At 38.5% G+C, this 72,089-nt stretch overlaps 1 protein-coding gene across 1 annotated transcript; it reads right to left on the reverse strand.

Annotated features, from left to right (window-relative positions):
* Positions 1–20,490: 20,490 nt before the first annotated feature.
* LOC134535304 (general odorant-binding protein 72) lies at positions 20,491–53,953 on the reverse strand. Its single transcript, XM_063374372.1, has 7 exons — positions 53,889–53,953; positions 45,986–46,064; positions 43,500–43,552; positions 41,003–41,038; positions 40,245–40,362; positions 39,742–39,806; positions 20,491–20,594 (listed from the first exon to the last, which is right to left on the reverse strand). The coding sequence occupies exons 1-7, from the start codon at positions 53,949–53,951 to the stop codon at positions 20,577–20,579; spliced, it is 432 nt and encodes a 143-aa protein (XP_063230442.1). The 5' UTR covers positions 53,952–53,953; the 3' UTR covers positions 20,491–20,576.
* Between the last annotated feature and the right edge of the window lie 18,136 nt (positions 53,954–72,089).

Consider the following 72,089-nt stretch of genomic DNA (forward strand, 5'->3'; position numbering starts at 1 on the left):
GACTCCGGTTCCAACTGGTTCGCAGGTCACAGGATCAGGAACACCGGTTTCCAGCTGGTCATCTTCTGCGACGTCGACAACTCCGGCAAGACATTGTCGATGGCGTCTGTCACCATGTCTGTACCTTGGCTTTGTCTCAGTGCTAGTTGGGAAAGATTCACTGCCTGAACTTCGACGGCGAGACGCACGTCGTTTGGACGTCTGTGTAGAAGCATCACAGGTCGCAACAGGTTGCAACACGCCCATGTTTGGTGTTGCACGTGCAGACGAGGCGACTACCTCAGCGATGCTAGCAGGAAGGATTGTGTGTGGTCTCATGTGATAGACGGCACAGTTTCCAGGTTCGCAACAATCTAATAGCTGCTGAGTCGGTTCGTAGGACACAGGAAAGTGTGCAAACCGCCAATGCTGAGCACCTCAATCAAAGGTTTCTGTATATGTACGTAGATACCCGGCATCCCAGTAGCTGTACTCGACACTGCTGAAGCTAGGTCTTACGCTCACGTACACGTTAGCAGGGTGAAACGTAAACATCTACTTGCAGGTCGAACGACAACTGAAGGCACTTATGGATGTACGCCTTTATATATGCAGGCTCCTACTAACACTGTGTGTGCCATTTCTGCATTAACTGCGAGTTTTTACAGGCACAGACACGTTCAAACTTGTCATGTGGCTGCACGTCGTATATTGTACTAAGTTTGCGCAGGGAAGGACAGCCGTAGTCGGTCTGTAGGGCTACAATTTCAACTGACGCATCATACAACTTGCTCAGCCATTTCTTCTGTTCAGGTCCAGCAACGTAAATTATTTCGTTTTGAAATAATAAATCTTCAATAGTGTTTTTCACTTGGTGATACGGAATTCTACCTTCGTCCCAATCTAGGCCATAGTAGTATTTAAATAGCCATTCATTCGACCATTTACTTTTTTCGTCTAGTAGTTTCCAAGGATACGGAGGTCGGAATGTGCGATTTCGAGTCTTGTCTCCGGAGGTGACGCTAATTTCCTTCAGCACGAATCCATTTTGACTCTGGAAACCTTGCAGGTTGCAGTACATCTTGTTGCTAGCAATACTCGGTCGTAACTAAATTATTATCTAAAACGAAACAGTATTTATGTCAGAATTTTCACAAGTTTGTCTAGACAATTGTACGATGCAAGCCAATCGTGAAGTATCAGACAAAAAGCATAGGTGTTTGGTGGAATATTTCCGCTATTCGTTATCTCGATCCTACAGTATATGATGTTTGTATTTATTCGATCATCCCGTTTGGAAATGCCAAACACCATTAACGTAGCCTTGTTCTTGAAACTGTCGGGACTCAGTATCGGCGACTGTCTCCGCCCATAGTAAGCTTGCTGAAACTTGGCGTACATTTGATATGCGAGAAGAAATCTTCCACATTCAAAGTCCATGTTCATATCAACATATGGATAGATTTCGCTGTTTAAAAATATTTTTGCATTACATATTTGACAGTTATCGAATAAGGAGCGACTTACTCCTGTATTGAGCTGTCTTCCGGTCTGAAGCCCGACGATGATGTATCTTGGTTTTTCCGTAGCGAAGCTGGACTTTAGTATCCAATTGATACGCTGACTATGAGACAAGCCAGGATAAGTTTACAGGCTCCAGGATCGGAATGGCACATCGAAGTTCTTGCCATTTTCTATGTTCTTCAACATCTTGACTCGTTCAACGGTGCTCACTTGGATGTGGGGCAGCATCCACTCGATAGACTGTAGTATTAGCGAGACATCTTGAGGGTTTTCTGCAGCGGCGACAATTGCATTAATGTGCGTGTTGGCTAGAAGCAGTACGAGCTCTTGTTTCGAATTAATGATTATATGCTTGTAATCCTCAGCGAATCCAAGAAGCATGGACAGAGGAACACAAACTCGAACTTCCCTTCGGCATAAACCGGAAACTTATATTCATCCTCGAGAGCCCAACCGGCCATCTTTGCAGAAGACAGTTCATTTGGCGTGAGCAAAAGGTAATTTTTCATAGCAGATGTTATGCCTACATCTCTCGTCTGGTCTACCTCGACGCCATTGAGTACACATGTAATGCGCTCGATTAGGTGAAGAATACCATTGCAGGATATTGACGTTGTTGTCGGATGCGTACCATCCGCTTTTGTTAGCGTGCCTCTTATACGTAGAAATGACTGTGAAGGTAAAGTACAGATATATTGGTGCTGTACAGCAATGCATACTTCTGATGGTAGTGCGTACGGTCCGAGCAGGAAAGGCTGGTACTCGTGCAATTCCATTTTCGTAATGATGTCATCAAAAATGACCGGATCTTCCACATTGAGGATTTCGTCTTCCATATTTATTCGGCACTTGTCCAATACTAAGAAGATACTTTATACTGTCAGGTGTTAATGCGCCGATGTCTGGTAGAGAACTGTTCTTATTCAAGCCAATGCGATTTCTTTTATAACTGTTTGGTGTTACGAAATTTATGCCCATCGCTTCAAGTACAGGCATAACGTAATTTCTCCGTCTTGAAAATTCACCAATCGTTCTCGCTGGTGAATGATTCTGACGACGACTTCGTGTGCGCACTTCACGACGACTGGAATGTAAATGATACTTTGCGGTACCTCGACCAGTTTATATCCTGGCGGGACCATCGGCGTAAACTCGTGCAGCGTGTTGCTTAGTCTTCCGTTGAGATACGTTCCACTTGCAAAATTACAGTTTATTCTTATGACATTCACAGGCAAAATGTTTACTGCACGCGTGGATTTGTACGTTCTTCCTGTATCACACACCTTAGATTCGAATCCGAGCATCATACCTATGGTCCCAGGTTTCGTAAAGTCGACATTTTCACTGCATGCTAGTTTTTTTTTTTTTAGTGTGTTTAAATTTCCACGCAGTTGAAAAGTCTACATCCTGTGGTAACATATCCCTGATGTAATTGCAATGTCGTCAATTTCGTAAGAGCCAACAAGTAACTGTATTTTATGAGCAGTCCCATCGCTTTTCAGGAAGCAGATCTAGTAGTTTTCCTCGTCGATATTCGGTATGGCATTATACGTTTGAAAATCTACGAGTCCGATACACCATTCACCGTCTAAATCCAGAGGCGGGAAATGAACCGCCCGCAGCTCAGATGCGTGACCTGTCAAGGTAAGTGTTATCGACATGACTACTTAATTATTATCACTGCACAACCTTTAAGTAGCAATTGTTTTTGTCAGCTAATTTTTTTTAGTTAAAAAGCGAAGACACAAGTATCCGCAGTTTGTTTGATTAGGTAACTGTTCGGTTTCGTAATTTATTGTAGAACAATGTAGTGGTCCGGCCCAGGTACCGCCTAAGTTCTGGCGGAGGCCGTAAATTTCCAAAACTATCGTAGTACTCGGCCATTTTTCCAGACTTTATGTATGCCACCCAGTGCGTACCACGACCTGCCGATGTGTCTAAATTAATTATGGCACGCTCACGTGTATTTGGCTTGCTGGGAAAAGTGTCTCGCATAAACACGCCTCGGAAATTTGGTATTTTCAGTTTGCGTGCGTACTTGATTAAATCTACGTTCGTGAGCGGACGTTTCGGCAAAGAACTTAGGATTTTTGCATTCGTGTCTTTCTCATGCCTCTACCTGATTTGTGAGGTTGCAAGTAGAGTCCTGCGCCGTTTTTTTTACCCATGGCAATGGCTTCCATGCTGGCATTGTGTCCTGTGCTTCTTTTAACTGTTTGCACTCATTCTTCGAAGTGTTGACTGCCCGCACTATACTGCTCGTTGCACCGATGAGGCCGCCGAGAGCACCCAATGCAGGCAATAGCAAAGGAAGAGATCCTCCTATAATATTCTTGTCGAGAGTCTGTAATTTTTTCTTGGCTTTTTGCACGCCTGCGCCAGTCTTGCGTTTGGTCTTGCGTGAGTTAGTCTTTGACTTGATGTAGCTGGCTCGACGAGCACCCAGTCCTAATTTGGTCTTTGCCTTCATGATTTTGGAAACGCCCCACGCTACGATTTTTTCTCCTAGTCCTGCGTCCGGAGATTTGCTTATTTCTTCGGCTTCCTTTGCCAATATCTGATCTGCTCTGTGCCTGGATTCTAGATCCTTGCTTAATGAATATGAGATGTCCTGCTGCTTGCACTTTTCGTCCAGAGAATTAATGCCCTCGTCACCGCGAGCTAACCTTTTCGCTAGTTTATTGCCGGGGCCTCAGAATCTGCAGCCGGGAATGTGTAGCTTGAATGGTAGGTTGTTTATCAGCGAGTTCACGAGTCCTGCACCGATGTGTTTTTTGTTCTTACCTCTTCGAGTCATTGCGCACAACTGACCAGAAAGTATAAATGTGTTTGATTTTATACCATTTCTTCAGTACAATGCAAGTCGTCAAGCAAGAAGTGTGTTTACCCGTGCGCATTACGTAAGACGATGTATTTAGTGCGCGTGAAACACGACATGGATTACTGTTGCCTTCTGCCGTACGATGCATAATGGCGGGTCCGTCCAACTGCGGTAAAACATGCGTTCTACTGAGTTTATTAGAGGAACCAAACGGTCTTAGTTTCGAAAACTTGTACCTCTATTCCAAATCGTTGCAACAGCCAAAATACCAGCGACTAGCTACAGTTCTACAATCGGTGGATTGTCTGGAGTATTTCCCGTTTAATGACAATGCGGATGTGGTACCTCCAAGCGAAACAAAAGCCAATTCCGTGTTTGTTTTCGACGATGTAATGTGCGAGAAGCAAGGCGTAATACAAGAGTACTTTTCCATGGGCAGACACGCCAAGGTAGACTGCGTTTACCTGTGGCAGACGTACAGTCGTATTCCAAAACATCTCCTACGAGACAACGCGAATGTCATAGTGCTTTCATGGTTTCGATCAGTTTATCGTCAAACATGAGTCATAGCATTTCAAAATTCGGTCGTAGCAGTCGAGACTTACGTACTGCTCTCAAGTCTCATGACGATGTTATCCGCAAATACATTTCACTACTGGCTCAAAAAGTATAAAGTGTGAAAAACGAATTTCTAGAGTATCTCGTTGCCATCGACCGGCGCGTGGAAGCTTCAGATTCTCGCATTCGCGACATGATCGAAGTATAGAATGCACAAAGATGTGACGATTTAAGGACATTTCAAAGTAGTCTGAAAGCATCACAAACTCACTTGTCAACAAATTCAGATTTAGCCAAACACAAGAAAGAAGTTTCTGTGAACGAATAAAAAAGTATGAAAGAAGGTCTTGCAATATGTTTTCAACCAGTACAATGTCGGACCTGGCGAGTGACCTTCATCGAGCTATACAGTCTATTCGTGAAAAATATCTACTTGCTAGACGAGCCAGACTTGCACGTGAGATGGAAAATGAAGAGATATTTAAACCAATCACTAGTCGCCTCGACGAACTTAAAAATAAGGAAGAACCAGTCATCAATGTGAAGACAGAAGTTGAAGATGAAATGCCAACTGTAAAGAAGAGAAAGTATGAACCAGATCGAGAAGAAGAGGAATTACGAGAACAGAGTCCATGGACAAGAAAAAAATACCGAAAAAGGAACACCAAGTTAATGCAATGGTCCGACCATATCTGATATCGTTTACGAGTCGGAATAATGTCACGACCTATGGAGTGTACAGAAAACATAATAAGTGGTTCCTCGGTGCTAAAGAAATAGACTTTATACCAGGAAAATATCGTTCGCGTAGAAGAGTTCAAAACGCGTGGGACCCCGGGTTTGTACAAATTTCTGTTTCGCAGGGAGCCTATAGGATATTCTCACAAAGACTTACAAGAGTACAAAAACTGCTAGTTCTAACCAATGCTCATTTTCGCGATAACGATCCAGATAGTGGTGTATATAAAGATGAAATTCATAAAAAAAATTGACATTCTCGCTAATCTCTTCAGTGAACTAACAATAGGTACATGGAGAAGGTTTAAAAAAGCTAGAAAGTGGTCAGATATCTTACTATGTATATTGGGACGACCCCAATGAATTAGTTGATCGCCTTAGAATTTTACATGCTTCGCTTAGTGTAGGAAACTATTCACACATCAACGAAATAGTCTCCATACTCTAAGAATTGAGGGTATCCGGCTGCATACAATGAGTCGAACCGGAATCGCTCGCGAACTTCATGTTCCTGCTAGACGAAAATACCTTCGTCGCAAGGTTATAGTTCGTGGATTTGATGATTTATTCCAGGCGGACCTTTTTGAGATGATACGGTATTCCCGATTGAATAAAGGTTTCAAGTACATGTTGACAGTCATCGATGTTTATAGAAAGTTCGCTTGGGCTAGACCTGTAAAATCAAAGACTGCAACTGAAGTAGCCAAGGCCATGGACAATATTTTGCGTGATGGTCGTGTACCGTCGCACCTGCAAACGGACCTCGGGAAATAATTCTACAATGCAACCTTCAAGGCTTTGATGAAGAAGTATGACGTCAAACACTACTCTACATTTAGTAACGCCAAAGCCTCCGTTGTCGAAAGGTTTAACAGAACTTTGTGTTCCAAGATGTAGCGACAGTTCACGGCTAACGGAAATTACAAGTGGCTTGACATCTTGCCGAAACTAATAAGCGAGTTTAATTACACAGTGCATTCTACCACGAAAATAAAGTCAAAGGACGTAAAGGACAATCGCCTGCTTCGAACAGTGTTTTCCAACACGAAGAAGAAAGATCCACGAAAGCTTAAAGCTAACGTCGGAGACATTGTGTGAATCTCCAAGCAGAAAGGTATCTTCGAGAAAGGTTTCACTGCGAAATGGAGTCCCGAACTTTTCCGTGTGACACATGTTCGTGAATCAGAGCCTAGGACCTACTACCTCGAGGATTTGGACCACAAACATATTCGTGGTGGTTTTTATGCCGAAGAGATTCCGCCTACGTTGTATCCCGATACGTACTTGGTGGAGAAGATTATAAAACAAATAAATGGACGATCCTACGTTAAGTGGTGGGGCTTTCCACCTCGCTTTAATTCTTGGCTGGCAGATGCAGAAATCGAGAAATCCAAAAGACTTTAGTAATTTGTCTGTGCTTTTTGTACTTGTAGTAGTGTAGTGTTTATGTAATAAATTATTTTGTTTTTTAAAAGAACTTGCGGTGTTTATGTTTTCTCAAACCTGTTACTTTTGTGGTAATTTTTTAAAATTAAAGTTGTTTGTATCGTCCAGGGATCGAACCAAGTATCGACTCTATAGGTAAATTAATGATTGATGATTTATGAATTTAATATTTTTTTATAAATTTCTGGGTCAATAAATACAAATTTCCAAAATGATGGACATAACGGCTTACTGTATGCTGGTAGTATAGGATTTTAAGCCTCTTTAAGAATTTTGAATATGATTTATTGAAATTATTATATTTACATAAATTTACAATTTTTTGCATCGTCCAGGGATTGAACCAAGGACAAGAATCGATCGAATCAATCAGTATATTGATTACAAATTTATTTAATGAATTTTGGAATTTTTCTTGAATCTCTAGCATTAAAATTACAGATTTTCAAGATGGCAGACATGACGTCATACTAGGTGATGATATATATGCTATGAAAAAAGTGGAGGGGATCAGTCTGCCAGCAGCCACCGTGAGGGAGGTTCGGTCGCCATTTTTATTTTTTTGCCCTCACCGGGTTTGAACTGAGGACTCCGAGCTCCATGCCGTAAATGTTTGTTTTTTAATTTTTTTTATTAAAATTATATTAATATGAATTTTTTGTGTTTTTTAAAAAAAATTTCATTAAAATTGGATAATAAATAAAGATTTTAAAGATGGCGGACGTAACGGAAAATTGCAACAGTGACATCATCATTCAAAATGGCGGAAAACAAATTGCCAGAATGTTCGAGAAAAAATGACGTCATCCAAAATGGCGGAACCAAAATGGTGGATCCAAAATGGACGCTGGGGTCAAGGTCAAGGTCACACTCATCCAAGATGGCCACTGTGACGTCACAATCCAAGATGGCGGAACCAAAATGGTGGATCCAAAATGGACGCTGGGGTCAAGGTCAAGGTCACACTCATCCAAGATGGCCACTGTGACGTCACAATCCAAGATGGCGGAACCAAAATGGTTGATCCAAAATGGACGCTGGGGTCAAGGTCAAGGTCAAGGTCACACTCATCCAAGATGGCCACTGTGATGTCACAATCCAAGATGGCGGACCGACAATCACAATCTACACCCAGAACCCAGTCCTCGGAGCCCCATTCATATACTATTGACCATTCCTTTAAAAGTTGCGCCAACACATGCTGGGACTAGATCTTCATACTAATCCAGTCTGCGACAACAGGTAGCAGCAGTGTCGGAGAAATGTTAGGCGCATTACTATTGACGGGCTGGAACGGCATGAGTCGCTTCAATCGGGTCGTGACTCAGTGCGCAAATGGTTGATGAAGTCGCCACAAGATAGCAGCACATATAGTCGCTGCCTCATATTTGAATTTTGATAACGACTAAAAACACACACGCTGATATTTAAAAGTTAATACAAAACGAAGCAGTCGGAAATATGAATAGGTTTTGACTAAAAAAAAAGCATCATGATGCAATATTAATACATTAAACTAAAATAACAAGCATTACAAACATTTAATATTTGGGTATTTGACGCGAGAACAGTTTGTAACACTAATAAGTCAAAGTTTTAATATGTGCATTACATATGATCGGAAATTTTGTAAATAATTATTTAATATTTACGTCTAATTAAATCAACCTGCACAAAGTCCGAGAAAATACCGGCCATGTCCACTGGCGCAGTTTCGATCCGAGATCACAGTCCATGAACCGCCCCGAGAGTCGGTTCATATCGTAGTTCCCAGTGATCTTCGCTCAGCGCTCACAGCACAATGGTGCAGCAGAAAAAAAGTGGTTGAACGATGACTTGAGATCGCGCCTGAACTCACGAGGGAGCCTGCTGGGACTGGGGGTGGGGGAGGGTCTCCCTGGGAGCAGGAATCGCAGCACAGAACAGGCGCGGTGTGACCGATGCGTCCTGAATGATGCTGTGCGCTGGAGCCGAGATCCCGCCGTTCCCCGGCGGCGACTCGTCAGTGCAGCGAGCTGAACGCTCCCGTCCGCCCGAGGGCAGGGGTGATTGCGGTGACGCAACCAAGTCACACAAGTGCTGGCAAATTGCTGCGAATTGCTGGGGATATGGCAGATATATGAAACCGAAAAAAAAAGTGGTCTTCTAACAACCGCACCGCTGCGGTGATACGGATGTTGGACATTGAATGAAATTTTTTTTAAGTTAATTTTTTTTACAGCTGGCAGAGTAACATCAGAATGACAGCTTAACGGAAGTGAGTAGGTAACGGAGTTAACGTATGTAACGAATATTGCTCGATGGCGCGAGGCTTTTAAAAATAAAAGTTTTGAATTTAAACATATTTGCAGCCGGATACAAATAGCAGCAGCAGCGCATGATATCATATACCTATTTTTCCAATACTTGTGTAAACGTTTACATACTTTTTCATACTTTTGCATACTTTCGCAACTATAAACACCCAACTCTAAATCCGGTGTTAGCATTAGAATTGTGACATTTGGGATAGTCATTTCCAGTAGGGTTATGTATCATATGTTATTTATCATAAACCATTTAATTAATTCTTTGATTCCGTTGAAGACATGGACATATACTAGTAAACCGAGGTCGATTTTCAACTCATGATTACGCGTGGTTCAAATATTAGAATAAACTAAAAACTTCCTATCCCTCTAATTTGTGAAGTTTCACTTCTAACACGCCCATATTTTATGTTTTTACCTTTCGTAATGCTGATTTTCAGTGGATGTCCAAACTACATGAGTAGTATAGGAAAGTATTTCCGGGCGCAGGCGCCAGGCGCTGTAGCCGAGAGCCGGTGTCCGCCATCTTGGATTTGTGACGTCACGGCGGCAAAAATTCCTCAAAATTCCTCAAAATTGACTCAAAATGACTCAAAATTTCCCGTTTTAAGAAAAAATTTCCCGTTTTCGAGGGAAAAATTCCTGTTTCGAGGGAAAATTTCCCGTTTTATTCCTCAAAAATCCCAGCGGCTAGAAATGTCCTGATAGAGGCTTAAGCATCCTTAACTCAAGCTTCAGTTAAGCCTCTATCAGGATGTGACCTTGACCTTTAACCTTGACCCCGACGGACATCTTGGATCCGCCATCTTGGATGACGTCATTTCGTTTTCTCGAACATTCCGGCATTGTGTTATCCGCCATTTTTTGAATTATGACGTCATCGTTGCAATTTCCGTTACGGCCGCCATCTTTAAATTTATTATCCGATTTTAATGAAAAAAATTTAAAATTCATAAAACAAAATAAATAATAAAATTTTTAATAAAATATTTAAAAAACAAACATTTACGACACGGAGCTCGGAGTCCTCGGTTCGAACCCGACGAGTGCAAAAAAAATAAAAATGGCGACCGATCCTTCCCCCGCAGTGGCTGCAGGCATACTGACTCCCACCACTTTTTTTTTCAAAGCATATATATCGTCAGGTAGTATGACGTCATGTCCGCCATCTTGTCCTCGTCTGCTGGAAGCCATCATCAGTGTATCGTCGGCGTGAGTGCGCTGACGCCATGTTAGTTTAATTCTTATCCGCTAGAGTGCAGTAATCATTTATTATTGCTGTGACACCCGACATCTTGTCATTTGGCCGCCATCTTGAAAATCCGTAAATATTTAGCTAGAAATTCGGGAAAAATTCAAAAATTGATTAAATAAATTTGTTATCTATATACTGATTGATTATGTCGACTAAGGTCCTTGGTACGATCTAGGACGATTCAAAAAAAATTAAATATAACATCAATTTAACATAATAGTAACAGGTTCGAGGAATTAAACACCACAAGTTCTTTTACAAACATAATATTTATTACATAATTTCTACTACAGGATCATTTGCGAAAGCCGGCAATCTTATAATTATTTAGTTCCGCAGAGGTGTGAAATGACTAATTCTTAGCTCCAATCGGTTTATACTAGACAGAGTCCAGCCAGAACCTTTACAGACATAGTCCACCTCTTCTTGACAGAGTTTCTGGATACCGTTTTTAACAGTTTGCTTCACATCGTTAGAACTGTAAATTACTGCAGCCGATGTCTTGAATGCACACTTCTTCACTTTGTCATCGAACGGATATGGCTTTCCATATATACAGTCCAACCACAAGTTATATTTCAAAGGTCCGTTTGTTGCTACATCATCAGTAAGCTGATTGATTATGTCCTCTCTGATATCATCAAGAAAATTACAAATGTCTTTCGACTCACCTAACGTATTTAAATAATAGTAGTCCTTCAATGTTCCACGAAATGCAGACTGCGCCAAGTAGAAGCCATTATCGTTCACTTGTAATGCGCCGAACACAGTCTTAGGTTTATTTTCATGTTCAGACGTCATACCAATCGGTTGCTGCACATCAGTTTTCTTGCTTGTACGCTCACAAGCCTTCAACCTAAACCGAGGAGTCGAAATTTCTGCAGGTAGTTCAGCAGTAGGCACACGGACTTCACCTTTACAGTTTTTCGCATGTCGTCGCAAATTATCAATTCGAGTAAACCATTCATGACACTCATCACATCGAAACTTCATGCGAGATGGATTCTTCGTGCATTTGCTCCGCTCATGTCTTCGTGCATCATGAGCAAATGCGAACGACGTATCACAGTAGCTGCAAGGATACCGTGGTGATGAAGACGAACCTTTCAGACCCGATCCAGATACTGATGTTGCCGCAGTTGCACCATCTCCAGGCATACTCTTATGAACATCAATGCATCGTTGTTGCGCCGAAACCTTTACTTTCTGCCGAACAGCAGGACCTTTGCATGCCTTCATGTGCGTTTTCATATTATCTTTTCTGGCAAACTGCTTATGACATTTCTCACAAACAAACATTTTACGATATAGGTTCTTGGCACATTCTCTATTCTCATGTCGTCGAGCATTGCCGTTGTTTGAGAAAATCTTGCCGCAGTAACAGCACCGATGTTCGTTAGTTGTTGTCGATTCGGCATCCATTGAAGTCTCCATTGATGGCGAACCAGCGTTCGCCGAGTTTCCCTGTGCAGCCAGAACTAGCGGCATTAAAGTCTCTTCTGCTGGCGGTACCACGTCTTTTTGAAGTCTCCTCCAGTATTGACATCGACGTTGCCAACGGGATCTGCTCCACCATCGTCGACGCTGATGTCAAGGTTCCCGCAGTCGATGGTACATCCTCCATCGAGTTCGTCGTTAAAGTCGGTAAAGATGCCATCTAAGTCTCAAGAAAGGGCAATTACAAGACTTATGCACCAGAAGAAACAAACTAGGTGATCCTTACACCGACGACGGCAGTAACAAACTGAGCGTCCTGTTGTCTAGGACTCGTTTATATACATGCACCGTATGGAATAATACGCTAGTCAAATCAAGAACCATTTACAATAATACTAGAGTCAAAACAACATTTAAAAAATAGAAGCACCAAAAACAAAAAAGGAAGCACATTTGGAAGCACCATCAAAAAAAAGGAAAAACAATAGGAAGCACCGTCAACGAAAAGGCAGCACCGCTTACGAAAAGGCAGCACATTTGGAAGCATAGCCAACGAAAAGGCAGCACCATCGACGAAATGGAAGCACCAACTACGAAAAGGCAGCACATTTGGAAGCACCGACAACGAAAAGTCAGCACATTTGGCAGCACCGACAACGAAAAGGCAGCACATTTGGAAGCACCGACTACGAAAAGGCAGCACATTTGGAAGCACCGTCATCGAAAAGGCAGCACATTTGGAAGCACCGTCATCGAAAAGGCAGCACATTTGGAAGCACCGACTACGAAAAGGCAGCACATTTGGAAGCACCGACTACGAAAAGGCAGCACATTTGGCAGCACCGACTACGAAAAGGCAGCACATTTGGAAGCACCGACAACGAAAAGGCAGCACATTTGGAAGCACCGACAACGAAAAGGCAGCACATTTGGAAGCACCGACAACGAAAAGGCAGCACATTTGGAAGCACCGACAACGAAAAGGCAGCACATTTGGAAGCTCCATCAACAAAAAAAAGGCAAAAAGGAAGCACCGACAACGAAAAGGCAGCACATTTGGAAGCACCGACAACGAAAAGGCAGCACATTTGGAAGCTCCATCAACAAAAAAAAGGCAAAAAGGAAGCACCGACAACGAAAAGGCAGCACATTTGGAAGCACCGACAACGAATAGGCAGCACATTTGGAAGCACCGACAACGAAAAGGCAGCACCATCAACGAAAATGCATCACATTTGTCATTGACTCCAATATTCATTGGCTCGAATATTCATTGGCTCCATTAATTCGCTCGCTCCAATATTACATTGACTCCAATATTCATCGGCTCCAATATTCATGTGCTCCAATATTCATTGGCTCCATCAGTCATTGACACCAACAGTCTTTTGGTTCCAAAAGTCTTTTGGCTCAAAATATATTTGGCTAGAATTCTTCGAGTCTAATAGACTATTAGACCACATGGCTACGAGTCTTAAATGATCTAGCTGGTTACGAGTTATACATGGCTTGCGAGACTACAGAGCTACGAAGCCTCTAGAAAACGAGTTTACGTGACTGCGAGGATAGAGGTCTACAAGTCTGCATGAGTTCTTGACTACGAAGCTACTCGCCTACAAGGCTCCAATTGCCGCATCTGTCTTTGTTGGAATTTTCTCTTTTGCTACATCTGCACCATCAACATTATGTTATAAGATTACAAGGCTACTTGCTTACGTAGCTTCAATTCTACGAGGCTCCAATGCATAATAACTACGAGACTACGTGCAATGAGGTTACGAGACTATGCGATTGCAAGTCTTCAAGGTTACGTGATCGTGAGGCTATAGGACTACGAAGCTTCCATAACGCATGGTTACGGGACTGCATGAATAATTGACCGCGTGGCTACGAAACTTCATGTCTCTATCTGACTACAATAGCACTATTCAGTGGTGAGAGTTAAATTATCTCACTCAAAGGTACTTGCTGCAAGTAGTTCCGCTTTTCAACATCAGATGACGTCACGTGTTGCTTGCAGGTAAATAATATTTATTTCTTTTATGCGGGATGCGGGATGCTCACTATCGATCGCATAAGAAGGATGGCTTCGATAGTCTCCAAGGAGAAAAAAGTTCCTCCTTCCTGCTAGTGCTTCTCAGATTTCTCACGGTCCACCATCTTGGATTGCGACGTCACGGCGGCCATCTTGGATGGGTGTGACCTTGACCTTTGACCAAAAAAAACCGCAGGAATGATCGCAAGCACACGGATTAACAATCAAAATATTGATAAGACTAATCAGGAGCACACGGAGAAAACCACCATAATATTGACAAGAATAATCAGAAGCACACGGAGAAAAACGACTAACGTTTTCTTTGATATCATAAAATTACAGGGAAAAATAAATATTTAAAAATAAAAATATTAAAACAATAAAAAAATACATGAACTAATTCTGCTAGCTTGTAAACTTATCATTGTTGTGCAATGAAAAAGTTCTAGTACAAGCCAGAATCAGTTCATGTATTTTTTTATTTTTTTATTATTTTTATTTTTAAATATTTATTTTTCCCTGTAATTTTATGATATCAAAGAAAACGTTAGTCGTTTTTCTCCGTGTGCTTCTGATTATTCTTGTCAATATTATGGTGGTTTTCTCCGTGTGCTCCTGATTAGTCTTATCAATATTTTGATGGTTAATCCGTGTGCTTGCGATCATTCCTGCGGTTTTTTTGGTCAAAGGTCAAGGTCACACCCATCCAAGATGGCTGCCGTGACGTCGCAATCCAAGATGGTGGACCGTGAGAAATCTGAGAAGCACTAGCAGGAAGGAGGAACTTTTTTCTCCTTGGAGACTATCGAAGCCATCCTTCTTATGCGTTCGATAGTGAGCATCCCGCATCCCGCATAAAAGAAATAAATATTATTTACCTGCAAGCAACACGTGACGTCATCTGATGTTGAAAAGCGGAACTACTTGCAGCAAGTACCTTTGCGTGAGATAAATTAACTCTCACCACTGAATAGTGCTATTGTAGTCAGATAGAGACATGAAGTTTCGTAGCCACGCGGTCAATTATTCATGCAGTTTCGTAACCATGCGTTATGGAAGCTTCGTAGTCCTATAGCCTCACGATCACGTAACCTTGAAGACTTGCAATCGCATAGTCTCGTAACCTCATTGCACGTAGTCTCGTAGTTATTATGCATTGGAGCCTCGTAGAATTGAAGCTACGTAAGCAAGTAGCCTTGTAATCTTATAACATAATGTTGATGGTGCAGATGTAGCAAAAGAGAAAATTCCGACGAAGACAGATGCGGCAATTGGAGCCTTGTAGGCGAGTAGCTTCGTAGTCAAGAACTCATGCAGACTTGTAGACCTCTATCCTCGCAGTCACGTAAAGTCGTTTTCTAGAGGCTTCGTAGCTCTGTAGTCTCGCAAGCCATGTATAACTCGTAACCAGCTAGATCATTTAAGACTCGTAGCCATGTGGTCTAATAGTCTATTAGACTCGAAGAATTCTAGCCAAATATATTTTGAGCTAAAAGACTTTTGGAACCAAAAGACTGTTGGTGTCAATGACTGATGGAGCCAATGAATATTGGAGCACATGAATATTGGAGCCGATGAATATTGGAGTCAATGTAATATTGGAGCGAGCGAATTAATGAAGCCAATGAATATTCGAGCCAATGAATATTGGAGTCAATGACAAATGTGATGCATTTTCGTTGATGGTGCTGCCTTTTTGTTGTCGGTGCTTCCAAATGTGCTGCTTTTTCGTTGTCGGTGCTTCCAAATGTGCTGCTTTTTCATTGTCGGTGCTTCCAAATGTGCTGCCTTTTCGTTGTCGGTGCTTCCAAATGTGCTGCCTTTTCGTTGTCGGTGCTTCCACATGTGCTGCCTTTTGGTTGGCGGTGCTTCCAAATGTGCTGCCTTTTCGATGACGGTGCTTCCAAATGTGCTGCCTTTTCGTTGTCGGTGCTTCCAAATGTGCTGCCTTTTCGTTGTCGGTGCTTCCTTTTTGCCTTTTTTTTGTTGATGGAGCTTCCAAATGTGCTGCCTTTTCGTTGTCGGTGCTTCCAAATGTGCTGCCTTTTCGTAGTCGGTGCTGCCAAATGTGCTGCCTTTTCGTTGTCGGTGCTTCCAAATGTGCTGCCTTTTCGTTGTCGGTGCTTCCAAATGTGCTGCCTTTTCGTAGTCGGTGCTGCCAAATGTGCTGCCTTTTCGTAGTCGGTGCTTCCAAATGTGCTGCCTTTTCGTAGTCGGTGCTTCCAAATGTGCTGCCTTTTCGATGACGGTGCTTCCAAATGTGCTGCCTTTTCGATGACGGTGCTTCCAAATGTGCTGCCTTTTCGTAGTCGGTGCTTCCAAATGTGCTGCCTTTTCGTTGTCGGTGCTGCCAAATGTGCTGACTTTTCGTTGTCGGTGCTTCCAAATGTGCTGCCTTTTCGTAGTTGGTGCTTCCATTTCGTCGATGGTGCTGCCTTTTCGTTGGCTATGCTTCCAAATGTGCTGCCTTTTCGTAAGCGGTGCTGCCTTTTCGTTGACGGTGCTTCCTATTGTTTTTCCGTTTTTTTGATGGTGCTTCCAAATGTGCTTCCTTTTTTGTTTTTGGTGCTTCTATTTTTTAAATGTTGTTTTGACTCTAGTATTATTGTAAATGGTTCTTGATTTGACTAGCGTATTATTCCATACGGTGCATGTATATAAACGAGTCCTAGACAACAGGACGCTCAGTTTGTTACTGCCGTCGTCGGTGTAAGGATCACCTAGTTTGTTTCTTCTGGTGCATAAGTCTTGTAATTGCCCTTTCTTGAGACTTAGATGGCATCTTTACCGACTTTAACGACGAACTCGATGGAGGATGTACCATCGACTGCGGGAACCTTGACATCAGCGTCGACGATGGTGGAGCAGATCCCGTTGGCAACGTCGATGTCAATACTGGAGGAGACTTCAAAAAGACGTGGTACCGCCAGCAGAAGAGACTTTAATGCCGCTAGTTCTGGCTGCACAGGGAAACTCGGCGAACGCTGGTTCGCCATCAATGGAGACTTCAATGGATGCCGAATCGACAACAACTAACGAACATCGGTGCTGTTACTGCGGCAAGATTTTCTCAAACAACGGCAATGCTCGACGACATGAGAATAGAGAATGTGCCAAGAACCTATATCGTAAAATGTTTGTTTGTGAGAAATGTCATAAGCAGTTTGCCAGAAAAGATAATATGAAAACGCACATGAAGGCATGCAAAGGTCCTGCTGTTCGGCAGAAAGTAAAGGTTTCGGCGCAACAACGATGCATTGATGTTCATAAGAGTATGCCTGGAGATGGTGCAACTGCGGCAACATCAGTATCTGGATCGGGTCTGAAAGGTTCGTCTTCATCACCACGGTATCCTTGCAGCTACTGTGATACGTCGTTCGCATTTGCTCATGATGCACGAAGACATGAGCGGAGCAAATGCACGAAGAATCCATCTCGCATGAAGTTTCGATGTGATGAGTGTCATGAATGGTTTACTCGAATTGATAATTTGCGACGACATGCGAAAAACTGTAAAGGTGAAGTCCGTGTGCCTACTGCTGAACTACCTGCAGAAATTTCGACTCCTCGGTTTAGGTTGAAGGCTTGTGAGCGTACAAGCAAGAAAACTGATGTGCAGCAACCGATTGGTATGACGTCTGAACATGAAAATAAACCTAAGACTGTGTTCGGCGCATTACAAGTGAACGATAATGGCTTCTACTTGGCGCAGTCTGCATTTCGTGGAACATTGAAGGACTACTATTATTTAAATACGTTAGGTGAGTCGAAAGACATTTGTAATTTTCTTGATGATATCAGAGAGGACATAATCAATCAGCTTACTGATGATGTAGCAACAAACGGACCTTTGAAATATAACTTGTGGTTGGACTGTATATATGGAAAGCCATATCCGTTCGATGACAAAGTGAAGAAGTGTGCATTCAAGACATCGGCTGCAGTAATTTACAGTTCTAACGATGTGAAGCAAACTGTTAAAAACGGTATCCAGAAACTCTGTCAAGAAGAGGTGGACTATGTCTGTAAAGGTTCTGGCTGGACTCTGTCTAGTATAAACCGATTGGAGCTAAGAATTAGTCATTTCACACCGCTGCGGAACTAAATGATTATAAGATTGCTGGCTTTCGCAAATGATCCTGTAGTAGAAATTATGTAATAAATATTATGTTTGTAAAAGAACTTGTGGTGTTTAATTCCTCGAACCTGTTACTCTTATGTTAAATTGATGTTATATTTAATTTTTTTTGAATCGTCCTAGATCGTACCAAGGACCTTAGTCGACCTAATCAATCAGTATATAGATAACAAATTTATTTAATCAATTTTTGAATTTTTCCCGAATTTCTAGCTAAATAATTACGGATTTTCAAGATGGCGGCCAAATGACAAGATATCGGGTGTCACAGCAATAATAAATGATTACTGCACTCTAGCGGATAAGAATTAAACTAACATGGCGTCAGCGCACTCACGCCGACGATACACTGATGATGGCTTCCAGCAGACGAGGACAAGATGGCGGACATGACGTCATACAACCTGACGATATATATGCTTTGAAAAAAAAGTGGTGGGAGTCAGTATGCCTGCAGCCACCGCGGGGGAAGGATCGGTCGCCTTTTTTATTTTTTTTGCACTCGTCGGGTTCGAACCGAGGACTCCGAGCTCCGTGTCGTAAATGTTTGTTTTTTTAAATATTTTATTAAAAATTTTATTATTTAATTTGTTTTATGAATTTTAAATTTTTTTTTCCATTAAAACCGGATAATAAATTTAAAGATGGCGTCCGTAACGTAAATTGCAACGATGACGTCATAATTCAAAAAATGGCGGATAACACAATGCCGGAATGTTCGAGAAAACGAAATGACGTCATCCAAGATGGCGGATCCAAGATGTCCGTCGGGGTCAAGGTTAAAGGTCAAGGTCACATCCTGATAGAGGCTTAACTGAAGCTTGAGTTAAGGATGCTTAAGCCTCTATCAGGACATTTCTAGCCGCTGTGATTTTTGAGGAATAAAACGGGAAATTTTCCCTCGAAACAGGAATTTTTCCCTCGAAAACGGGAAATTTTTTCTTAAAACGGGAAATTTTGAGTCATTTTGAGTCAATTTTGAGGAATTTTGAGGAATTTTTGCCGCCGTGACGTCACAAATCCAAGATGGCGGACACCGGCTCTCGGCTACAGCGCCTGGCGCCTGCGCCCGGAAATACTTTCCTATACTACTTACATGCTATCATGCCTGGTACATTCTATTGATTTAGAGCTCGGTGACACGGCAAAGCTGAGCTATTGTGAGTGGACATGTTTAGGTAGCCATATTTACAAAACATATATATTTACTTGACCGAGAAGAAACTGCTTGTCGGGTTACTCCGGAATCGATGGTTTACAGCTCGAATCGATCGGTATGTTTATGTGTATATTACAGTGTAAAAATGTTTATAATTAAATGCTTAAAACTATCATACTATCATATGTTGCCATGCACTTACACAAAATAAATTAATTCATGCATTTTATTTGTCTGTAGATTTTTATGCCTTGCACTTCTTGCGTTCGGCCATCTTTTTAAATATGGTTCGTTGAAGATAAAACAGTCAATCGTAAGCAAGCATAGAACTGTATCGCTCTGAAATATTTAAAAAAAAATAGTTATGTGTGAATACAAATAAATGGTACCATTTGCAGGGTTATATAAATTCCAATAAAGTAGTCCATGTACCGTGTGGTCTTGACATTCATTAAACAGTTTATTATTGACTTGATTTATTTAAATTGAATTTCTTTGATTGAAAGCAATGATTGACATAGTCTAGTCTTCCGACAGTAGAAACTTTTTTTTCTGTAAAATCAAATTTCAGTGACAATATTGTACATTAGCATCAAGCATCGTATTTTTCGGAGTAGTTATTTTTTGTATACGCACTTATATATGTATTGGCCTTGATTCCACTAACTTATTTTAAAGTACTGTTAGATATTATGATTCATCGAGGAAATTTTTGACTGTTTGGTTGGCTTCAAAACTGGCAATATTTGCAACATACCTTTCTTTATTGGTTCTTATCATTGAAAGACGCTTAGCCAACGAGGACACACGTAAGGCAGTATAAAAGTATGTGAATCACCATGAAATAACTACTTCATGTAAAGAAACATATCTTCCAATCATAAGAGTAGAAAGATGTTACAGTAGATCGAGTACTATCGTGGCGCAAACACATTTTTTCGCTACACCATCATTTTTGAGTAATGTAGCTAATACTAGGTAAATTTATTTTTAAATGAATAAGTTAGAACATGAAGTAGAATTTATTGCAGAAAATTAGCTACATATTTAATTCATTGTTGTACTGGATGTAAATCAAACTTGCATTGCCCGTTGTTCATTACTGCAATGGAAGAATAGCCGAATAATCCTTTATTCTTCTAGAATGTATACTTCCTGCTGACTGGAACTTTTTTCAAGGAAATAGAAAAATCTGGAACAAAATATGAACATGTGGATTACACAGGTAGAATATTTGATACAAGGCCATGATTAATAATAACAAAAAGTTACAATATGTTTTTAAACAAAATATTGGAAATTAAGTTCTTATTAATATAGTTTGGTGTAGCAAAAACTGTGAAGTTGCTGCTTTTACAATCCCACTGCGGCATTCGTCGACATTTCCTCGAGTAGGAGACGTTACGTAATTTTGACAACTTTCAGTGACTCTTCCCACTGGCATCGAGTTTCTTCTCCCACGAGGTTCCGTAGCTGGAACGAGGTTGGGAACGACCGCAGAGTGAGATCAGTTGGCGGTATAACAGCGTTCCGAAACAGAATTAAATACGTTCCTCGGCGACAAAGTACGGACATTGCAGGGTGCGTCACACAAAGCCTCGCCTAGGGGCGGCTCCAGGGCAGGACATCACACGGGGTCCCGCGCCGGAGCACTTAGTTATTTTCCAGTGTTCTGTTAAGAAAAATATGGAACACTAATGGGAAAAAGAAAATTAAATTATCATTATCTTGTGATTTAACGTGCTGGCCATAACCTACTTAAATTCATGATTTCCTATCAGAAAAAATATATATTCAAAGATTTTATTGCCACGTAATATAATGACGTGATTCTTCAGGAAATTTCATCGCAAACGTTATAAAACTGACCTTATGTGTTTTAAAATATTAATTTTTTTAGTATTTTAATAATGCCATAGAACAAAATATCGATATTATAGTGCTGATATTTTTATATAGATATTTTTTTATGATGATATCGATTTTGAATAATATAATATTTTTTAAGTAAAACATAATTTTTTAAAATTATAAGTAAATTTTTTTCTAGCTGTTGAAGTCTTCTGAAAAAATCTGTTATTTAAAATAATTATTTAAAATGACTTTTTTTACTTATTATTTATTATTACCATTTGTAGATGTTTGCAGACTTCTTTTATTCGTTTAAATCTTTAGAAGTCTATTAAGAATAACAATCAATACAAATTACCTAAAATTAAAAAAGTTACTTTTTCTAGAAAGAGCTTCCTTTATATTGACTTAGATGTATACATGACTCAATATAAAATATACTTAAATAATAATTATATAATAAACAATGAATTGTGTGTATTATAATAGTAATAGACTGATATATCGCAAATATCGATTTTATCAGCACCGGAATAATTAAAGCGATATATCGAAAGACCGATACATCGATTTGTTGAAAAATATCGCCATACCTAGTTTTGTTGCTGTTACATAAATTTGACTGGTAAAGATTTACGCCATTTCGGCTTTAAGATTCCTGCTGAAATAGATTGGTTATCGGGTATGAGGCTATAAAGCCTTTCTTTATTACCATGGATGCTGATAGCAGAGCAAACAGTTTTATTTATGAACATAATATACAAATACACATTACTGAAGTCTTAGAGCACTTGGTAGTCTATTTTTAACTTGTCAGGCAGGTTTAAAAAGTTTGAAATTTCAATAACCCAGGCTGGCGCTCGCTGCTTGTATTTGTTCCGCAACATACGTCAAATCCATCTATAAATTAAAAATTAACGTCATGTCTACCGGAAAAACTACTTCCATAATTCCACTCGAGCAGAGATGGCGAAAAAAGATTATTCCACCCACTTGCTCTGTTATTCCGCGGTCACTACATGAAAATAAAATTGCGAGTGTTCCACAATTTCTTATAACTGTAGTCCTTAAATGTTCGAATTAGAAAATGTATGATATTTATTAAGATATATATGGGCTATAACAAAATACAATAAATCCCTAAGTGTCAAACTTGGCGTAGTCTGCATTAAACGTAAAAAAAAATACACGTTCTTTTAATGATTCTTGCAATGGTGAAGATTGATTAAAAACATTATTTTTGGCATTTGCCATTGCATATTTATACTGTATGTCATAGAGAAAACCTGAAGTACGGGAAAAGAAAGTTGACTTCACAAACCCACAGAAAACAAGGCAAAATCAGCTGATGTCAAATTTTGAGTACATAGACAGCACAGAGAATTCTGTGGAAGGAATTATAACAATATCACAGCACAGACGAGCACAGTGACAACAAGAACAGTAAATATACACAAACTACAACCTTGGACAACACGGCGACAAACAGAGGAACCCAATGATGATACTAAACAGATAATTTGGGCAACACAACACAATGACGCACTAATTTCTTCCACGTTTTTTCTCCTTTTTGATGTGTAAACATCTTACCTCACGGCATACGGCATTTGGTAGAAGTTATTTCGTGAAAATGGAACAAAAGTCGATGAATGGAAATGTGACCAATGTGGCGGACCTACGTGTAGCAACACAAACCCGTAAGCGGTCACCGTAAACATTAAGGTATGTACCAATAGTATTGGTGAGCCCAATGAATCTTTATTATAGTGAAACTATCCTAGAATATATTTCGTAAGCAAAAATAGTCATAGTAAAAAGTAATCCCAAGTTTAAAAATACCTAAGTATACTGGAATTACATTGTTTACTAGCTATACAAAGTTTCTTTCCCAAACCCCAATTATCCCAATAGCGTAGTGGTAGAAATCACGGTTGATAACCTTAAGGCGTAATTTTTGACGTTGTTCAAACCCTATTACTTAAAATACGTTTTATTTAATTTTTATAACATATTACAGTATTATACAAATTGTGCTTTAAGCAAATATACCTATATAAACTAGAAGGTTGTAAGGCGCCCGTTAAAAAAAATATGAATATAAAAAGACCTTAAATGTAATATAACCGAGAATTGTTTTTAGAATTCAATTTCTTTTAATATTGTGTAAATAAAAATAATTTCTGATACATATAGAAAGATAAAAAATAAGTTTAAAAATATATACATTCATAATGTGCATCTTTACTATCTACCGATAATTTTAGCAGCAAGAAATAATTGTCCACAAAAAAAAAGAATATAATATAAAAATTTAAAAGGGCATAACTACAAAAAACAAATATGTAAACATATTTTATGGCATACAAGCGTATATATATACTAATATTATAAAGCTGAAGAGTTTCTTTGTTTGTTTGCTTGAACGCGCTAATCTCAGGAACCACTGGTCCGATTTGAAAAATTCTTTCAGTGTTGGATAGTGCTTTTATCGAGGAAAGCTATTGGCTATATTATATTATCAATAACATTAGGGATCCTTACTAAAAGTCCAATTTAGAATCAAATGCGTTGGAGGGGGTTAGATACAACATGCAGTACACTTACGAAGTGTGTGTTGACAATGCCGCAGGCGCTAGAAGTTTATTTCCTATTGCCTATTAACATTGCTGCCACGCACTAGATGCCTTATCATTCTTAATTTTCCCATACAAGTAAAAAACACCCGTGTGATATTAACAACGAAGCAATCAGTACCCTCATAAGATTTCAATTAGTATTTAAATACTTTTTATCACTTTAAATCGCAAACCTAAACTAGTGTTTTTTCCTCTCTCTGTGTTTAATTAGTTTTTTTCTTTTACTAGAATTATTTTATTATTTTTAATTTATTTTTATTTTTCGGACCAATAATAATATTCCTCTCCCGTTACATTTCTGACAAGGACTTGTGTGTATATATATACATATATATACATATATACATATACATATATATGCGAAATACCACTCACTGACTCACTCATCACGAGATCTCTAAACCTATACACCCGATTGACTTGAAATTTATCATAGTTACTCATTTTGTGATGTAGACGCTCACTAAGAACGGATTCTGCGGAAATCCGATCCCAAGGGAAGTTTCGGGGGCGTAATATATCAAAATTTCCAGTTTTTGGTAGGAAATCACCATGGCAACGGCTGTTACTTTGCTGATGCTTCATTCGTCTCTATGGCAACGACTATTTCATTGTTAGTGCAGTCCTCATCACCGTTGAAATTTTGCGGGTACTTTGAATATCAAAAATTGACCTTTTTTTCAAGTATATATATTTTACAGACTTGAAACTTCACAGTAATGTTCCTTATGTTACGCAGGATGACGTTTTCTGAAATTTAGATCCCATGGGTGGTTAAAAACAGGCAACAGTGGGTACTTTGTCTGCATGAGAACAGGATTTTGCATTGTTCATGCCTTCTGCGTCTCCATGGCAACGGGCATCGCGTGGCTGTGGCGTACCCACAAGGAGGGGCATGTATAATGAGCGGCGCAAGAGTGATCTGCCTGTAGACTGCCGTAGCGAAGTACGGGTACATCAGTTGTACGTTTCGTGCACGAGTCGGGAAACCATCGGTGCTATTCATTTTATCTCCGGTACATTATACAGCATTGTAATAAATTTTCACTGAATTTTTTTATTTACCATTACTGTAAATGGGAGATGTGGCTTAATTTTTTTCCATTAGTATAGCCGTGCGAAGCCAGGTCGGGCAGCTAGATATATACATAAAATACAAAAATACCAACGGTTTTTTAATATAAATATAAACTGTAAGAATTTAAGCATATTTCAAAAATAAAAACAAATATTTTCGAAAGTGCATAAGTACCTAATTCAAAATATTATCAAAAGATTCCCAGTGAAGCACATAGATTTCTTTAAAGGAAAAAAAAATTCACCGTTTTTCGTTAAGAGCTAAACTTTCTGAAATATAAGCCTTTTTATTAATTATAAGCACAGTTGATTGTAATGCGCCTAAGGCGCAGTTGAAAAATCACGAATATAACACACACTTTAATCTTTGCTATTAACCAATAATTTTAGCTGCAAGAAATTAAGTGACCAAAAAAAGAAGAATAAAATATGAACTTTCAAAAGAAGTAAATAAAAAAAGAAAAACTGCCAAAAAAATAGTTTTGCTAAACAAACATATATGTATATACATAAAAGCCAAAAATACCAACGGTTTTTTAATGAAAATTTAAACTTCAAAGATGTAGGCATATTTAAAAAATAAAAAAATAAAAAGATATTAGAAAGGGCATAAGTAAATAATTTAAAATATCGTAAGGCTCCCATACCCACTAATTTCAATTTCCAAAAAAAGAAAAAAATTCACAGTTTTTCGTTTAGAGTTAAACTTTCTGATATATAAATAAGCCTTTTAAGTAATCATAAGCATAGTAATTCGTAAGGCACTCATTGAAAAATTATGAATATAATGAAGAACTTTAATTAAATAACTAAGGCGTGTTACACTTATGTAGCTGTATGTCATATGTTACTATATTGTTACACTTCCATTTTCTATTTTATACACATCTCTATGGAGTATGCTAATATTTGTGCTTCATGATACGCCTGTCTCCAATGTATAAATATCTCTTTCGCTTTACGCTTTACGCTTTACGTCAGTGATGAGCGTAACTATATATAGGATACATTTTTTTAAATCTTGTTGTTATAATATTATTAAATACAAGTAGTATATAAATGGGGCTCCTGAAACAGGATGCAGGATGTGGATTGATGATGGTCGACCGCCATCTTGGATTGTGACGTCACGGCGGCCATCTTGGACGAGCGTAATGGGACACAGCGTATCGGGACATAACGTAACGGGACATAACGTAACGGGACATAACGTAACGGGACAAGTAGATCACGGCGGCCATTTTGAATCCGCCATTTTGGATCCGCCATCTTGGATGACGTCATTTTGTTATCTCGAACTTTCCGCCATTTTGTTTTCCGCCATTTTGGATTATGACGTCACCGTTGCATTTTTCGTTACGGCCGCCATCTTTAACTTTTTTATTTATTATCCGATTTTAATGAAATTTTTTTTAAAATTTATAAAAAAATTCATTTAATAAAATTTTAATAAAAAATATTTAAAAATCATACATTATCGACACGGAGCTCGGAGTCCTCGGTTCGAACCCGGTGAGGGCGAAAAAAAATTTAAAAATGGCGACAGGCTCCTTCCTCAATGACGGCTGCTGGTAGACTGACTTACCCCCACCACTTTTTTTCAAAGCATATATATCGTCACCTAGTATGACGTCATGTCCGCCATCTTGTCTTCGATGCTGGAGACCACCATCTTGTTTTCGGCCGATAGAGTACGCTGACGCCATGTTAGTTTAACTCTTACCCGCTAGAGTGCAGTAATCATTTATTATTGCTGTGACACCCGCCATCTTGTCATTTGGCCGCCATCTTGAAAATCCGTAATTATTTAGCTAGAAATTCGGGAAAAGTTCCACAATTCATTAAATAAATCACTCATTAATTTACATATTGATTCGATGGATTCCTGTCCTCGGTTCGATACCCGATCGATGCAATAATGTTTAATTTTATGAAGAAAAAAAAACAATAACTTCAATAAACCATGTTCAACATTCTTAAAGAGACTTTAAATCCTTTACTGCCATCAAGACCAACATATTGGAAATTTGTTATTTTAATGCTAGAGATTCGGGAAAAAGTTCAAAATTCATTAAATAAATTTGTAATCTATATACTGACTGATTAGATCGACTAAGCTCCTTGGTTCGATCCCTGGATGATACAATACAACTTTAATTTAAAAAAAAATACTAAAAAAGTGACAGGATTGAGAAAATAAAAAACACCGCAAGTACTTTTAAAAACTTTTATTACATACATTCTAATCTACTACAAGTACAAAAAATAATACACAGACAAATTACTAAAGTCTTGGTTAAGATTTATTTCCGCATTTAATCTTGTGCTGTTCAAGACACTGTATAGCTGTGAGTCCTGATTTTCGAGGTCGATTAGCAAAATACTTAAAGCACATCTTACACATATAAATCTTATGTTGATGTTTTGTAACCTGGGGTCTTACAAGTCGGGAGAAGTTTTTGATGTAGCAGTAGTGTGCAGAACCGCCTTCACTTGTCACAAGCAACAAATCGAAATGATTTTTTCTTTCTTGTTTGGTTACCCGAATCGGACACACCTTATTATCCTCATTTAGCGCATACACATTAACTGAGACTTCAGGGTTATTTTTCTCAAAAACTTTTATCTGATTTAATGGTGGCGGATAGCACAGTCCATCGAAGTTGTACTTATTCTCCAAAGCATAATACCTCTTATCAACACGGTTTTGATGACTTCCCTCGACAAATCTTGCCAAAATACTCCATTTAAAACAAAACTGGTCCTTGAAGTTTTGGCAATTGACTACTGCTCTTTTGTTGACTATCGCCTCAGGTAAGGCAATAAATGATGATGTCTGATGGTATGGAAGCATACTATCACTTGATTCGTTTCCTATGCACATAATCTTGTGACTGTCCAGACTGTTACAATGCGAAAAAACCTTATCGCATTTGTCGCACTTATATGTCTCTCGAGAGATTGTCAGAGACCCACTGCAGGTTATTGATGCACCACAATATTTGCATTGATGCGATGTACGCTCTTCATTAGTTGAAGAATCCATTGCTGATGATGAAACTTCAGCTGATGGTGGAACAGCACGTATCGTTGTCTCCTCTGCAGCAGGTATCGGGATCTTCACAGCTGTCGACACCTCAGCCATTGAGCCCTCCGCTGCCGTGGTCTCCTCTGCAAATGGTATCGGGATCTCCGACTCCATCATTGCTGCTGTCGGTAAACATTCTATTCCGGTCGACATAACTAAACCTCACGAAACTTAATGGAGAGAGCACGTCCGTACTGCACCGCGACCAGAGGTGAACTGCGGGTCCAGTCGTCTGAACCTCGCTTATATACCCGTGGTCTACTGGTATACCTCATGAGTCAAAATAATGTCTGTATTAAAAAATTTTTTATTAGGTACCTAAAAATTGCAGAAAAAAAAACACACGAGTTCCAGTTTTACACATTTATTTATAAAAAGTACACAAATACATATTAGGTTAAGGAATCAAGCATTTTTACAAGCACAGTCTTTAATGCCACACGAACTGACACGTTGACTCCGGTTCCAACTGGTTCGTTGACTCCGGTTCCAACTGGTTCGCAGGCCACAGGATCAGGAACACAGGTTTCCAGCTGGTCATCTTCTGTGACGTTGACAACTCCGACAAGACATGGTCGATGACGTCTGTGACCACGTCTACGCCTGGGCTTTGGCTCAGTGCTAGTTGGGACAGATTCACTGCCTGAACTGCGACGACGAGACACACACCGTTTGGGCGTCTGCGTAGAAGCATCACAGGTCGCAACAGGTTGCAACACGCTCATGTTTGGTGTTGCACATGCAGACGAGGCGACTACCTCAACGATGCTAGCAGGAAGGATTGTGTGTGGTCTCACGTGATAGACGACACAGTTTCCAGGTTCGCAACAAGCTACCAGCTGCTGAGTCGGTTCGTAGGACACAGGAAAGTGCGCAAACCGCCAATGCTGAGCACCTCCATCACAGGTTTCTGTATATGTACGTAGATATCCGGAATCCCAGTAGCTGTACTCGACACTGCTGAAGCTAGGTCTTGCGCTCACGTACACGTTAGCAGGATGAAACGTAAACATCTTCTTGCAGGTCGAACGTCAACTGAAGGCACGTACGTATGTACGCCATTTATATATGCAGGCTCCTACTAACATTGTGTGTGCCATTTCTGCATTAGCTGCGAGTTTGTACAGGCAGAGACACGTTCAAACTTGTCACATGGCTGCATGTCGTATATTGCACTAAGCTTGCGCAGGGAAGGACAGCCGTAGTCGGTCTGTATATCTACGATTTCAGCTGCTCCAACGTCGCACAGTTCTCGTAGCCATTTCTTCTGTTCGGGTCCGGCAACGTAGATTATTTCGTTTTGAACTAGTAAATCTCCAATAGTGTTTTTCACTTGGTGGTACGGAATTTTTCCTTCGTCCCACTCTAGTCCGTGATAGTATTTACATAACCATTCGTTCGACCGTTTACTTTTTTCGTCTAGTAGTTTCCACGGATACGGAGGTCGGAAGCTGCGGGTTCGAGTCTTGTCTCCAGAGGTGACGCTAATTTCCTTGAGCACGAATCCATTTTGACTCTGGAAACCTTGCAGGTTGCAGTACATCTTGTCGCTAGCAATGCTCGGTCGTAACTAAATTATTATCGAAAACGAAACAGTATTTATGTCAGAATTTTCACAAGTTTGTCTCGACAATTGTACGAAGCAAGCCGATCGTGAAGTATCAGACAAAAAGCATAGGTGTTTGGTGGAATATTTCCGCTAGTCGTTATCTCGATCCTACAGTCGATGATGTTTGAATTTATTCGATCATCCTGTTTGGAAACGTCAAACACCATTAACGGTGCCTTGTTCTTGAAACTGTCGGGACTCAGTATCGGTGACTGTCTCCGCCCATAGTAAGCTTGCTGAATCTTGGCATACATTTGATATGCTAGAAGGAATCTTCCACTTTCAAAGTCCATGTTCATGTCAACGTACGGATAACTTTCGCTGTTTAAAAATATTTTTACATTACGTATTTGACAGTTATCGAATACGGAGCGACTTACTCCTGCATTGAGCTGTCTTCCGGTCTGAAGCCCGACGATGATGTATCTTGGTTTTTCCGTAGCGAAGCTGGACTTTACTATCCAATTGATACGCTGACTATGAGGCAAGCCAGGATAAGTTTCCAGGCTCCAGGATCGGAATGGCACATCGAAATTCTTGCCATTTTCTATGTTCTTCTACATCTTGACTCGTTCAACGGTGCTTACTTGGATGTGGGGCAGCATCCACTCGATAGACTGTAGTGTTAGCGAGACATCTTGAGGGTTTTCTGCAGCGGCGACAATTGCATTAATGTGCGTGTTGGCTAGAAGCAGTACGAGCTCTTGTTTCGAATTAATGATTATATGCTTGTAGTCCTCAGCGAATCCAAGAAGCATGGACAGAGGAACACAAACTTCGAACTTCCCTTCGGCATAAACCGGAAGCTTATATTCATCCTCGAGAGCCCAACCGGCCATCTTTGCAGCAGACAGTTCATTTGGCGTGAGCGAAAGGTAATTTTTCATAGCAGATGTTATGCCTACATCTCTCGTCTGGTCTACCTCGACACCATTGAGTACATAAGTAATGCGTTCGATTAGGTGAAGAATACCATTGCAGGATATTGACGTCGTTGTCGGATGCGTACCATCCGCTTTTGTAAGCGTGCCTCTTATACGTAGAAATGACTGCGAAGGTAAAGTACAAATATCTTGGTGCTGTACTGCAATGCGTACTTCCGATGGTAGTGCGTACGGTCCGAGCAGGAAAGGCTGGTACTCGTGTAATTCCATTTTCGTAATGCTGTCATCAAAAATGACCGGATCTTCCACGTTGAGGATTTCGTCTTCCATATTTATTCGGCACTTGTCCAATACTGAGAAGATACTTTATGTTGTCAGGTGTTAATGCACCGATGTCTGGTAGAGAACTGTTCTTGTTCACGCCAATACGATTTCTTTTATAACTGTTCGTTGTTACGAACTTTATGCCCATTGCTTCAAGTGCAGACGTAATGTAATTTCTTCGTCTTGAAAATTCACCAATCGTCCTCGCTGGTCAACGATTCGGACGACGACTTCGTGTGCGCACTTCACGACGACTGGAACGTAAATGATACTTTGCGGTACTTCGACCAGTTTATATCCTGGCGGGACCATCGGCGAAAACTCGTGCAGCATGTTGCTTAGTCTTCCGTTGAGATACGTTCCACTTGCCAAATTACAGTTTATTCTTATGACATTCACAGGCAAAATGTTTACTGCGCGTGTAGATTCGTACGTTCTTCCCGTATCATAAACCTTTGATTCGAATCCGAGCATCGTACCTATGGTGCCAGGTTTCGTAAAGTCGACATTTTCACTGCATGTTAGAATGCTTTTTTGAGTGTTTGGATTTCCACGCAGTTGAAAGTCTACATCCTGTGGTAACATATCCCTGATGTAATTTGCAATGTCGTCAATTTCGTAAGAGCCAACAGGTAACTGTATTTCATGAGCGGTCCCATCGCTTTTCAGGAAGCAGATCTTGCAATTTTCTTCGTCGATATTAGGTATGGCATTATACGTTTGAAAATCTACGAGTCCGATACACCATTCTCCGTCTAAATCCAGAGGCGGGAAATGAACCGCCCGCAGCTCAGATGCGTGACCTGTCAGGGTAAGTGTTATCGACATGACTAATAAATTAACATCACCTCACAACCTTTAAGTAGCAATTTTTATTTGTCAGCTAATTTTTGTTTGTTAAAAAGCGAAGACACAAGTGTCCGCAGTTTGTTTGATTAGGCTTCTGTTCCGTTTCGTAATTGTAAAACAACGTAGTGGACCGGCCCAGGTACTGTCGCAGTTCGGGCGGAGGGCGTAAATTTCCAAAACTGTCGTAGTAAGTTGCTTTTTTTCCAGACTTTATGTACGCCACCCAGTGCGTGCCGCGACCCGCCGACGTGTCTAAATTAATTATGGCACACTCACGTGTCTTTGGCTTGCTGGGCAAAGTGTCTCGCATAAACACGCCGCGGAAATTTGGTATTTTGAGTTTGCGTGCGTACTTTATTAAATCTACGTTGGTGAGCGGTCGTTTCGGTAGGGAACTTAGGATTTTCTCTTTACACGTTTCTTTCTCATGCCTCGTCCTGTCTTGTGAGGATGCAAGTACAGTCCTGCGCCGTTTTTTTTACCGATGGCAATGGCTTCCATGCTGGCATTGTGTCGCTGCGCTTCTTTTAACTGCTTGCGCTCATTCTTCGAAGTGTTGACTGCCCGCACTATACCGCTCGTTGCACCGATAAGGCCTCCGAGAGCACCCAATGCAGGCAAAAGCAAAGGAAGAAATCATCCTATAATCTTCTTGTCGAGAGTCTGTAGTTTTTGCTTGGCTTTTTGCACGCCTGCACCGATCTTGCGCTTCTTGGTCTTGCGTGAGTTAGTCTTTGACTTGATGTAGCTGGTTCGACGAGCACCCAGTCCTAATTTCGTCTTTGCCTTCATGATCTTAGATACGCCCCACGCTGCGATTTTCTCTCCTAGTCCCGCGTTCGACGATTTACTTATATCTTCGGCTTCCTGTGCCAATATCTCGTCGGCCCGGTGCCTGGATTCCAGATCCTTGCTTAATGAATATGCGATATCGTGCTGCTTGCACTTTTCGTCGAGAGAATTAATGCCCACGTCACCGCGAGCTAACCTTTTCGCTAGTTTCGTGCCGGGGCCGCAAAATCTGTAGCCGGGAATGTGTAGCTCGAATGGTAGATTGTTTATCAGAGAGTTCACGAGTCCTGCGCCGATGTGTTTTTTGTTCTTACCTCTTCGAGTCATTACGCACAACTGACCAGAAAGTATAAATGTGTTTGATTTTATACAATTACTTTAGTACAATGCAGGTCGTCAAGCAAGACGTGTGTTTGCCCGTGCGCATTACGCAAGACGATGTATTTAGTGCGCGTGAATCACGACATGGCTTACTGTTGCCTTCTGCCGTACGTTGCATAATGGCGGGTCCGTCCAACTGCGGTAAAACGTGTGTTTTACTGAGTTTACTGGAGGAACCAAATGGTCTTCGGTTCGAGAACGTTTACTTGTATTCCAAGTCGTTGCAACAGCCAAAGTACCAGCGCCTAGCAACTGTTCTACGATCTGTGGATGGTCTGGAGTATTTTCCGTTTAGCGATAATACCGATGTTGTACCTCCAAGCGAAGCAAAAGCCAATTCCGTGTTTGTTTTCGACGATGTAATGTGCGAGAAACAAGGCATAATACAAGAGTACTTTTCCATGGGCAGACACGCCAAGGTAGACTGCGTTTACCTGTGTCAGACGTACAGTCGTATTCCAAAACATCTCCTACGAGACAACGCAAATGTCATAGTTTTGTTTCGCATGGACGAACTTAATTTACGCCACGCTTATGATGATCACGTAAACACCGACATGACATTCCAGGAATTCAAAGACATGTGCTCCTTGTGTTGGAAAGAAGAACACGGATTCCTAGTTATAGTCAAAGACTGGCCTCTATATAAGGGCAGGTACAGACGAGGTTTCGATCAGTTTATCACCAAACATGAGTCATAGCATTTCGAAATTCGGTCGTAGCAGTCGAGACTTACGTACTTCTCTCAAGTCTCATGACGACGTTATCCGCAAATACATTTCGCTACTGGCTCAAAAAATAGACGGGGTGAAAAAGGAATTACTTGAGTACCTCGTAGCCATAGACCAGCGCGTGGAAGCTTCGGATTCTCGCATTCGCGACATGATCGAAGTTTCTAATACACAAAGACGGGACGATCTGAGGACTTTTCAAAGTAGTCTGAAAGCATCACTATCTCAATCGTCAACAAATTTAGATTTGGCCAAACACAAGAAAGAAGTTTCTGCGAACGAATAAAAAAGTATAAAAGGATGTCTTGCAATAAGTTTTCAGCCAGTACAATGTCGGACCTGGCCAGTGACCTTCATCGAGCTATACAGTCTGTTCGCGAAAAATATTTACTTGCTAGACGAACCAGACTTGCACGTGAGATGGAAAATGAGGAGATATTTAAACCAATCACTAGTCGCCTCGACGAACTTAAAAACAAGGAAGAACCAGCCTTCATTGTGAAGACAGAAGTTGAAGATGAAATGCCGACTGTAAAGAAGAGAAAGTATGAACCAGATCGAGAAGAAGAGGACTTAACAAGTACAGAGTCCATGCACAAGAAAAAAATACCGAAAAAGGGACATCAATTTAATGCAATGGTCCGACCATACCTGATATCGTTTACGAGCCGGAATAATGACACGACCTACGGAGTGTACAGAAAACATAATAAATGGTTCCTCGGTGCTAAAGAAATAGACTTTCTACCAGGAAATATCGTGCGCGTAGCAGAGTTCAAAACGCGCGGGACCCCGGTCTGTACGAATTGCTGTTTCGCAGGGAGCCTAAAGGATATTCTCACAACGACTTACAAGAGTACAAAAAACTGCTAGAGCTAACCAATGCACATTTTCGCGATAACGATCCAGATAGTGGTGTATATAAAGACGTAGATCATGAAAAAATCGACATTCTCGCTAATCTCTTCAGTGAACTAACAATACATGGCGAAGGTTTAAAAAAGCTAGAAAGTGGTCAGACATTTGACTATGTATATTGGGACGACCCTAATGAATTAGTTGATCGCCTTAGAATTCTACATGCATCGCTTAGTGTAGGAAACTATTCGCACATCAACGAAATAGTCTCTATACTTGAAGAACTGAAGGAAGCCGGCTACATACAATGAGTCGAACCGGAATCGCTCGCGAACTTCATGCTCCTGCTAGACGGAAATACCTTCGTCGCAAAGTCATAGTTCGTGGAATTGATGATTTATTCCAGGCGGACCTTGTTGAGATGATACCGTATTCCCGATTGAATAAAGGTTTCAAGTACATGTTGACAGTCATCGATGTTTATAGCAAGTTCGCTTGGGCTAGACCTGTCAAATCAAAGACTGCAACTGACGTAGCCAAGGCCATGAACAATATTTTGCGTGATGGACGTGTACCGTCGCACCTGCAAACGGACCTCGGGAAAGAATTCTACAATGCGACCTTCAAGGCTTTGATGAAGAAGTATGGCATCAAACACTACTCTACATTTAGTAACGTCAAAGCCTCCGTTGTCGAAAGGTTTAACAGAACTTTGCGTTCCAAGATGTGGCGGCAGTTCACGGCTAACGGAAATTACAAGTGGCTTGACATCTTGCCGAAACTAATAAGCGAGTATAATTCCACTGTGCATTCTACCACGAAAATGAAGCCAAAGGACGTAAAGAATAATCGCCTGCTTCAAACAGTTTTTCCCAACACGAAGAAGAAAGATCCACGAAAGCGTAAAGCTAACGTCGGCGACATTGTGCGAATCTCCAAGCAGAAAGGTATCTTCGAGAAAGGTTTCACTGCGAACTGGAGTCCCGAATTTTCCGTGTGACACATGTTCGTGAATCAGAGCCTAGGACCTACTACCTCGAAGATTTGGACCACAAACCTATCCGTGGCGGCTTCTATGCCGAAGAGATTCAGCCTACGTTGTATCCTGATATGTACTTGGTGGAGAAGATTATAAAACGAAGAAATGGACTGTCCTACGTCAAGTGGTGGGGCTTTCCACCTCGCTTCAATTCGTGGGTGGCAGATGCAGACATCGAGAAATCCACAAGGCTTTAGTAATTTGTCTGTGTATTATTTTTTGTACTTGTAGTAGATTAGAATGTATGTAATAAAAGTTTTTAAAAGTACTTGCGGTGTTTTTTATTTTCTCAATCCTGTCACTTTTTTAGTATTTTTTTTTAAATTAAAGTTGTATTGTATCATCCAGGGATCGAACCAAGGAGCTTAGTCGATCTAATCAGTCAGTATATAGATTACAAATTTATTTAATGAATTTTGAACTTTTTCCCGAATCTCTAGCATTAAAATAACGAATTTCCAATATGTTGGTCTTGATGGCTTATAGGATGATGGTAGTAGAGGATTTAAAGTCTCTTTAAGAATGTTGAACATGGTTTATTGAAGTTATTGTTTTTTTTTCCATAAAATTAAACATTATTGCATCGATCGGGTATCGAACCGAGGACAGGAATCCATCGAATCAATATGTAAATTAATGAGTGATTTATTTAATGAATTGTGGAACTTTTCCCGAATTTCTAGCTAAATAATTACGGATTTTCAAGATGGCGGCCAAATGACAAGATGGCGGGTGTCACAGCAATAATAAATGATTACTGCACTCTAGCGGGTAAGAGTTAAACTAACATGGCGTCAGCATACTCTATCGGCCGAAAACAAGATGGTGGTCTCCAGCATCGAAGACAAGATGGCGGACATGACGTCATACTAGGTGACGATATATATGCTTTGAAAAAAAGTGGTGGGGGTAAGTCAGTCTACCAGCAGCCGTCATTGAGGAAGGAGCCTGTCGCCATTTTTAAATTTTTTTTCGCCCTCACCGGGTTCGAACCGAGGACTCCGAGCTCCGTGTCGATAATGTATGATTTTTAAATATTTTTTATTAAAATTTTATTAAATGAATTTTTTTATAAATTTTAAAAAAATTTTCATTAAAATCGGATAATAAATAAAAAAGTTAAAGATGGCGGCCATAACGAAAAATGCAACGGTGACGTCATAATCCAAAATGGCGGAAAACAAAATGACGGAAAGTTCGAGATAACAAAATGACGTCATCCAAGATGGCGGATCCAAAATGGCGGATCCAAAATGGCCGCCGTGATCTACTTGTCCCGTTACGTTATGTCCCGTTACGTTATGTCCCGTTACGCTGTGTCCCGTTACGCTCGTCCAAGATGGCTGCCGTGACGTCACAATCCAAGATGGCGGTCGACAATCATCAATCCACATCCTGCATCCTGTTTCAGGAGCCCCATTTATATACTACTAATACATTCCTCAGTCCATTGGATTCATAGGCGTACCCAGGATATTTTTCGGGGAGTGTTGCTCCATATTTTTAAGAAAAACTACATAGATGGTAAAAATTAATATTACTATAATATATCAAAGACCATAGACTTTTCATCGGTAACTTTTCATTTTGCCCATATTTTATTATACAATGTGACCTATAAAAACAACCAATATCATTACTTATTACTTAAAAATTAAAAATACCAAACCTAAAAATTCCGTTAACCAGGAACTTGGGGAACATGTGAGTGGTCCTTGGAAGACCTAGCTGAATAAAAATAAAAATATAAACTGAAATAAAACTTAGCTTAGTAGAGAAATCTCTTCAACTTTTGATTTTATTCCAATGTATTCATTTATTTCATAAGTAAATAAATAGAATAGCAGCGAATTCGATTTTTCAAATCTTAGCTATTATAGATTTGTAGTTTGTACGCAATTTTTCTTTCAATACACGTAAGTATGTTTACATTACGCTATTTAAATACCTACACAATCCTAATAATATAAAAAAAATACATAAAAGAAGTAAATAACTAGTACTACTTTTGCCAAAATAATAATTAACCTAACGGACCTAAGTAGGCACTTTACGAACTTATCCCTAATAAGTTGACGTTGGCAAAATAATCAATTGATATATAATTTCATTGTAAGGATGTTAACAACTAACAGTTGAAGTGCAGTAAAACCGATTTAGAAATATACATATATTTTTTTAGCGGAGGTGAGCTAAAAATAGGCTCTGGATTGTACTATCATATAAATATGTACTATGTTAAATATGTATGTTCAAATATGTACTAATGATCACAGGGCCAACATTTTTAACCTGTCGTTCGGAGCAGTTAAAAAAAGTGTGCGCTCCACTTAACGACCTAGCGATGACTGACCTACAGAATATAAACACCTACGGATTGAGCTGAGGCCACAGAGCTACTGACCCAAACACAACTTCATGCCGTCTCACACTCAATGTGGTTCATTTCAACTAAGGCGAGAAATTCAAGTTTCAGTTTTCCAATGTTTGAAACATTAATTTAAAATTTCCCATCTCACGATAATACAACTTTCTTTTTCATGTTAAACATACCTGACTTATTTTATGATCAAAAAACTTTTTCCCCCATGTGTTAACAGTTTTATGGAGTTTTGTACGAAATGAAGTCGCAGAGTTGCAATCACCACTGCTAACCAATGCCCAATTCTGTTAAGCAAAACTAAAACCTAATCGAAGTTGAGTTGTACTGATTAGTACACACAGACCAATCACCACGATTCGAGAACTGAAACTGACCAGTCACGACCAACCACTGCGATTCGACTTTGATTACGTTTGCTTACCAACTGGACTGTTCGATGATGTCATCTCGCTCGTTTCTCAGTGCGAAACTTCCGACAACGAGCGTTCACAATTTTCTTGAATTTATTTATGGGGGGGGGGGGGGGGTTTAACCCCCAAAACACTCATCTGCGTACACCAATGATTGGATTAATTATATTATACTAGGCAGACCTATATCCTTAATTTTTACTTAAAATAAAATCTAATTATATTAGAATCTCGATAATACGTGAACCGATTAACCGAGCATTCGGTTAACCGGGTTCTCAATTAAAATTAATTATTTTTTATGGGTAATGCATATTTTATATAAAATTAATATTTTTCATTGAAACTGTGTCTTTTATGTCATTACAAATAATTTCATTCATACATATTTTTAAAAATTAATCATTAGTGACACTAATTGCTTGTACATTTGTTTTGTATAAATTACTTACAAATTTTTGCTGTATTGTATAACCTAAGTACATTTGAATTCGATTATCCGTGATGTTCTCTTATCCGTGATAACATCCCCCCCCCCCCCACCCCCCGGGGGTCAGAACAACCTCATTTCCTTTATTAATCAAAGTTATACTGTAATTAAATTTGCTAGGTATTAAAAAGTAATACTTAATAATAGTAGAACTATTCTTTAATACGTTATTATAATTTATAGTAATCTAACATGTACAGTATTACCAGTCTAGAAAATTTTATCAAGATGGGCAGTATTTTAGTAAAATTCTTTGTCGAAAATCAGGTTCAAAGTCGGGGTTTAGTATTTTTTTAAAGTCTTTAGACTTTATCGGAGCAGTTTATGATAGTTTAAAATTCCCTTCTGTTTGTGCTTTTGTATGCTACCATCTGTGCATGATAGTGGCAATCAACGTTTACGATTCAGGCAGCCAATTCTAGCGGCGGGTGGCGAAAATACGTAGTTTGTAAGCGAATATTTATCGCGCTCGGCATTGAACAGCTGGACGCATTGTTATGTGGTTTTTCTATAGCTGGGTTTATAAACTACGCAAGAAACGCAATTACCCGAGTAACGCATATTATAAGTTTATTTGCAACCAAAGAACACATGAATTTGCTCGTTAGTGATATTAGATGTTTACACATCAGTGGCGAGTTCTTCAAAAACTGATTCACTTTTTTATTTTAATTTTATATAATGTTTACAAAAGACTTGGTTGTACTTTAACCGATGCTTGGTATTCTGATTAAAATAACCACAAATTGGATGATAGTAAAATAATGTTTAAACGTTAACTGTAGGTTGTGAAACGGCCAATTTTGTTTGTAACACATTTTAATCGGAAGGTTATCAGAACATAACCTGACAGTTTGAAACCGGCCTTTTCAACTATTTTAAAGAGATTTATCATTAAACCAGGAGTTTACAATAGTCTGCAGCAGCAGCATACCTCAGGATCGGCGTTGTACATGCATTTCACAGTTGCAAAACACATCTCACAGGAGTCCTCCACGCCTGAAAAATAATGATTAAAACATTATATTAGGGAAGAAGTGGAAAATTCAATAAATAATTCTAATTTAAGTTGACATGAAATATAACTGTTTTTAAATACAGACAACAATTTGCGAACTCGTGTGACAAATTTATATTAAGCAATTAATTAGAATGCTGAGACAACTCGGCCTTTGTAAAAGCTCTTTTGAATTTGAGAAATAGGCGAAATTAAAGTTGAGGAAATGTATCATTTTTTACTCATGTAGGTCTATTTAAATTTTATTCAAGTGAAAACTTTAGAAAGTTAAAATGTTAACATATTAAATTGCATGGTGTATTGGGATACTGAATATTATTTTTTCTGTCAAAAAATCGGAGAAAGAGAACTGAATGTTAACAGGTATGTATACGTATTTATTAATGTTGTATTGTTACTTATGCAGTTGTTGCACTGACCTGTTGCTGCTTCTCTGCACTGGCCAATAGTAGCCACGGTCCTCTCCTTGTGGCTGTCCGGGAGAAGCTTCCGGGCTATAGACATAGCTCCGTCGGGGTTCAGCTTGTTGTTCTTGAACTGCGGGCGTTGCCAAACAAACAATGGAGTAGTAATATATTGCTCCAGATTGAAAACATTTTTTTAAGGATATTCGCTATGGCTGTATTTCACTGTATGTCACATAGAAACCACAAGGATGGACAAGAAAGATGATTACACAAACACGCAGAAAAACAAGTTAAATCAGACGATGTCAAATGTGTGATTGCATGTCTGTGCCGTGAAAAGTTTCGCTCTAATTCCTTCCTCGGAAACCTCTGTGCTGTCTATGCATTCACACATTTGACATCAGCTGATTTTGGCTAATTTTACTGTGTACCTGCGTATTCATCTTTCTTGTCCATTCTTGTGGTTTCTCTACAGCGAACACGAGCAATTACGCATGTCCATATAAATGTTTCAAATCATTCTTCCCCATTACAAGAACCATTCAGTGAACGCATTGTTGCAGCTCTAACATTAAACTATATTATGCGAAACTCACTGCATTTACTACAATATAACAAACTAAAAATAAATTTAAAGTTATTTCTTATTCACAATTTGTTAGCCATATCAATGTTTTGGTATGGCATGTAACCATTTAGGTGTACTATCCTTGTTATACGAAAACGTATTGCTCTAGTTTAAAAGAAGATAATTATGATGAAATACTTACACTTTGCATCATGCTCATCACACATTTCGTGTAGCACTGGAACAAAAAAAAGAAAGTTCAATCTTTAAAATAACGGTAAAATATATATCATGCAACAAAACCATTGCTTGGTATTTTACTTTTTTTTTAGTGTTAAAATATAATATCAAGAATTATTCCGTAAGTCAAACGAACCTCACATGGATGCATAGCATTCAAAGTAATAAACTTTTTTGTTTGATTGGTTTGATAAGTGTTTAACGTCGCGCGGTTACGTACAGAGCCTTATGGTGATGGGATCTCCAAGGTTACAGTGGGCTCCAAACCACCTGGTGGTACCGCCTCGGGGCTCATGACTGATGACAAGTGCACCATAAGAGTTCAGGCGCATCTCAAGTCATAAGCCGGTTTGATCATCTTATAATCACTTTTTCTGTTGCACCATTGTGCTGTGAGCGCTGAGCGAAGATCATCGGGAACTTTTATGTGAACCGACTCTCGAGACGGATCATAGCAATGATCTCGGATCGACACTGCGCGAGCAGACATTGCCGGTATTTACACAGACATTATGCATGTAAATATTCAGACGCAAATATTATATTACTTTTTATATTGCAAATTATATACAACACACGTATTATAATTTTACATATTCTGGTGGTACATACAACCTCTTCTCACGCGAAATACGCATATTTTAAATGTATAAATTTTATTTTAGTTTAATGTTTAAATATTTAATTTCATCGTGATTACTTTTCATATCTGTTTCGTTTTGTATTAATTTTTAAATACCAATATGTGTTTTCAGTTATTAAAATTCTAAAGACGAGGCAGTGACTATGTGTGCTGCTATGATTGCATTAACCATCTGCTCGCCGAGTCACAAGCGACTCATATCGTTCCAGCCCACTAATAAAAATCCTCCTTAAATTACTTAGAATCTGCTGATACCTGTTGTCGCAGATTGGAAATGTTTGAACTCTAGATCTTGTAATCCCAGTATGTGTTGGTGCAACGTTTAGAAGAATGATCCATAGATCTTTCTTGAGCTAAGATCTTTGAATTGCAGATCGAAGGGCAGAATGGCGCAACTGGCCATGAGTGATGTCTAGGGTACGTCGGGATCGAACACAGGACCCTCCAAACTAAGACCTTAGCAATCACGGCCACTGAGGAGCCTCGATCTGCTTTAGAATGACGCCTAACCTACAGTATGTTGTGGTTAACTGCACGTCCATCTATGCTCAGCGTTATACTCTAGGCCTGACAAATGACATGATACTAAAAAGAGGGAGAACAAACATTTTAGACCCGTTCTACAATGGAACGTAAACGGAGATGGATCTTCTGAAATACTTAACTATAGCGTCTTCCGCTTCCACAAGCTCGGAATCGTAACAAACGGCAACCAATGAGATTGTACTTCAAAAAAAATATTATGTTTCGAAATCATAGAACGGACATACATAATTTACATAAATAAATGTAAAATTAATAATAAAACACTGGATTTTCTTGTAGCTGTAACAATTTTTAACATACTTAAAACATAAACAAACATGCCTACAAACGCAGCCAAGTATTCGGCCTCTATTGGTCGCACGGAGCAACATAAACAGAAGAGCTCAGCATTGCTGAGCTAATCTCCGTCTGCGTGCCATTGTAGAAACTCTGTTCCGTGAGATAGGTACGTCTCTGTTTACTTGATCCGTCTTCGTTTCCTTATCATTGTAGAACTGGCCTTAAGGCTTATATAAAAGCGGTCACTAAAAAGGCTTCTATGCTCTGAATGGTAAATACTGCACATGGCTGCTTGTATTTCCTTTAATTCGGGTAGTTCACACTAGGCGATTCCTTACGAAAAAAAATAAGACATATATTTTCCTATTTTTCCTTAAAGTAAGTATGAGGAAAATTATTCGCCCGTAAAAATTATATTTCATTAGTGGGCGGTTGGGCGGTATAAAAGGCATACATCTTATAAGAAACAAGTGCCTTTAAAAGGCCCATTAAATATTTTAGAACACCTTTTTTACGGAATATCAAAAACTACTTACCGAAAGAAATAAAACATAAATTAAGTTTCTTATAACAGGTACCTTTATCCAATAAAAACCTGGTTGCCAATATCATTACACTTCAACAATTAAATGAGTGTGTCTATGCCCTTTTTTCATGTAAAATTATAGCACAAAGCTGTAAGTAATTTCCGGCTGGATAAATGATTTTTCGTGTTGAAGTATTTATTTGTCATAAAATCAGGTTACACAACTGCACCCTTGTGGAAGAAAATATCAAACCACTATTATCACTCCATCACCAACACAATTTTTTTTTACGAATATTTAAATAGCAATATGTAATATTTCTTGTTAGTTAATTTTCAACAATATACATCAAATCAACAATGTGATTGTGTGTATCGTTTCACAATATATATGATTTTATTTCACCTATTTCATGATTGGTAATGAGTACCTACTCGTAAGATAACAAAAAACTTATTTCTCACCTTAAGTTTGCGATCCTCTGAAAATTCTCCAATCTGCATTTTTTCGACGCTATCTGTGGGGGAAAATGGTTTCATTTGTTTTAATTTAATATTTTTGTAACATAGATGCTTAAAGCAACATTATTGTTTCACATTAAACCATGAGAACGAAAAACGCATTTAAAAACTAAAACAAATGTAATATTATAAGCTGTACAAAACCATATAATTTGGTCAATGCCCAATTTAACTGCATACTGAATCAAAAATAATATCATATTTGCATTTTTATTATATTTCATTTGCGTTTTACGTCTCAACAGCGAGTTAGTTACTCAGTTAAAATTTTCAGCTTAAATTTACGAAGAAATTTGGTAAAAATTTTAAAGGGATCTTCGTAAATTTGTCTTGATCTTCATACATTTACTGGTTCAAATTTAACTGTATTTGAACATTAATCCATCAAAATAATCTTGGTATGGCAAAAAAAAAAAACATACAAGAACTGGCTAATACTCGTGCAGAAATACACTCATTTCTTCCTCTTGTACGTTTACACCGAAAAACTGAATTCGGAAGTTTAAGTATAGCGTAGATTATATGGATATTCAGTTATCTGAAACTACGAACTCTTCATTTATCTCAGGTGCATTCTTCGATGAAAAGTCCGTAAATTTACTGTAATTTCTAACGTGAAGAACCGGACACATGCAGCTGGGGTGCAAATCAATTTAAGGATACATTTGTAACCGATAAAATCGCAAATAACTTTGCTTATGGCTATAATGAGGGACAGGCATTACCGCGGGGAATAAAAATAAACGTACAATATACTGCAGCGGGTTTTTCCCTCCTGATTGGTGGCCGTTTACAATATAAAAATCTCATTTTTTGCCCATTTTTTTCCGCAGAATAATTATTGCTGTGTTCCTTTCCCCGCAGTTGGTATGAACGTGAATGAAACTTAGTCACGAAACAAGTGCAGTGTTTCAACACACAGCTAGTCGTGAGATCATTTCGTGAATAATATTAAACAGGTTGCATCAAACGTACAAAATATTATTGTGAACGAGCTCAGGTTTTAAAGATAAAAAGGCACTATTTATTTTTTCTGCGCTTCATATGCTTTTATATTCTGTTTAAAATGACATGAGCTTAATGATGGTTAAATAACGTATAAACGTTAACCTTAGGATGTAATGTTTTCTCAATGAAATTAATCTCTATGAAGTTGTTAATTAATAATAGACTATTTATTTAGTCTCATTTCATAAAAACTAAGGTTGCCATTCAAATATCACATTTCAATACTTAATATTTTTATTTTAATGTTAATTAATTTATTGTTATTTTTATGGCAAACTGTATAACAGTGATAGTCTTGTTATTACTAAGAAAATATACTTTTTTAGATTTAAAATAAACATTTTTATACTTCTCTGTAAATTCGTATTGAATACTTGGCAATGCCTGCCTTTTGTTGTATAATATAACTAATTTACAAATAAAACAGTTTAATAAAAAGGACTTCCGTTCAAGAAATTCCATGCGCTGCATTATAGAGTTGTTACACGCCTCCAGAATATTTTTTAAATGTCCCCCCCCCCCCCCTATAAAAGCTAAAGGACTGATAAACACCAAACTTTATAAATTGTTTTAGCTTAACAAAGCCAAAATGGCTAATTGCTTCGTTCGAGAAACTGTAAACCTATGTCTTTGCTTAAAAAAAAGATTATATTCACAATGAAGAACATGTCACTACCCTTTCAAAACAAAACAAAAAAATTCCCCAAAGAAATAATTTTTCTTTAATTATTGCGCGATAGTAATTTTAAATAATATTAAAATTTTTGTAAAACATATTGTGATATTGAGTTTGGTTGTAAAGTATGGCTTGTAAAAATATATATAAGCACTAAAAACTTGAATTGTGGAGTTAACGTGAACTTATGATTTTGAACTTCAGTGTTATTGTGCCAGAAGCTATCAAAACTTGGCTTAAAACACTATTTTGTTAAATCATTACTATGAACAAGGTTTATTTGTTGAATTAATCAGTCGCCATTTTTTTTTTTTTAAATATTAAAATTGAGTTCTTTCGATTAGCTATAAGCTTATTGCCAATTTACAAATTAACTTCTTTATATTATGTATTTCTCTGTCTAGTTTAAAGCGTTGGCTAAAACAATTGTTAATTAGTGAAAAGAAACCGAACTTATTCGTAACTGAATTTATTCATGATATATTAGCTTTTGGTAAAAAAAAAAAAAAAAAAATTTACACTCCAATTGGATGCAATTTTATATTGTAATGAATATGCTACGATTGGTGCTAGCGAAATCCATTCACATTAATTCCGTTCAGCCAAAAAAAGTGACAAATATCATTTTTATTAGTTGTAATGGATATTTGCATGTTACTTCCGGTTAAACGTTACCTCTTTAAGCATTATTGGTTGTACATAAAAGCCTTCTTAAAGTATCGTTCATAAGTTTTCTTAAACTCACCTTTAGACGCGCCGGTTCGCTGTAGACACGTGTTCCTCACCAGCTTGGTGGCTTGCCTCATTTGAGCCAGAGTCATAGCCTGAAGCAAACATCAGTCAAATACATTTTTATATAAAATCAAATGTTAGAGAGTCTTTCAGTGCTTGCCAGTGATGTGTAACATCTAATATCGGTGACGAGCAAATTCATGTGTTCTAATACACTTATAATACGAAACTCAGACTCAAAACATAATGAAGAATTCTTTAAAATAATGCAGATTGTGTGATTTCAACTAAATTTATGGACGCGAAACACTAAGTTTCCGTACCCGCCTATAAAACCAACAAAAAAACACAAAAAAATTTTTTGTGGCATCCACAAATAATTTATTGGCCACCACAAAATTATTTGGTTAGTATACACCCTGCCAAATAATTTGTGGTTGCCACTAAATGTATTTTGTTGAAAATATTTTGTTAGCATTACAAAATTACTTTGTAACTACCTAGTAAATGGTTTACTAGATAGCACTAAACTGTTTGGTTAGCTTAACAAATGTATGGAAGGTCGACAAAATTATTTTGCAAGTACAACAAATACATTTTTGTGGGTCCCAAAGCACAGTGTTATGGACCCAACCAAATAGCTTTGTGGGTTCCACAAATTTCTGTTGTGGTCACCAGGAAATTGTTTAGTGGTCTATACAGAATGGTTTTGTCAGCGGTACCAAATAGCTTTGTGTTTTCCAGAAACTGCAATTGTGGCACCCAATAAAGAGATTTGTCTGCACTACTAAGTAGCTTTGTAGGAACCACAAACTTGAGTTGTGGTCACCAACTAATATTTTAGTCGGCACTACTAATTACCTTTGTAAGTTCCACACATTGAAGTTAAGGTCAACAAGATAAATATGTAGAGTAGCGGTATTTGCGAAACAAAAATGCTAAAAATCCGAAAATACTTTTATTATATGCTCTTTCACTTCCTCTTTTCAAAACAACCGGCGGAGATAAGAAATTCCAAATACTTTAGGAGATATCGAATTTTTTAAATTTTCATCACAATACCTGTGCATTCATGCGGCCACCATTGTTTCTTGTTTACGAGTATGATTATTTTTTTTCGCAACGTAGGTGAACGACTACATTATTTTCTACTAATGGCAAAGGAAATGTACCCGCCTTTAACTTAGGTGAGTTTTTAACGTTTAAAATTTTAATGTTTTATTTTTGTTATTTGGATATTGTTGCGCAAGTAATAAGTAAAACAAAATTACGTGAGTTCCTACTGTTCATCCTTTTTCCCGGTTTGTTTGGTCAGGTCAGTTACATTATAAATACTTTAAAATAAACAACCATTTAAATGAATTCACATTATTTTTAATGTCCGCTTAGTTTGAAAGTATTAATAATGTAACTGACCTAACCTAATCGACCATTTTATTAATTACGCATTCATAAACACACGGCAAAATAACAAAAATTGCTTTGGTCGAATGGTTGCACAGGTCTTGTATTGCAAAATTAAAAAATTCGATATCTCCTAAAGTATTTGGAATTTCTTATCTCCGCCGGTTGTTTTGAAAAGAGGAAGTGAAAGAGCATATAATAAAAGTTTTTTTTTTTTGGATTTTTAGCATTTTTTTCCGAAAATACCGCTACTCTACATATTTACCAAAGTGGTAGTTGAACAAATATTTGCAATAGCGTAGTTCCTTAATATTATAGTCACCGGTTTGGTTCAGCGAGTTCAAGGAACTGCTGAAAACAACTTGTCTTGACATACTCCATACCCTATTGTTGAAGGGTCTTCAGAATGAAAAAAAAATACAGTGGTGACTAATACATATTAACACACAAAATGGGAATTTTTTTAACTAGGTACGGTACACTAATAGGTACGTGAATTGCAAACAAGGTTCGTGAAGGCATTGTTAGAATCATTTGATAGTTACAAGTATAATTCTTAATACATTCCTTCAAGTTAATTTTAATCAGTTATTGCCAACACAGTAGGCCTAAGATTTGAATTATGCTCGTCAAACCAATGATATGTGTGTAATTATTGGACAAATCAATGATAGGGTACACAAACCTAACCTCAATTGATAGTGCAGAGTTATAACAGTTATAATTTTTACCTATACGTCCATAAATATTTACGAAAAAGCTGGTCTTTAGTTTATATTATTATCTTAATTAATCATAAGGATTTAATGAATTCATAACATGACTTACATGTCTTGGGTACTATAGGCTACGTTTCGGCAGCGACCACATGCATATGGCTAACCCACAGTAAAACCATTTTACACAAAATTATCAATAAAATTGTAATAGTCCATATAAATTGAAAAAAAAAATTGGTTGTCTGTAAAGTCGGTTTACGGACGATAGTTTAACGTGACAACATCATAATAAAGCATTGATGAAATGATTGATCCAGAAGAAAAGGAAATATCATATTCGGCCTGAGACTGAGCCGCAATAGGTTTTTGCAACCAAACCATTTAGGCATTAAAAATATTATATTCTTTGAGGAAGAATTTTTTTCTTAATTTTTCTATCTTTTGTATGATAATTTCTACCTCTGCATACTTTTGTGAATAAAATTTAATCATTTTATTGAATTATCACTATTTTGTATGGATACAAACAAATATTGTATTACAATATTTGATACAAAGGAGTGAAATGAAATGTACAATTTAATTAATAAATTTACTTTTATTTGCATTCATTATTCAAATATATTTATTACTTTTGAAATGTTACGTGCGCCGTATTTATTTTTACAGGTTCAAAAAAATTTCACACCTGCCGGAATTTGAACCTACTACCTAGCGATTAGAAAATAGCGCCGCTGACCGCTCAGCCACGAGGCAATATTATAATAAAATGTAGTTTCAGATGTTATATATATATCGTTAAAAAAAATTTTGTTCACGATAGGGGAATAATATTATTTCGTTTTAATAACTCGATTTTATAACAAATACGCATCCCAAATACACCAAACTGATTTATAATGTGTTACAATATTTTTTTAAAACATTGTGCAAAAGATCCCGGTTGTAATTTGTATTATTATGTGTAACTGTAAAACATCATTGTTGGTTCAAAACGTATTTGAATATTCAACATTACTTTTAAATAACCGTACCGATTGTGCTGAAAATTGGTGGACGATCGTTAAATTACATAATATTAATAATTAAAACTACGAAAATATGATTGAAAAGTCAAATCAATGGTCGTTCCAATCGAGTGGAAGAGAGATGCCACGCATGCGTACAATGAGCATGAAGAGAGATGCCACGCATGCGTACAATGAGCAAACAGGAACATCCGTAGTGGGACATCCATAGTGGGACACTTTTTCGTGCGTGCAGCCGGCGTTCATCGATTTATTAGACGTTGTCACGTCAAATAGTTCCGTGAGATTACTCAACCCCCATTCGCATAGCTTTTGTCTCGTGTAATCGTCCATTGTCCTCGTCCATAAAAGAGAAAATGTGCTTGGGTAGCGGTAGCGGAAACCGTGGTGTAATATGGGAATAGTTCCGTAAACGAACACTGCGCATGCGCCGTTTAGAGTTTTGTTTAGACCACAGACCACTCCTGGTTGGCCCACTAAATTATTTTGTGCGCTACAGCATACTTTATTAGTGCCAACAATACTTTAGTAAGAAACACTGTTACAAAACCCCAATAGTGTGCTCCACCAAACAAACTTTGCAGAGCTGACAAAATTATACATTATGTACAACTAAATATCTGTGGGTGCTACAAATAATTCTTGAAAGAATGGGCTGCAAAATTTATTTTGTAGGTTGCCGCAAAACCATTTCTTTCAGTGAAACCTTGGGCTGATTTCCGTCAAACAATTTTATTAAAATACTGCCCATCTTGTTAAAATAATTAAACAGTTAATACTTTAACGTTTACATTTGTCTTTGTGAAAATTGGTTCTTGACATCCGCCAAGGATGCAGCACGGTGGTAATTTATTTCCGTTCCATACAACTTTTGTTACATTCACGAAAATACTCCTACCAATGCCAAGATGCTAAGATGTTACACATAATTTTTATTATGAACAAGTTATCTTTCAGGTTATTAAAAAGATAGTGTCAACCAACACTGTTTCCATAACGAACCATATGAGTACAATAAAGGTCGGTATTATGTCACTATTTTGTTTGTAAATACGTGTAGGCTATGTCGTGTTTTAACAGAGTGCAAAAAATATCAATTTAATCTAACATTGAAAATACTACAGTATAATGCACAACCCTAGTGCAGATAGGAATAATATTTTTAACATATAATATAAAATTTTAGTAAATATTTTTACATAGTCAATCACTTTTATGTATACGGTATATCGCATCTTATGAAATATAACTAGTCGTAATAAGCTGGGCGGAGTTCATATTTTTACGGGATGCCGCTGATAAAGCGTCTGTGCTCCTGACAGCTGTTGGTGAGCGCTAACAGAAATAAGCACTCTACTTTAACAACGCCGTGACTTGGAAACATGGGTCGTGAAAGATGAAGGTGGTGCTGTGACGAGTACTTCCCTGTAGGATGCTGCCGGTCAGGGCCGTCGAGACAAGCTAAGGACCCGGGGGCGATGTGCAACTGTTTCAAACCCCACAGCCGCGGCCATAACTGAGCGTGTGGCAGGCCTTGCAACCAGGGGCGGTCCCACGGCACAGCAAGCCGGGCAGTCTCCCAGGGCCTGCACCACGCGCTGCTTTTCATTTCTGAAGTGAAACTTCTTTGCTGAGGTCGCTACAGTTTCCGAACGTTAGGAAAAGTCCGATCGCCCGCAAGGAATAGTTAGATACGTGGCGAGGTAACCGGTAGAAGAGAGTACGTCAGTGGTTTCCGGATAGACTGAAACTGTGTAACTTGTGCGCCACCACGTGAAGGGGCACGTGGACCCGGCCGTAGACTCCTGGCTCGGGGCCGTGACGTGACCCGTGTGGGGACTAGGCTCGACTCCCCCTTTGTGCACTAGCGGTCGTATGGGAAGACGTCGTTGGGAGACGTAGCTTAGCATGCTAACGGCCGCAAGAGGAGACGGCAGAGGAGAGATAGGAATGACGCTGCATTCTCGCGGAATTCTCGTAGCGCAGATTTTTTTGTCTACTCCTCAGTTTTTTTTGGTTCATTTAAGATTATACCCGCATAATTACTATTCTAAAATACTATATATTGTTCAAAAAGGAAACCAATATTTTATCTCTATATATATCTAATAAACAAGAAGTTTTACTTTTGTCGCGCGTGGACTTCGCGCATATTCTTTTTTGTTTGTTTTTCTAGTGTTCTGTTAAAAATGTGAACATTAATGTGAACAGGAAAGTTATTTTTTATTATCTTGTTACTTAATGTGCTGGTCAATTAATGATTTCGTACTAGAATTTTTTTTTAGATATTTTATTGTCACGTATCGTGATGCGATTCTACCGGAAATTTGAAATTAACCTGAGGATAATTTATCGGGAAAGAACATCAAAACATCCTAAAATAAATTAGTCTAAATTTAAGTTACAGGATGAGTTAATCAGGTTTTTTGAAAGAGTAAATTTTTCAAATTTTCCGTGAAAGTAAATATCCCAGGCCCTGCAAAGTCTAGAGCCACTAACTACAGCTTGTAATCTTTCTAATGATATTTTCGTTACGAATAAAAAAAACTCATAAATCACTGGGCCCCTCTGCAGCAAAGTCCCGAGGATTTTGCCCCTCTCATTACTCCCCTCCTAAGACCCAGCCTGCGGTTTACGGTGTCCCCTTGGATAACGGCCGTTGAGTGAAATCAATCATCGCGCTTACTCTGGTGCTGCCATCATCACGAACAGTTAGTTTACCTGCTAACATCGGAAACAACGTGAACTTGAGCGAACATTAAAACTGGCACACTACTCATTCTGGGACTTTTATTTTTGGTGCGGGGGAGTGTTTGTGCTCGTCCAGTTGTTTGGCCGAACGGCCCAGCGATACTAAGTTTGTATTACAGTCAAGAGCGTACGCAAGGGTATGCCGTTGCCATTGCAAAAGCAGTTGCCATCGATACGCAGAAGACGTCAACATTGCAAAAGCCCGTTGCCGTGGAGGCAAAGAAAGCATCAACAATGCAATGGCAAAATTTCATCAAAAATAATTAAATTCGGCTTCAAGTGGTAGTTTTATCGGAATCTCACCTAGACAGTGACCTTCCTCGTATTTCGAAGGTCAAGAGTGTAAAATTCAAACTTAAACGAATTTACAATGCGCGTAGGCTACGCATAGAAGACGAACACACAAACATTCATTATAAAATTAATGCAACAAGAACTCAAATGTACCTATTTATCCCTTTCTAGCAAAAAACACGCTGTTAATCCATATAAAGTTTGTATAATTTCCCATTATTGAGTTAAAATAGATTAAATTAAAAAGTTTATTATTGAATCAATTTTTATTGATTTTCTATTTTCTTACTGAATATTTGTAGGTCTGTCTGTTTTAGTATCACGCATAAACTATTGGACCGATTATGATGAAACATTTTGTGTTTAAAATAATATGGTTATAATCAAAATTTTGGTGCATATTTTATCTCGCCACGATGACGGAGCCAGAGATACATCAATAAAACCACATTTTTCCACAACCAAGTGCAACCAATATAAGGTGAGTTCCCATTTACACCGACACCCACTTCTACCGGTACAAATTCATGTGTTCTCATGTTGTTCATGTTGCAAATAACTTATAGGACGAATCTCAGTCACGAAATTTAACTTAGAATTCTTTAAAGTAATACCGAGCGAGTTAAATATACAAAATGTATTCATTTCTGTTTCTCCTTTTAAAAACCTTGATATAATTCTGTTTAACAAGTTTGTAATAACCTAACTGAACCGAACCCAATCCAACCAAACCCATGTTTGGTTGACTAATTTTTAATTAATTCCTACAATTTTTCTCAAAAGTCGGTGCATTTTATGCGCTTCATAGTTTCGGAACAGTTATGATAATTTTGTTTCATAAAATTTACCGTAAACAATTATCATGTCAACTTTGAATCACACTCTCATTTTGCTTAATTTACTTTTGATCATTCGTGACGAGCTACTGTTAAATCTTAAATTTGAACATAACATGTTTGAAATCAAGTTGATTTCTTTCGGTTTCTTTCTTAAAAAACGGTGTTTGTGTCTTACAGAAGTCACGCGTTTGGTAATAATGATCATTGATTCTCTCGTAAAGTTCGTTGTCAAACATAACGTAAAAATACGTTCAAGATGTTTACGTTCGTCAAAACTAAAAATAAATATATTTAAAATATGTTTTAACACATTGACTACTTAGTTTACTGAGAGGTTTATTTTTAACAGCGTTTATAAGCGAGTGTTGAGTTTACGTGTCACATATAAGTCTTATGTGTGTTTTTGTGATATATTTGTGCTTTATGCTTTATGCAAAGTTGTAGTTTGTTACATGACGTATATGGTGACGTAATAAAATGTACTTATAACATAAAAAGTAGTTTGTTGGAGGTTTTTACTAGTAAAAAATTGTTTTTCCCGAGGTATTATCACGAGGAGAAAAAATATTTTCCCAAAGTTCGGGAATGGTCTCTTTCCCGAATTTTATCCCGAGTTCCGGGATCCCGTCCACCTCTATTTATATACGAATGAGTTACGTGGATATGCCATCTTTTCGATGTTTTTCTGTGACTTCTGTGCAGGTGCACCATTCTTACGCATTTCCGTTCCTATCGCGAAATTACTCATACCAATTGCCATATACCGATAGCTAAGATGTTAACACAAAAAAAAAATCACTGTGCGATTATTTGCACGGGGGACACACACTAATTAATTAATTATATAGAAGATAGATAAATTCGTCATGTGCGGTACTCACAGCCCCAAGCTGAATTGCAATCACCAAGATCAGAGAAAGCAGCACCGCCTTCATGCTGTTCATGGAAGAAGATACCGCGAGATGGGGTCACTCTGGGTTCCGTCGTTCCATATATACTCGGAGACATTTCCGATACTTTGGCAGGGGTGTCACAAAGGTTGGTAATGTCCTCTTCCAAATTGCGCGTGATTGTCACCTTCGCCGCAACGCTGCAGGGCCGCGTCCGGTGGTCATCGTGAGCACGGGGGACTCTTCCTTTCGTAATGAAACAGCGTGGCATGGGAAAATAACATTCATTCCCTCGGTAGTCACGAGTAAAGTGCGCTAATAGGTGATATCTACATCCTCAGCTTGAGTAAGTCAGCAGAGCATGGTGGGTTTAAATGACAGCGTTGGTGCTTATGAAGCGTGCTCAAAATTCCGCTGGACAAATTTCCAGAAAATGTAAGAGTAGATTGTTGTAGATGGATGCGTTAAGAAAGCAACTCTTTGGTAACGGAGAGAGGGGTAGTTAATTTCAGGTTCCTTAGTAGACGATAACAATGTATACGTGGAAATTGTCCATTGAGCATATGACCCGTGAGTATAGCTGGCATTGGCGTGTTGCATGTGTGACGCGAAAACATGAATCCAGCTCCATTTTAGGAACACCATCATGCTCGTTGAGAGGGTTTTTTCTTTAATTTGATATTATTATTTTACTACTTCTCCAAGCGTCCTCCTTCAGACCCCTCATTTGCATGAGGGTACTGGGCTGACATGATCGTTGAGATGTCTCGCTCATGGAGGCGAAGGTCGCTGTTACGATACTCACCCCAGTATGACTTATTTTATAAGCACCAATGTGGTATTAGTGATTCGTAGCCTGCTTAATGTTGTAGGACACGTTGTTTTAAACATTTCTGGGCCTAACCACACCACGGTTTTGCATGCGACATCTTTCTATGGAATTGGGGTGTCATCCCCAAGGTCGACATAGGGGAAGAGTTATAGGTGCAGGCAGACTCCATCTTTGTTTCAACCGTTTTTCTGCCACAACAATTGATCATCTTGTTAAATTGAAAATTTGCTTTTGTTATGGCTGAAATCACAAGTAGTATAGGAATGGGTATCCGGGGACAGGGTCCAGGGTGAGGATAGAGGATTTTGCCGACCGACATCTTGGATTGTGACGTCACGGCGGCCATCTTGGATGGTTGTGACCTTGACCTTGACCTTGACCTTGAATTTGACCTTCAAAATGTGTCAAAATCCACCAAAATTGGGCAAAAAATGCCCAAAATTCCTCAAAATTCGTCAAAATTTAAATTTCTGTAAAAAAAATTCCGCCAAAAATTCTCAAAAAATTCCACAATCCAGAAATTAGAATTTCGAAAAATCCTCAAAAGTCGTTTTGCCCTAGAAAAAAACCAAATTCCTAAAAGCGGCTTAAAACTCCTAAGAGCTAGCCGCTCTAAGCCGCCGAGGTCATGACCTTGAAAACTAGGATGCCATGACAGACATATTGGATGATGACGTCACCGTTGAAATTTCCGTTACGGCCGCCATCTTTAAAATGTTTATTCATTATCCGATTTTAATGAAATTTTTTTAAAATTTATAAAAAAATTCAATTAATAAAAATTTAATAAAAAATATTTAAAAATCATACATTAACGACACGGAGCTCGGAGTCCTCGGTTCGAACCCGGTGAGGGCAAAAAAATAATAAAAAATGGCGACCGATCCTTCCCCCCGCGGTGGGTGCTGGCATACTGACTCCCACCACTTTTTACCATTCATATATATCGTCACCTAGTATGACGACATGTCCGCCATCTTGTCTTCGATGCTGGAAGCCATCATCAATGTATCGTCGGCGAGAGTGCGCTGACGCCATTTTAGTTTAATTCTTACCCACTAGAGTGCAGTAATCATTTATTATTGCTGTGACACCCGCCATCTTGTCATTTAGCCGCCATCTTGGAAATCCGTAATTTTAATGCTAGAGATGCGGGAAAAGTTCCAAAATTCATTAAATAAATCACTCAATAATTTAAATATTGATTCGATCGATTCCCGTCCTCAGTTCGATACCCGATCGATGCAATAACGTTTAATTTTATGTAAAAAATAATAATTTCAATATACCATGTTCAACATTCGTAAAGAGGCTCTAAATCCTCTACGACCATCATCCTATCAGACATCAAGACCACCATATTGGAAATGCGTAATTTTTATGCTAGAGATACGGGAAAAAGTTCAAAATTCATGAAATAAATTGACAATAAATATACTGATTGAATAGATCGACTAAGGTTGTTGGTTTGATCCCTGGTCGATAAAAAAAACAACTTTAATATTTTAAAAAAGTACCACAAAAGTGACTGGTTTGAGAAAATAAAAACACCACAAGTTCTTTTAAAAAATACTTTTATTACATACATACTACACTACTACAAGTAAAAAAAAACACTGACAAATTACTAAAGCCTTATGGATTCCTCGATTCAAACAGTCGTCTTATTGTACGGACCAAGCCTTTTACATGACTTTAAATGTCTATCCGATCCGGTCATCACCACAGCCAGAGATGGACTGAAGTTCATATCACTTATATAGCCTCATTAGCCGGTACAACACATGAGTCAAATCAATAACCATGTTCATTATACGTCTCGGAGCATTTTTTATAATGACGATGTAAGCTATCGAGACGTGAAATTAGTTTATTGCACTTATTGCACTGAAAATGTATTCTTTGAATATTATTAGAACAACCGCTTCTTTCATGTCTGCGAGCATTTGAGGTGATAGTAAATGATGCACCACAGTATTTGCACTGATGCGAAGTACGCTCTTCATTAATTGAAGTATTCAATGCTGATGAAACTTCAGCTGATGGTGGAACAGCACATATCGAAGTCTCCTCCAGTGTTGTCAGAGGCGTTGCCAACGGGATCTGCTCCAACATCGTCGGCGCTGACGTCATGGTTCCCGTAGTCGATGATACATCCTCCATCGAGTACGACGTTAAGGTCGGTAAAGATGCCATCGAAGTCTCAAGAACAGGCAATTACACGACTTATGCACCAGAAGAAACAAACTAGGTGATCCGTACACAGTCGACGGCAGTAACAAACTGAGCGTCCTACTGTCTAGGACTCGTTTATATACATTAACCGGTTTGAATAACACGCTAGTCAAATCAAGAACAATTTACTAAAATACTAGAGTCAAAACATCATTAAAAAAATAGAAGCACCATCAACAAAAAAGGAAGCACATTTGGAAGCACCATCAAAAAAGGAAAAAAAAACAATAGGAAGAACCGTCAACGAAAAGGAAGCACATTTGGAAGCACCATCAAAAAATAAAAAAAACAATAGGAAGCACTGTCAACGAAAGGCAGCACATTTGGAAGCACCATCAAAAAAGGAAAAAAAAAAATAGGAAGCACCGTCAACGAAAAGGCAGCACATTTGGAAGCACCGACAACGAAAAGATAGTACCGCCATCGAAAAGGCAGCACATTTGGAAGCACCGTCAACGAAAAGGCAGCACATTTGGATGCACCGCCATCGAAAAGGCAGCACATTTGGAAGCACCGTCAACGAAAAGGCAGCACATTTGGATGCACCGACAACGAAAAGGCAGCACATTTGGAAGCACCGACATCGAAATGGCAGCACATTTGGAAGCACCGACTACGAAAAGGCAGCACATTTGGAAGCACCGGCATCGAAATGGCAGCACATTTGGAAGCACCGACTACGAAAAGGCAGCACATTTGGAAGCACCGACAACGAAAAGGCAGCATATTTGGAAGCACCGACTACGAAAAGGCAGCACATTTGGAAGCACCGACCTCGAAAAGGCAGCACATTTGACAGCACCGATAACGAAAAGGCAGCACATTTGGAAGCACTGACTACGAAAAGGCAGCACATTTGGCAGCACCGACAACGAAAAGGCAGCACATTTGGAAGCACCGACAACGAAATGGCAGCACATTTGGAAGCACCATCATCGAAAAGGCAGCACATTTGGAAGCTTCCTCAACAAAAAAAAAAAAAAAAGACAAAAAGGAAGCACAAGTTACGAGATCTAAGTCTTAGTTAGAAATCAGAATACAAGAAATAAAAACATTAAATTCTTATAATTTAAATTATTTATTTTATTGCTTTACATTATACAAATGCAAGTAAAACAAGCCATTATTGTATGTAGCCAGCATTCCTCAGTTCCTTGAGTATGAAGGATATTTCTTTGATGCACGAATAGTTTCCTGCACAAAGCGAATCATGTAGAAGTCTTAGCCGGTCAACCAATATGTTTGGATCGTTCCATGATGTGTAATCATTCTCTTCTACCACCATCTTCCTTGCACCTTTATAATAAATATTATGATCTCTGGTGTCTTCCGTTTTACCACCAACCTCATGGTAACTTTCATGTTTGAGACGGTGATCATCACAAGCTTGATCAGATTTATTTAATATATCACGTCGTTTCCATCGTTTCGGTCTCAGGACACCGCCACATTCTTTGATCTTGGCAGCTTTAGGTGCTTCATCATAGTCTATGTCTTTGTCAACAGCCTCAGAGTCACTGTAACAATCACCGTAGAAGGAATCGTCTTCACCCAATTTACCGTAATAATTCGATGTTGATGATGTTGAAGTGTCTTCATCGTCTTCATGCTTCCTTTTTAGGAGTCTATCATTTTTACAAAGTAGGAAAGATCTACTTGAATTCGGCTGGAATATATTCTCACTTCTCACGTTAAGGATTCTTCCATTGTCTTCATTCTTCCGTAAATCATCAACCTCCTTCAATTTAAGTTCTTTGTCGAGATCGGAAGAGCCAAGAAAATTATTGTCGTAATGCAGATCACTCTTCCTTAGGCTAGTAGATTCATCGTTGTCCTCTAGCTTGTACTCAGGCTTGGCGCTACAAGTTCTGCCATGTCTTTTTAGGCTCTCTCTCCGCGTAAACGACTTGCTACATCGAACACAACTCATCATATTGCGCAGTGGATTTTTAACACAGTCATTCTTCTCGTGTTGTCTTTTATTCTTTCTCAAGATAAACTCTTTACTGCAAAACTTACACCTATGTTCTTTCGATACAGCGTCAGATCCCAAATCGGAATTCATATTAGTTACTGAGACTAATGTCAGATACCAATTGAGTGTTTTAAATTAGATCCAATACTTAAATAGAATTTTTTTCATATTTAATCAGCGAGAATTAATATATCTCATGCAAAAGTACTTTATGCATGTAGTTCTGCTTTTCAACAACAGATGTCGCCACATGTTGCTTGCAGGTAAATAATATTTAGTTCTTTTATGCGGGTTGCGGGATGCTCACTAACGATTTCAAAAGAAGGATGGCTTCGCTAGACTCCAAGGAAAAGGAAGTTCGTCTTGCATGTTGGTGCTCCACAGATGTCTCATGGCGTAATATTAATTTGACTGAGTAATGCTATTTTTTAATTCCATCTGATAAAAATATTGCAAGTTTTGATTTAGAAGCAGAAATCATCGAATTAAATGAAACTCCAAATAAAATGACATTTCTCATTAGACAAAAAAAATCCATGCAGAGAGCGGTTTCTCATAATAGTCAGAAACACTTGAAGAAACCACAGGAATGATTGCAAGAACACGGGAAAACCATCAAAATATTGACAAGAATAATCAGGAGCACACGGAGAAAACCATCATAATATTGGCAAGAATAATCAGGAGCACACGGAGAAAACCACCACATGTTTTCCTTGATATCATAAAATTACAGGAAAAAATATTTAAAAATAAAAATTAATTAATAAAAAAAATAAAAAAAAAAATAAAAAATAAATGCATAAATTTCTGGCTTGTACAAGAACTCTATCTTTGCTCAACAATGATAAGTTTACAAGCTAGCAGAAACTGTTTATGCATTTGTTTATTTGATTTTTTTTTATTAATTTTTTTTTATTTTTAAATATCTTTTCCTGTAATTTTATGATATCAAAGAAAACATGTGGTGGTTTTCTCCGAGTACTTCTGATTAATCTGGTCAATGTTATGATGGTTTTCTCCGTGTGCTCCTGATTATTCTTGCCAATATTATGATGGTTTAATCCGTGTGCTCCTGATTATTCTTGTCAATATGTTGATGGTTTTCCCGTGTTCTTGCAATCATTCCTGTGGTTTCTTCAAGTGTTTCTGACTATTCTGAGAAACCGCTCTCTGCATGGATTTTTTTTGTCTAATGAGAAATGTCATTTTATTTGGAGTTACATTTAATTCGATGATTTCTGCTACTAAATCAAAACTTGCAATATTTTTATCAGATGGAATTAAAAAATAGCATTACTCAGTCAAATTAATATTACGCCATGAGACATCTGTGGAGCACCAACATGCAAGACGAACTTCCTTTTCCTTGGAGTCTAGCGAAGCCATCCTTCTTTTGAAATCGTTAGTGAGCATCCCGCAACCCGCATAAAATAACTAAATATTATTTACCTGCAAGCAACATGTGGCGACATCTGTTGTTGAAAAGCAGAACTACATGCATAAAGTACTTTTGCATGAGATATATTAATTCTCGCTGATTAAATATGAAAAAAATTCTATTTAAGTATTGGATCTAATTTAAAACACTCAATTGGTATCTGACATTAGTCTCAGTAACTAATATGAATTACGATTTGGGATCTGACGCTGTATCGAAAGAACATAGGTGTAAGTTTTGCAGTAAAGAGTTTATCTTGAGAAAGAATAAAAGACAACACGAGAAGAATGACTGTGTTAAAAATCCACTGCGTAATATGATGAGTTGTGTTCGATGTAGCAAGTCGTTTACGCGGAGAGAGAGCCTAAAAAGACATGGCAGAACTTGTAGCGCCAAGCCTGAGTACAAGCTAGAGGACAACGATGAATCTACTAGCCTAAGGAAGAGTGATCTGCATTACGACAATAATTTTCTTGGCTCTTCCGATCTCGACAAAGAACTTAAATTGAAGGAGGTTGATGATTTACGGAAGAATGAAGACAATGGAAGAATCCTTAACGTGAGAAGTGAGAATATATTCCAGCCGAATTCAAGTAGATCTTTCCTACTTTGTAAAAATGATAGACTCCTAAAAAGGAAGCATGAAGACGATGAAGACACTTCAACATCATCAACATCGAATTATTACGGTAAATTGGGTGAAGACGATTCCTTCTACGGTGATTGTTACAGTGACTCTGAGGCTGTTGACAAAGACATAGACTATGATGAAGCACCTAAAGCTGCCAAGATCAAAGAATGTGGCGGTGTCCTGAGACCGAAACGATGGAAACGACGTGATATATTAAATAAATCTGATCAAGCTTGTGATGATCACCGTCTCAAACATGAAAGTTACCATGAGGTTGGTGGTAAAACGGAAGACACCAGAGATCATAATATTTATTATAAAGGTGCAAGGAAGATGGTGGTAGAAGAGAATGATTACACATCATGGAAAGATCCAAACATATTGGTTGACCGGCTAAGACTTCTACATGATTCGCTTTGTGCAGGAAACTATTCGTGCATCAAAGAAATATCCTTCATACTCAAGGAACTGAGGAATGCTGGCTACATACAATAATGGCTTGTTTTACTTGCATTTCTATAATGTAAAGCAATAAAATAAATAATTTAAATTATAAGAATTTAATGTTTTTATTTCTTGTATTCTGATTTCTAACTAAGACTTAGATCTCGTAACTTGTGCTTCCTTTTTGTCTTTTTTTTTTTTTTTTTTTTTGAGGAAGCTTCCAAATGTGCTGCCTTTTCGATGATGGTGCTTCCAAATGTGCTGCCATTTCGTTGTCGGTGCTTCCAAATGTGCTGCCTTTTCGTTGTCGGTGCTTCCAAATGTGCTGCCTTTTCGTAGTCGGTGCTTCCAAATGTGCTGCCTTTTCGTTGTCGGTGCTGCCAAATGTGCTGCCTTTTCGTAGTCGGTGCTTCCAAATGTGCTGCCTTTTCGTTGTCGGTGCTGTCAAATGTGCTGCCTTTTCGAGGTCGGTGCTTCCAAATGTGCTGCCTTTTCGTAGTCGGTGCTTCCAAATGTGCTGCCTTTTCGTTGTCGGTGCTTCCAAATGTGCTGCCTTTTCGTAGTCGGTGCTTCCAAATGTGCTGCCATTTCGATTCCGGTGCTTCCAAATGTGCTGCCTTTTCGTAGTCGGTGCTTCCAAATGTGCTGCCAGTAGTATAGGAATGACGGTCCTGAAACAAGGGTCCAGGGGGAGGTGCCTGAGGTGCCGACCGCCATATTGGATTGTGACGTCACGGCGGCCATCTTGTAGGAGTGTAACAGAACATAGCGTAACGGGACAAGTTTGACCTTGACCTTTGACCCTCAAAATTTTCCAAATTGGGCAAAAATTGCACAAAATTCCTCAAAATTTCCATTTCTGTGGAAAAAAATTCCGCCAAAAAATCTCAAAAACTTCCTCAATTCAAAAATTAGGATTTCGAAAATCCTCAAAAGTCAATTTGTCTTAGAAAGAACCCAAATTCCTAAAAGAGGCTTAAGCATCCTTGTTTACAGCCTCCGATAAGCCTCTTACGTCATCTAGGATTATGACCGCCATCTTGGATTATGTCGTCACCGTTGCATTTTCCGTTACGGCCGCCATCTTTAACTTTTTTATTTATTATTCGATTTTAATGAAAAAAAATTTAAAAAATATAAAAAAATTCAAATAATAAAATTTTAATAAAAAATATTTAAAAAATAAACTTTTACGACACGGAGTTCGGAGTCCTCGGTTCGAACCCGGTGAGGGCAAAAAAATTAAAAAATGGCGACCGATCCTTCCCTCACAGTGACTGCTGGCATACTGACTCCCACCACTTTTTTCATAGCATATATATCATCCGGCAGTATGACGTCATGTACGCCATCTTGAAATTTGGACGCCATCTTGAAAATCTTTATTTATTATCCGATTTTAATGAAAAAAATTCCAAAATTCATCAAAAAATTAACGTATTTGAATTCTGTTTGATTATATCGATGTACGTCCTTGGTTCGATTCCCGGCGAGAGTAAACGGTCGATCCTTCCTCCATGAAAGCTACCTAGACTGATCTACCACCACCAGTACCAAGGTATATATCATCAACTGGTATGACATCATGTCCGCCATCTTGTCTTCATCTGCTGGAGACCACCATCTTGTTTTCGTCAGCTAGAGTGTGCCGATACCATGTAGTATAATTATCTGGTCACTATACTTGTGTCCTCAACTGTTGACATTGAACATTGACCTTGAACTTTGACCTTGACCTTGAACTTTGACCTTGACCTTGAAATTTGGCCTTGACCTTGAAATTTGACTTTGTCCTGGAAATTTGACTTTGTCCTTGTCGACCATCATGGATCCGACATTTTATGTTCAGTACATGCTACCAGAGGATACCACCTGCTGGAGTACGCCATCTTGTGTGTGTACTTGTATTATAGAGTACATTTCCATCTGGATAATTTTATTCTAACCCGCTACAGTGCAGTAATCATTTATTACCGAGGTGCCCCCAGCCATCATGAAATTCGACCGCCATCTTGAAATCATGTAATAATGTAGCTAGAAAAGCGGGAAAAAATCCAAAACTCATTAAATAAATCACTCATTAACTTACATATCGATTCGATCCGCTCCAGTCCTTGGCTCGATCCTCGATCGATGCAAAACATTTAATTTTATGAAAAAAAATAATAATTCCAATAAACCATGTTCAACATTCGTAAAGAGACTTTAAATCCTCTACTACCATCATCCTATCAGACGTCAAGACTACCATATTGGAAATTCGTAATTGTAATGCTAGAGATTCGGGAAAAAGTTCAAAACTCATTAAATAAATTTGTAATCTATATACTGATTGATTAGATCGACTAAGGTCCTTGGTTCGATCCCTTGTCGATACAAAACAACTTTAATTTTAAAAAAGTACCAGAAAAGTGTAAGGTTCGAGGAATAAAACACCTAAAAGTCTTTTACAAACATAATATTTATTACACAATTTCTATCCTACTACAGAATCACTTGCGAAAGCCAGCAATCTTATAAAAATTTAGCCCTGCATAGACGTACAACGACTACTTCTTAGCTCCAAATGGCTCCAAATGCTCCAAACGGCCTCCAAATGGCTACAAAAGCTCCAACAGCCTCCAAATGCTTAACACAGTTCCAAATGGCTCCAAATGCTCCAAACGGCCTCCAAATGCTTGACAGCTCCAAATGTTTCCAGCAGCTCCAAATGCTCCAAATGCTTGACAGCTCCAAATGCTTCAAAAGGCTCCAAATGCTCCAAACGGCCTCCAAATGGCTCCAACAGCTCCAACAGCCTCCAAATGCTTGACAGCTCCAAATGTTTCCAGCAGCTCCAAATGCTCCAAATTCTTGACAGCTCCAAATGCTTCAAAAGGCTCCAAATGATCCAAATGACTCCAAAAGGCTCCAAATGCTCCAACAACCTCCAATGCATAACACAGCTCCAAATGGCTCCAAATGTTCCTATCGGCCTCCAAATGGCTCCAACAGCCTCCAAATGCTTAACACAGCTCTAAATGGCTCCAAATGCTCCAAACAGCCTCCAAATGCTTGACAGCTCCAAATGTCTCCAGCAGCTCCAAATGCTCCAACAGCTCCAAAAAAAGGCTCCAAATGCTCCAACAGCCTCCAAATGCTTAACACAGCTCCAAATGGCTCCAAATGCTTGACAGCTCCAAATGCATAACACAGCTCCAAATGGCTCCAAATGCTCCAAACGGCCTCCAAATGCTTGACAGCTCCAAATGTCTCCAGCAGCTCCAAATGCTCCAACAGCTCCAAAAAAAGGCTCCAAATGCTCCAACAGCCTCCAAATGCTTAACACAGCTCCAAATGGCTCCAAATGCTTGGCAGCTCCAAATGCTTCAAAAGGCTCTAAATGCTCCAAATGGCTCCAACAGCTCCAAAAGACTCCAAATGCTTCAAAAGGCTCCAATTGCTCCAAGAGCTCCATCTTCAATTGGTTCCAACTGATTCCTATTACTTTTATCGAACTTGGCATGATTACTAACATGTCTTTATCAGTATACATTTTGACTGGCAGTGGTAACGTTTTTTACACCTTTAAGTTATAAGTTTTATTTAGAAATCAGATTTCGATAAATGATAGCTTCCATCTGGAAAGAAAATATATTAATTTATCTTCAAGTTTATACACATACATTTAATTTAAGCCATTATTGTATGTAGCCAGCTTCCCTCAGTTCTTTGAGTATGAAGGATATTTCTTTAATGTTCGAATAGTTTCCTGCATAAATCGATCCATGTAGTAGTCGTAGCCTGTTAACCAATATGTTAGGATCTTCCCATGAGGTATAATCAATCTCTTCTGCTGCCTTCATCATCCTTGCATGTTTATAATAAATATTATCTCTGGTGTCTATCGTTTTAACACCAACCACAAGGTCACTTTCGTCATCTTGCCAGCGATTATCACAAGCTTGATCAGGATAATTAATTTTATTACGACGTTTCCATCGTTTTGGTCTCAAACCACCACCACAGTCTTCGCTCTTGCATGCGTTTGGTGCTTCAGCACAGTACTCAATCATGTCAGCCTCAGATGTGTCACCACAGTCTTCGTTCACGCCAGCTCCTGATGTGTCACCACAGTCTTCAATCATGTCAGCACCACAAACTTGATCAGGATAATTTATTTTATTACGTCGTTTCCATCGTTTTGGTCTCAGACCGCCATCACAGTCTTCGATCTTGCCTGCTTTAGGTGCTTCAGTACAGTACTCAATCATGTCAGCCTCAGATGTGTCACCACAATCTTCAATCATGCCAGCCTCAGATGATTCATCAAAGTCTTCGACCTTGTAAGCTTCAGGTGGTTCTCCATCTTTCACATTTTCATGGAGACGACTAGATATTGGAGTAAATATATTTTCATTTCTAATGTGGTTACAACTTCCTTCGTTTGTTTTAAATTTTAAATTATTATCTTGATCTAGATCAGTAATTTTAGCATTAGCTTTTTCGCCTTCGTTCCTCTTCCGCGATGTTGTAGCCCAGTCTTCGTTATCTTTATTCATCTTAATTGTACAGGTCTTGTAATGTCTATCCAAGTAATATCTTCTACCAAAGGATTTCTGACACTGACTGCAATGAAATGGTTTTTGACAAGGACCCAAATTACACTCGCTTCTCTCATGTCGTTTAGCATTCTTTCTCAAGGTAAACACCTTGCTACAGTATCTACAGTGATGACGTTTTGATACAGCAACAAATCCCGTTTCAGGATTCATATTAGTTATTGAGACTAATGCCAGATGCAAACTAAGAGTTTTAAATTAGATATATTACTTAAATAGAATTTTTTAATTATTTCATCAGCGAGAATTAATTTATCTCATTCAAAGGTACTTGTTGCAAGTAGTTTTGCTTTTCAACAACAGATGTCGCCACATGTTACTTGCAGGTAAATAATATTTAGTTCTTTTATGCGGGATGCGGGATGCTCACTAACGATCGCAAAAGAAGGATGGCTTCGCTAGACTCCAAGGAGAAGGAAGTTCGTCCATCCTGTTAGTGCTTCTTAGATTTCTCAGAGATTATTTGACTGAGTAATGATATTTTTTTTTTTAAATTTCCACCTGATAAAAATATTACAAGTGCTGATTTATTGGCAGAATTTCAATAATTAAATGCAACCTTGAATAAAAAAAAATGACATGACTCATTAAGTAAAAAATTCTTCATGCAGAGATCAATTCCTCATCAGTAACCAGAAGCACTCGGAGAAAACCATTAGATGTCTAGTCAGGAATAATCAGAAGCACCCAGAGAAAACCATCAAAATATTGTCAAGAATAAACGGGAGCACACGGAGAAATCCACCATAATATTGACAAGAATAATCAGGAGCACACGGAGAAAACCACCGCAAGTTTTCTTTGATATCATAAAATTTCAGGAAAAAAATAATAAAAAATAAAAATAAATAATTAAAAAATTAACAAAAAATAAAATAAAAAATACATAAATATATTCTGCTAGCTTGTGAACTTCTCATTATTGAACAAAGATAGATTTCTAGTACAAGCCAAAATTTTATGTATTTTTTATTTTCGTTGACGGTGCTTCCAAATGTGCTGCCTTTTCGATGGCGGTGCATCCAAATGTGCTGCCTTTTCGTTGACGGTGCTTCCAAATGTGCTGCCTTTTCGATGGCGGTGCTATCTTTTCGTTGTCGGTGCTTCCAAATGTGCTGCCTTTTCGTTGACAGTGCTTCCTATTGTTTTTTTCCTTTTTTGATGGTGTTTCCAAATGTGCTTCCTTTTCGTTGACGGTGCTTCCTATTGTTTTTTTTTTCCTTTTTTGATGGTGCTTCCAAATGTGCTTCCTTTTTTGTTGATGGTGCTTCTATTTTTTTAATGATGTTTTGACTCTAGTATTTTAGTAAATTGTTCTTGATTTGACTAGCGTGTTATTCAAACCGGTTAATGTATATAAACGAGTCCTAGACAGTAGGACGCTCAGTTTGTTACTGCCGTCGACTGTGTACGGATCACCTAGTTTGTTTCTTCTGGTGCATAAGTCGTGTAATTGTCTGTTCTTGAGACTTCGATGGCATCTTTACCGACTTTAACGTCGAACTCGATGGAGGTTGTACCATCGACTACGGGAACCATGACGTCAGCGCCGACGATGTTGGAGCAGATCCCGTTGGCAACGTCTCTGACAACACTGGCGGAGACTTCGATATGTGCTGTTCCACCATCAGCTGAAGTTTCATCAGCACTGAATACTTTAATTAATGAAGAGCGTACTTCGCATCAGTGCAAATACTGTGGTGCATCATTTACTATCACCTCAAATGCTCGCAGACATGAAAGAAGCGGTTGTTCTAATAATGTTCAAAGAATACATTTTCAGTGCAATAAGTGCAATAAACTAATTTCACGTCTCGATAGCTTACATCGTCATTATAAAAAATGCTCCGAGACGTATAATGAACATGGTTATTGATTTGACTCATGTGTTGTACCGGCTAATGAGGCTATATAAGTGATATGAACTTCAGTCCATCTCTGGCTGTGGTGATGACCGGATCGGATAGACATTTAAAGTCATGTAAAAGGCTTGGTCCGTACAATAAGACGACTGTTTGAATCGAGGAATCCATAAGGCTTTAGTAATTTGTCAGTGTTTTTTTTTTTACTTGTAGTAGTGTAGTATGTATGTAATAAAAGTATTTTTTAAAAGAACTTGTGGTGTTTTTATTTTCTCAAACCAGTCACTTTTGTGGTACTTTTTTTAAAATATTAAAGTTGTTTTTTTTATCGACCAGGGATCAAACCAAGAACCTTAGTCGATCTATTCAATCAGTATATTTATTGTCAATTTATTTCATGAATTTTGAACTTTTTCCCGTATCTCTAGCATAAAAATTACGCATTTCCAATATGGTGGTCTTGATGTCTGATAGGATGATGGTCGTAGAGGATTTAGAGCCTCTTTACGAATGTTGAACATGGTATATTGAAATTATTATTTTTTACATAAAATTAAACGTTATTGCATCGATCAGGTATCGAACCGAGGACGGGAATCGATCGAATCAATATGTAAATTATTGAGTGATTTATTTAATGAATTTTGGAACTTTTCCCGCATCTCTAGCATTAAAATTACGGATTTCCAAGATGGCGGCTAAATGACAAGATGGCGGGTGTCACAGCAATAATAAATGATTACTGCACTCTAGTGGGTAAGAATTAAACTAAAATGGCGTCAGCACACTCTCGCCGACGATACATTGATGATGGCTTCCAGCATCGAAGACAAGATGGCGGACATGTCGTCATACTAGGTGACGATATATATGAATGGTAAAAAGTGGTGGGAGTCAGTATGCCAGCACCCACCGCGGGGGGAAGGATCGGTCGCCATTTTTTATTATTTTTTTGCCCTCACCGGGTTCGAACCGAGGACTCCGAGCTCCGTGTCGTTAATGTATGATTTTTAAATATTTTTTATTAAATTTTTATTAATTGAATTTTTTATAAATTTTAAAAAAATTTCATTAAAATCGGATAATAAATAAAGATTTTAAAGATGGCGGCCGTAACGGAAATTTCAACGGTGACGTCATCATCCAATATGGCTGTCATGGCATCCTAGTTTTCAAGGTCATGACCTCGGCGGCTTAGAGCGGCTAGCTCTTAGGAGTTTTAAGCCGCTTTTAGGAATTTGGGTTTTTTCTAGGGCAAAACGACTTTTGAGGATTTTTCGAAATTCTAATTTCTGGATTGTGGAATTTTTTGAGAATTTTTGGCGGAATTTCTTTCACAGAAATGTAAATTTTGACGAATTTTGAGGAATTTTGGGCATTTTTTGCCCAATTTTGGTGGATTTTGACACATTTTGAAGGTCAAATTCAAGGTCAAGGTCAAGGTCAAGGTCACAACCATCCAAGATGGCCGCCGTGACGTAACAATCCAAGATGGCGGTCGGCACAATCCTCAATCCTTCCCTGGACCCTGTCCCCGGATGCCCATTCCTATACTACTATCACACATCAAAAAATTTTCTAACACTATGAAATAATGTATATTGACAGTATTATATAACTTCACTTGGGATAATATATATAACAGCAAATAACTAAAATATTTTCTTCATTCCGCTTAAATATTTACTATGCTTTAAAGAGTAATACATCTATTACCAAGCTATAAAAAATTGAGGGCATAAAAATTTCTGAAAACAATTTTGCGTTTTACACATTTAATTAAATTAAGTAAATGTACTTTTAATTTTTGTGTACTTATGTCGTCTTACGCCATCGCTCAATTCAAGGAAGAGAACGTTTAAGTGGTTACTTTGGGACCTTTCTGTTGACAATCAATCCTCGTAACGCCTTAGATTACATCTCTGACAACTTTTCTCTGCCATGCACGAACAGACGTCAGCAGGGACAAGTGTGTAACCAAGTTTTTTTTTGTTACATGAATTGGCGCATTTCCGCGTTATCAAACTGGTCCTTCTAATTCCGGCGTGGTTTCTAAACACACCCTAACACTTGTTACAGATGTGAGACCCAGGTAGTTAACCGTCTCCCACGTTGTATGTTCGCTTTCGCAGCAGAGCCGCAGAACAACGAAGTGACGTTCACAGTAATTACTCTTTAATTCGTGAGAGCAGTGAGTCTGTCTACCATTTTCTGAAACATCACTTTTATCGTGTGTGTTGTAGAGCGAGCTGGCTCAGAGCTGATAAAGGACTATGTTCCAATTTACGTAACAGTCGTTTACGCGGGTTTAAGGGGGATTAGGACTCTCCATAAAGCAAATTCAAGTATTTTCATACCGCTTGCAATAAAGCTTCCGTGGTATTTTGTTTTGTTTGACATTGCCTTGTTAGTATACAACCGTAACCTAACTCGCAGGTCATATTCCAGAACGTGTCCAAACTGAATCCCATTAAGGGAACAGAAAAGCAACTGTATTAATAAACGGTGCCCTGCGCGAGGCTATAAACTGGTTCCAGCGCATTCTAGCGGACGTTCGGCAACCATCTATAAACTTGTTACGGCAAAAATCCTGGCGATAGCAGCACCGTCATACGAATTAAATGGTGCTATTCTAATTTTCTCAAGTACTTTTTATTTTCGATTTTGATCATTATAGAGTACAAAATGTACTATAGAATATTTCTGTTATCATAAAGATTCATTTGGCACACCAATACCTTTGGTACATCCCCCGATATTTACGACATTTAATATATACGTGTTAATGGAGCCAGATGCGGGACCGCCAGCCGGACGAAACCAAATAAAAAATGCGTGGAATTGGGGTAACAGATCGGCAATGGAAAGGGCACACTAAAATCCATGTCCTAAGAATAAGGGACTGGCCGTGTCCTATCGTGCACTTGTAATAGTGTTAGGGTACAGGTGTAGCATATTCAACACCTAAACCCTTATTTTTGTGTCTTGGTTACTTGTTGAAGTCAACACTTAGGAACTGGTGTGGGTATCATGATAGTAGTAGTCGTTCGCGAGAAATAATAATTAATTTACTCGCAGAACTTTCATACTATCATGTTAGTAAGCATGTGGTTGCAACAAGGTATATAAGGTCCGGGAGATATCATTTATGCCTTCACATGCCAAAAATTGCGATAAATAGTTAAAAATTTAAATAATAGTAAAAAGATGGAACAATGAAAAGTGGCAGGGGTCTAATACTCATTTACTGTTCACGAGGGGGGTGTAGCTTTACAAATAAAAAAAAAAAGAGAAATTATTGCGAAAAATTAAAAAAAGAATTAGTTCTTCGCCTTTATTCAAATGATTATGTAAGAAGGCATTTGCAATATTTCAAATTATTTACTGGTAGTTTAAAACTTTAAAGGTGGGTTCGATGGTAAACCACCGGAAAGCATCATGAAATATCGCCATGATTTAAAAATAATTTCTTGATTTTTTTTCGGTTGAATCCCTTTCATAAATACCTGATTCTTAACTGTATTTTCACGTCTCTTGAAACCTAGCTGTCAACGAGACGTAAGCAAGTCCAATAATAAAAACAATTACGCCTTCTATCAACGTTCTCTTTGTAAGTTGCCTAACGGTTGGGACCTAGAATAGTGACCTATTCAGTGTCAAACTGCCTTTGTTATACGTCCTCAATCATAAAACAGATTATTGGTGGGACTCGCCATGACAAGTTGTTTTTACAATTATTTATTTTAACCATAAAATAAGCGAATTTAAGCATTACACACAATGATCCGGTTACACACAACCGGAAACAAGAACTTTATTGATGTCTTTGCTCTCAGTATACGGCATTTGGTAGGAGTGATTTCGTGAATGGGACGGATGTCGATTGGAACGGAAAAGTGTCCCTAAACACGGTGCTGCCATCTGTGAAAGTCTCAGTAATTTCAAAAAGCTGATGGTCCCACGTGATTCAGCCGTATAAATTAACTTTTGCTAACATTGTGGTATGTACTAAGCATATTGGTTTGCCAAAGTAAACTTTATAATAATACAAATATAATTTAATAGCTCATGTTATAATTTATAGTTATAAAAAGAAATAATGACAATTTAAAAGACACCTATTACCATTTTTATAATCCTTAGTTAACATTTAAATGTACAGATAGCTCAG

The sequence above is a fragment of the Bacillus rossius genome, chromosome 8 (assembly GCF_032445375.1).
Source record: "Bacillus rossius redtenbacheri isolate Brsri chromosome 8, Brsri_v3, whole genome shotgun sequence".
Lineage (NCBI taxonomy): Eukaryota > Metazoa > Arthropoda > Insecta > Phasmatodea > Bacillidae > Bacillus > Bacillus rossius.

Excerpts from the sequence above, each read along its gene's own strand:
- LOC134535304 (XM_063374372.1), bottom strand. The coding sequence starts at position 53,951 with ATGAACAGCATGAAGGCGGTGCTGCTTTCTCTGATCTTGGTGATTGCA. Across the intron at positions 43,553-45,985 it reads GCGAACCGGCGCGTCTAAAG|ATAGCGTCGAAAAAATGCAG; the intron begins GTGAGTTTAAGA and ends TTTCCCCCACAG. Across the intron at positions 41,039-43,499 it reads CAGAGGATCGCAAACTTAAG|TGCTACACGAAATGTGTGAT; the intron begins GTGAGAAATAAG and ends TTTTTGTTCCAG.